Source organism: Melozone crissalis, unplaced genomic scaffold (assembly GCF_028551555.1).
Source record: "Melozone crissalis strain CALT ecotype California unplaced genomic scaffold, PUWL_Pcris_2 ptg000019l_1, whole genome shotgun sequence".
Taxonomy (NCBI): domain Eukaryota; kingdom Metazoa; phylum Chordata; class Aves; order Passeriformes; family Passerellidae; genus Melozone; species Melozone crissalis.
Genome location: NW_026535797.1, coordinates 728,204 through 797,952, shown reverse-complemented (window position 1 = coordinate 797,952; position 69,749 = coordinate 728,204). Strand labels below are relative to the sequence as shown.

The window sequence follows — 69,749 nt, the reverse complement described above, 5'->3', positions numbered from 1 at the left end:
ATTTTCCCCCAAAATCCAACCCAAATCATCTCTCCTCCAGTTAAAGCTATTCCCCTTTCTCCTGGCACTGCTTTGGACAGAAGCTGCTCTGAAGTTCCTGGGTTTGCCCCAGCAGTGACACTCTCCATCCCACAGCCACTGCTTTGATTACCAATGTCACCTTAATTTCTCTTTCAAAACACAAGTCTCTCTTGCTCGGGGATATTTCAGGATTGCCTTCAATAAATATGAATGCAAATTTATTCCTTCATGGTTTGTCATTCACTGCGTTAGCACTGCCATGGAGCAAGAGAGACCTTCATCTCCAAACTCCTTGATAGGGATTTCTCCAAAGACAGGTTCTTGATCTCCCAGCACACCTTTTTGGCTTTTATGAAATAAATACATCAAAGTAGATATTATTCAGGCTTGTTTGATGTTCAGTGAGAAGGGGAGAGCAGTCATCCCCACCATGGGAAGACAGGAGCTACCAACCTGCCTCCTCAGTCAAAAAGAGGAATTAAACCCTCCTTCCTGGCAATCCTTTAAAAATTGATTTTCAGAGTAGCAAGGGCCATCAGGACCCTTTCCACCACTCAGGGACTTCATCACAAGGGCTCCCTGCTGGAAGAACAGTGGACCTGGAGAGTCCTTTATCCCCTTAACCCCGGCTCCTGCCCTTCCCAAGGCCCCCGTGCCAAGCCCTGCTCTCCTGCCCTGCCAGGGAGGGAGGTGCAGGGCAGCCACCCCTGGGGGATCACCTTTGTCTCCATCCCAAACCCTCCTCACAGCAAACACAGAGCCAAAATGCCCCAGAGCAGGGCAGGGGCCAGGCTGGGCTGCTGTTACCTGCTGGGTTGGTTCCTCCAGGTTTGCCCCAAGTCGCAGCAATGTCAGGGTTTTATCGCCTGCTCCAGCTGAAGTTGTGGTGTTGGGATCCAGCAAGCACAGACCCAAAATGTCCCAGACCAGGCAAGGCTTGGCTGCTGTTACCTGCTGGATTGGTTCCTGTCACAGACATCTTTTATGGAAAATCCTTTCCTTGGGATTTTTCCTCCTGAGAAGCTGGGAGGCCTCAGGAACAAAATGCAAACAATGGTTATCTGCTGCTGTGGGATGCAACAGGTGCATCTGTGATTGATCTCATGGGGTTGTTTCTAATTAATGGCCAATCACAGTCAGCTGGCTCGGACAGAGAGTCCAAGCCACAAGCCTTGGTTATTCATTCTTTCTTTTTCTATTCTTAGCTACCATTCTGATGAAGTCCTTTCTTCTATTCTTTTAGTATAGTTTTAATGTAATCTATATCATAAAATAATAAATCAGCCTTGTGAAACACGGAGTCAGATCCTCATCTCTTCCGTCAACCTGAGACCCCTGTGAACACGGTCACAGGTTCCTCCAGGTTTGCCCCAAGCTGCAGGAATGTCAGGGTTTTATCACCCATTCCAGCTGAAGCTGTGTTGGGATCCAGGACAAGGCTGACATTCAGGATGCCACAGATGTCACTTCTGCTTACGCCCAACAGGCTGCTGAAGACAATCTGCTGTTCCTAAGGGCTGGAGAGGGTTTGCATTTTGGCTGGAGACAAGGCAGGAGGGAAGCCCAGGAAGAAAGGCACACTTCTGCACTCAAGCCCTCATGAATATTGATGGAGCCAACACAAAAGGAGCTGCAGCATTAATATGAGCAGCATGACAAAACAGACTTGAGCTTGTGACATGTTCAATCTCTCATTTAATTTTTATAGGAGTTGATTAAGATGCCTTTGCTTGAATTTTTATACTGTTTACTATAAAACATTATCATTTTCTTCAAAATCTATCGAGACAGACAAACCACACATTTGCCAAGCTGTTAAATAAATAGTATTAAATCAACAATACCCAGGGTCCCCAAATGCGAGTCATTTCCATGTATATTGATTTTAGTTCCATTTGCTGCAATAAAAGTTTTGTCTCTAAGCAGAAGGCAAAAATGCCAACTATTTTATCAGATTGTTCTGGTTTTAATTATTGAAATAATGCAGCTCTGCAGTCCCTGAGTGGGGCAAACTGGCCCTAAGTGCTCTGAGAGGGAGCTGGGGAATTCAGAGCTGGACAGCACCAGCCTGAGCAGCTCCTGCCCCAGAGACAGCAGGGGAGGCCAGGAGGGCAAAAAGGAGCAAATCCCCCCAAAAATGGGCTGGGAGAGCTGGGGGTGCTCACCTGGAGAGGAGAAGGGCGTGGGGAGCCCTTCCAGAACCTTCCAGGGGCTGGGGGACCACAGGGACCTTCAGCAGGAGCTGAAGGGACAAGGAGCGATGGGCACAAAGGGAGAGGGGGGAAATTTAACTGCAGATTGAGATATTGGGAATTGGGAATTGTTCCCTGGCAGGGTGGGGAGGAGCTGGGCTGGAATTGCCAGAGCAGCTGTGGCTGCCCCTGGATCCCCGGCAGTGCCCAAGGCCAGGCCGGACATTGGGGCTGGAGCACCTGGGACAGTGGGAGGTGTCCCGGCCATGCTGGGGTGGGTTTGGGGTCCCTTCCCACCCAAACCATCCCTTGGTGACTCCCTGGCTCCCAGCAGGAGCTGCTGCTCGAGCAGCTGACAGGGAGCTCCAGTGTTGTGCCACACTCAGTGACACCCCAAACTCCAAATTTTAGCAGTCTAATTCTGGCACAGCAGATCTGCAGCACATTTTGCAAGAGGCAGGGAGTGTAACTCAGCGCAGGAAGCAGCACCAAAGCTGTGAAAGAGGAAGGAAAGCACAAACTCTGAGAGGATAAACTGGGAAGCAGCTCCCTGGGCCAAGGAGTGGGCAAGTGGCAGCAGGGAGAGCTCACCCTGCCCTGCAGGAGCCATAGCAGCTGCTCTGCACCAGACAGAGATGTTATTTCGTATAATTTTTCCCAACAAAATAATTCCATCAAAATACACATTCAACATAAAGCATATAAATCAGCATAAAATAAGATTACACAGAAAGCACAGGGTCTCTGTTCTAAATGCAAAGAAATGACAAAAAAAAAAAAATCTATTTACTCTGGCATTTTTCTACGTCCAGAAGCCAAGTTTTCAAACCACTTTTTTGTCTGGGAAAGAAGTGGAATCCCCACCTTCAGATTTATACCTGGTAGAGAACAAACCCCCCCTGTTCCCAGAGCTGGGCTGGCCACAGAGCTTCTCTTCAAGTGGGTTAAAGCCCTGGGGTGCTCTCAGACATCCTGTGTGGCTGTGACACATGGAAGCTGCTGAACACTGAATGGGAAGAAGGTTTTAGAGCCACAGAGTTCACCTTGTTAACAATGCACTCCCTGCAGAGGCTGCCACATCCCCATCCATCACCAGTCAGGCTCTGCAGGCTGGGGTGCTCGGTCAGGAACAGGGGGAGCAGGAGCCCAGAGTGCTCCTCAGAGCAAATATAACAGAAACCCCCTCAGCAGCCAGCCAGGCTCTGGGAACAGCCACAGCAAAGGGCTCCACACAGAGTTCTCCAAAGCCTGGCTGTGTGTCTGTGCCCACAGCATCTACAGCAACATCCACACCCATCCATGTCCATATCCACATCATCCTAAACCATATCTACATCCACATCATCCACACCCACATCCCCTACATCATCCAAATCATCCACACCCACCCACATCACCAACATCCATATCTGCATCCACATTCATATCCAGGTCCTCCACATCCACACCACACCCACATCATCCATGTCCATATCCACACCATCCAAAACCATATCTACATCCACACCCACATCATCCATGTCCACAACCACATCACCTACATCATCCAAGTCATCCACACCCACATCATTCATGTCCATATCCACATCATCCTAAACCATGTCTACATCCACACCCACAGCCACCCACACCATTCATGTCCACAACACATCATCCACACCACATCACCTACATCATCTAAATCATCCACATTCATATCCAGATCCTCCACATCCACACCACACCCACATCATCTGCACCATCCATAGCCACATCCACACTCACATCACCTACATCATCCATATCATCCAAGTCCATATCCACATCATCTATATCCATATCCACATTCATATCCAGATCCTCCACACCATCCACATCTATATCTACATCAACATCCACATCATCCATGTCCACATCATCCAAATCCAGATCCTCCACACCCACACCACATCCACATCCCACCCACACCCTTCACACCCACCCCCATCCCTGCCCCTCTCACCCAGCTGCCCCCATCTTCCTCTCCCAGAGCATCACTGAGCACTCCCAAAGGCTCCATCACACCTCACACTGATCCAAACCCAGCTGTCTCTGCTCCCCCACACTGATCCAAACCCACTGCAGCTGCCTCTGCCAGCCCATCCCACTGCAGCACAGCACAGGCAGCCCGAGCTGGGGCCCTGAGCACACCCTCAGTGCTCCCAGAGCTGGGGCCATGGGCTGAGCACACCCTCAGTGCTCCCAGCTGCAGGCACAGCTGGGCCATGGGCTGTGCACATCTGACTGCTCCCAGCTGCAGGCACAGCTGGGCCCTGACCCCAGCACACCCTCAGTGCCCCCAGCTGCAGGCACAGCTGGACCCTGACCCCAGCACACCCTCAGTGCTCCCAGCTGCAGGCACAGCTGCCAGAGCCCACCCCTCTGCAGTGCCTCCCCCCCTGCAGCAGGGCACTTAGCCTGAGGATTTCACAGGCCTTGAAGAGATCTCGTGGTGGGGAATAGCCAGATCAGGGCAGGGTGATTGTCAGCACGGCAGCAGCAGGAGCAGAGGGACCACTGAGAGATTTCTGACTTCTCACCTGCTCAGAGCCCTGTACAGAAAAGTGTGCTAAATCCAGAGAGAATGTCAGCAATTACTGCTGGCTCTAACCAAACCCTCTGTAAATCCAGGGCAGAACACACCTCACCTGAGCCTGGCAGCAGGGTGGTGCCTCTCTCTGCACATGCAGTGAATTGCTGATGATTTCTGTGCTGGTATTTCCTGCCTGTTCTCACCCCACAGCCCTGTGCTCTGTGTGTTCCACATTTCAGGAACAGCCTGCTCAGAAAAGGTGCCAGAAAGTTCCTGCTCCTCACCGTGTGACAGCACCAGGGAGCCTCACAAGGCTCAGCTCTGCTCTGTTTGCCTGGGTTCATTTCACACCTTGTCAGGGGAGCTGTGCTGTGAGAACTGAGCTGCTGCAGCAAGGGGCTCCTGGCCAGGCACAGGGACAGCCCAAAATGCCCCTGACAGCGACCCTAAAGCTGCACAGCTCACCCCAAAGTGTCCTGGGGGGTTTGGGCAGGGGCAGTGCTGGGGTGTGTGAGGAGGAGCAGGGGCTGTGCCAGGGTCCTGTGCCCGTGACAGCTGTGAATCATCCCCTGCACTGGCAGCAGGAATGGCAAAGCTCATTTAAATCTGAGGGAAACGGCCAAAAAGCAGCAAAGTGTAAATGAACAGAAGGTGCCCAGGGTGTGAGCTGTGCCAGGGCCCTGCAGGCTGTGCAGGGATGGAGCTGGGCCAGGCTGGGCTGCACACCCTGCTCGGGGTGCCCACACCTCTGATCCTGCCTGGTCCTGACCCTCTTGGGGGGCTCCAACCCCAAATTCCCCACCCCAAACTCTCCTGGCTGCTCAGGCCCTGTGTGGTTTTCAAACTGCATTTCACAGAACCCCAAAGTCAAGAACTGCTCAGGGTGGAAAAGCCCTCTGAACCCACCAGGTCCAACCACCCCAGCCCTGCCCCTGTCCCCAGGTGCCACATCCACGGGGCTGTGAATCCCCCAGGCATGCCTAGCCATGATATTTTATGGAAAATCCTTTCCTTGGGATCTTTCCTCCTGAGAAGCCTCAGGAACAAAATGCAAACAATGGTTATCTGCTGCTGTGGAATGCAACAGGTGCAGCTGGGATTGGTCTCATGGGCTTGTTTCTAATTAATGGCCAATCACAGTCAGCTGGCTCGGACAGAGAACCCAAGCCACAAACCTTTGTTATCATTCTTTCTTTTTCTATTCTTAGCCAGCCTTCTGATGAAATCCTTTCTTCTACTCTTTTAGTACAGTTTTAATGTAATATATATCATAAAATAATAAATCAGCCTTGTGAAACATGGAGTCAGATCCTCATCTCTTCCCTCACCCTCAGACCCCTGTGAACACCAGCACAGGGATGGGCACTCCAGCCCTGCCAGGCCTGGGCTACCCATTCCAGGGAGGAATTTCCCAGATATTCCCCCTGAACCTCCCCTGGCCCAATTTGAGGCTGTTTCTCTTGTCCTGTCACTATTTCCCCATTACCTGGCAAAGCCCCTGACCCCACCTGGCTGCACCCCTGTCCTGGTCCTTCCTCACCCCAGCAGCACCAGCTGGGATGGCCAAGGTGTCAGAGCAGACAGAACCAGCCTTTCCCCTCTCCCCACAGGCACCAAAGCTCATGTGCAGCATTCAGGGCAAGAACAGGATGGCGATAATGAGGTTTTAAATAGGCACCGTGGTTTATTACAAATTTATCTTTACTCATAAAATGTCCCACTAGTAATATTCCTGTCTGAAGCAGAGAATGAAATATCAAATTAAGATCCAAATACTTCAGTACAGCCTAACCACTTTGACAAAGGGATCTGATATAATTCATTCCTCTTTTAATAAAGTGAAGTGAGTCTTTTAATAACACGGGATCATCCCATCAGACAGGCTGGATATCCTGACATGTCTGTCACCACTAGAACTTCACTTGTAATACATGAAGTTTGTGGATTGATCTGAAGCTGGGGGAGGAGGCAGATATGGGAAACACCTCTGGGCTGCCCAGGGCTCCCACTTGGGCATAGGACACCAGGAAAGGTGAACAGAAATGCCATTAACTCACATTTGTCCTACTGTGGTCATATTATCACAGGGGCTCCACACTATTGTCTCCTCATTGAAAAATTTCCATACCTTATTGTGTTCCTCATGGGCAGCTCCCCAAGCACTGACTCCTTCTTTTTCTCATAGCACCCAACTGACTCCAGCTCCCCTCTCAACACCACCCCACTCTTTTATAGCATCTTCTTCTCATTGCTTACAGCTGTGGCCTGGTAAACTCAGGCCTGCTCCTAATCTTTGATAATTGCCCAGCTGCAGCTCCTTAGGGGTGAGATTGCTTTCTACACTATCTCTATTTTCTTATATTCTAACCCCTACATCCCACAGCCCTTGTGGCACCAAGGCCGTGGTGGGAGCCAGGACCCAGCAGGGTCAGAGGATGAGCAGGGATGAGCTCACCACAGTGATAGAGTCCAGAAAGAATCAAATGCTGCTCTTTCCCAGAGATAAAATCCAGAAAGAATCAAACTCTGTTCTTTCCAAGTGATAAAATCCAGAAAGACTCAAACCCTGCTCTTTACCAGTGATAAAATCCAGAAAGGATCAAACCCTGCTCTTTCCCAGTGACAAAATCCAGAAAGAATCAAAACCTGCTCTTTCCCATTGACAAAATCCAGAAAGCATCAAACCCTGCTCTTTGCCAGTGATAAAATCCAGAAAGGATCAAACCCTGCTCTTTACCAGTGATAAAATCCAGAAAGGATCAAACCCTGCTCTTTACCATTGACAAAATCCAGAAAGCATCAAACCCTGCTCTTTGCCAGTGATAAAATGCAGAAGGAACCAAACCCTGCTCTTTGCCAGTGATAAAGTCCAGAAGGAATCAAACCCTGGGGGAAACGAGCAGTTATTTGTGAGCAGATGTGGGGGATCTCAGGAACCCTCCCCAGCTGTGCCTCCTGACCTGCCCCGTGTCTGTGCCTGCCTTCTCACAGCTCTGAGCTCCCAAAGCTGGAATTCTCTGCAGCAGGTGGGAGCTGTTCCCTCTGCAGGCAGGTGAGCTGCTCTGCTCCCCTCCGCAGCACAAACACATCAGACCAGTGAAACCCACTCAGCTACCCCACAGCAGCCTTGTGTGGAGAGAAGGAATTGTGATTTGGGGTTTGCCAGCTCCTGTCAGGCACTGACAGCTCCTCATTGACTCCTGTCCCCCCTCCTTGGTGAACAAGCCCTGGTTGGGAACTGAGCCCTCCCAGGCACCCCAGAGGGAGGAGAATCTGGGGAATCTGAGTGACACCGTTTATTGCACAGAAAGCAGCAGGAATTACCCACAGGCGCACACACACCTCAGTACTAACCTGAATCTCTCTTTATTTGCCACGACACACTTTCCCTGCTCTATTTTGTCAAGTACAATAATTGCAGAGGAGTGGGAAATGGCCCTTCCATCCTCCATCAGCCCTGCTGATGCCTCTCAGGGGGCTGCTCAAGGAGAAGGAGGACTCAGGCCCAGGCTGCAAATTCACCTGTGGCAGAGGGGCCACCTGAGACCAGCTGTGACTGCAGCTTTTATTATACTCCATGCTTTTTTAATGGTTTATCATGCATGAGGTAAAAAGTTATTGTTATTTCCATGTGCAGCCCAACGAGCAGAGGGGAAAGGCTGTTGGGCTGTGCAGCAGCTGCTCCCAGGGAGGAATAAACCCTGATTTCCCTCCTGGGAACACTCCAAGAGCACAGCAGCTCCGGGAAAGCACTGAGCCGAGCCCAGAGGTGAGCACACCCACCACAGCTGGGACAGAGGTTTTATTTCACTGCCTTCATGGCTGGGGAGCAGCCACACTGGCCAGGGCATGGAGGGGTCACACCTGAGGGGACACCTGCTAAGAGCAGTGCCACAGCCCTTTCCTCCTGGGTTTCATTAGTTCTTCCCCTTTGCTGGTTTCACAGGAGTTTTTCATGGCTCCCCTCTGCTGAGCCTCATCCTTCCCACCAGGCAGGATGATGAGCTCTGCCCAGACTTGGATCACTCCATCCATCACTCCAGGGAGGAGAGAGCAGGGAAGGGACTTGTGCAGAGGCAGTAACAGGAAAATAAATGTGTGTGCTTGTAGGGCAGGGCCAGGCGGAGCAGTCAGCACTGCTGGCTTCATGAAGAGCTCATCCTGCACCCTGAGCCTCCACCTGCCCTGCCCAGTGTAACAGGGGCTCATCCTGCACCCTGAGCCCCCACCTGCCCTGCCCAGTGTAACAGGGGCTCACCCTGCACCCTGAGCCTCCACCTGCCCTGCCCAGTGTAACAGGGGCTCATCCTGCACCCTGAGCCTCCACCTGCCCTGCCCAGTGTAACAGGGGCTCATCCTGCACCCTGAGCCCCCATCCCTGTGCTGATGCTCACAGGGGTCCCAGGATGAGGGAAGAGACCTGGATTTGACTCCATGTTTCAGAAGGCTGATTTATTATTTTATGATATATATTACAATTAAACTATACTAAAAGAGTAGAAGAAAGGATTTCATCAGAAGGCTGGCTAAGAATAGAAAAAGAAAGAATGACAGCAAAGGTTTGTGTCTTAGACAGAGAGTCCGAGCCAGCTGACTGTGATTGGCCATTAATTAGAAACAAGCCCATGAGACCAATCCCAGCTGCACCTGTTGCATTCCACAGCAGCAGATAACCATTGTTTGCATTTTGTTCCTGAGGCCTCCCAGCTTCTCAGGAGGAAAAACGCTAAGGAAAGGATTTTCATAAAATATGTGTGTGACACATCTGCCCTGCCCAGCTCCCTCCTCTGACAGGGACAGGGGCTCACAGCGTGTCCTGAGCCTCCATTCATTAATCCTGACCCGGGTAAGGATGTCTGACTCAGGTCACTGCAAATCCCCAAGCACACACAGTGCCCCCAGCTGCACCTGGAGGCTCAGGTGGGACGTTGGGAGAGGTTCATCCCTATTCCAGCTGCACCTGGAGGCTCAGGTGGGACATTGGAGAGGTTCATCCCCATTCCAGCTGCACCTGGAGGCTCAGGTGGGACGTTGGCAGAGGTTCATTCCCACAGGGGGGTCAGGAAGGTGCTCAGTCCCCACCCTGCAGGTGCTCAGGAAATGAGCAGGTGCTCTCACACCTGGCAGGACCATTCCCCTCTCACAGTTCCAATGCTGTGCAGTGGATTTTACAGAGTTCCAGCCTCTCCTGCCCCCCCTGGGGCTCTCCCCTGCCCCTTTAACATGTGCAGGCACTTTCCTGCAGTGATCCTGCCCTTCTGCACGGCTGCCTGCCTTATTGAGGGGACTCTGAGAGGAGAATTACTCTCACAGTATTCCACAAAGTGTGCAGGGTTAAGCCCTCCCCTGGGTAAATGGTCTTATGAGATGCAGAGTAAATACTGCGAGGATTAGACTCAAAAGCTTTGAAAGCCAACACGAGCCCAGATCAGCCATAACCACACAGGGCTGGGGGAGCCCCCAGGTTTAACCAAGCACTCTCCCACAGGAAATGATTTCTAGGAATGAGGCTTTGTCCAAATGTTCCTTGCTTATGAGAGGGATGAGCGTAAAATGTGAATAAGCAGCCTTGGTGCTGCTCGGGTGTGAGATCAGCCCGTGGCACTGGGAGCACACAGGGACTGGGTACAGCACAGATCTGGGGGGCTGGGAGATGATTCCAGAAACAGAGAAGGATGGGGGAGAGTTTTGTCCCTGCGCTGAGCTCCTGCTTTGGAAAGAAGCCCCTATGGGCAAATCCAACCATTTTCCAGTTATGGAATCACAGAACCATGGCATGGTTTGGGTGGGAGGGACCCCAAACCCCCCCAGTGCCACCCCAGCCATGGCAGGGACACCTCCCACTGCCCCAGGGTGCCCCAATGTCCAGCCCGGCCTTGGGCACTGCCAGGGATCCAGGGGCAGCCACAGCTGCTCTGGGCACCTGTGCCAGGGCTGCCCACCCTGCCAGGGAACAATTCCCAATTCCCAATATCCCATCCAGCCCTGCCAGGGAACAATTCCCAGTTCCCAATATCCCATCCAGCCCTGCCAGGGAACAATTCCCAATTCCCAATATCCCATCTTCTCAGGGAACAATTCCCAATTCCCAATATCCCATCCAGCCCTGCCCTCTGGCACTGGGAGCCATTCCCTGTGTCCTGTCCCTCCATCCTTGTCCCCAGTCCCTCTGCAGCTCTCCTGTGGCTCCCTCAGGTGCTGTGGGGCCGCTCTGAGCTCACCCCAACCTTCCCCTGCCCAGGTGAGCCCCCCCCCCCGCAGGTGTCCCAGCAGAGCTGCTCCATCCCCTGAGCATTTGGTGCCTCCTCTGGATTCTGCAGCAGCTCCAGGTCCCCCCTGGGCTGGCCCAGGGCTGGATCCCACCGGCCAAGCTCTCAGAAGGGAGCACAGGAACATTTCATTCTTCTTCTCAAAGCACCATTTCCCTTCCCTGTCCATGGGCTGCCCAAAGGGGACCATCCTGAGATGTGAACGAGGGCTCTGAGCTCCAAACAAACAAACACTGATCCCACCCAGCTCCCACAGGGCTGAGGAGGAGGAGGAGGCAGAGCCTCTGCAGAGCTCCAGCTTTGATTTCCTTCCCTCTATGACGGGTTTGGTCCCTTTTACAGCCCTGTCCTTATGGTGTCCATGGGCTCATGGGGACACCCAGCAGGAGCTGGCCTCAGCTGCTCCCTGCCCTGAAACCCCTGACGTCCATGAACCCTTTGGTTTCCCCTTGGCTCTTTAAAAGCCTAAATTGCCATTGAGGCAGTGCTGAGCAATCAGGCAGCAGCAGCAAGAGCCCTTGACTTTCAGAGCAGAGATTAATGTATGTGCCCCTTAGCTGGAAATTGCCCTTCTGACCAATTTTCTGTGGCTATTTTTTCACTGCTGCATTGTCTTTTTGTGAGCATGTGGGAGTCTTTCCTCATTATTCGAAGGACTCTTATAATAAATTGATCTGGAGTCACAGGGAATAAAACCTTACTTGAAGGAATGTCTGCTCCCCTGGGACAGCAGTAAAGAGGAGGTTTTTTCAGCCAACAAATGGCAGAATAAAGGCAATTTTTTACATTCTGATTGAGCACATGTTGCTGGAAGGGGGCTCAGTGTTATCTTTCTACAGTATTTGTGGGTTTTGTTTAGCTTGAGAATAAGAAAAACAAAAAATTGAATGTATGCAATAGAATTGATATTAAGCTGAACACAGGTACTATGCATTTTTTTGCATAATTATCATGCTGTGCAGTAAAACATCTAATCAGCAGAATTTCCCTAAATAAAATGGCAAAAGCACCCCACAAAGAGCAGAAAGGAGAAGTTCCAAAGGCTGGTTTTTAAAATCAGCTGAAACTTAGCATTTCTTTAAGTTTCCAAAGGCACTGTGACATTTTTCACTGTTCTCCTTTGGAGGGGTTTGGGGCACTGAGCCAGGGCAGCTGAGGGGCTCTGTGCTTTGTGGGTTGGTTAGGGATTTTGTTTCTTTGTTTTTCTGGGTTTTTATTTGGTTTTTGTTGTTGTTTTCGTTTTGTGTGTTTTGTTTGGTTGGTTTTGTTTTTTGGTTTTGGTATTTTTGTTGGTGTTGTTTGAGTTTATTTGTTTGTGATTGTTTCATTTTGTTTTGTGTTTTGCTTGGGATTGGTTTGTTTTTGTTTGTTTATTTTCTTGCCAGGCTGTTACAGTGTGTGTATATCATTATCATAGGTTTTTGTGGTTTTGTTTGCTTGGTTTTGGTTTTTTTGTGGGTTTTTTGTGGGTTTTTTTGTTGTTGGTGTTGTTTGAGTTTGTTTGTGGTTGTTTCATTTTGCTTTGTGTTTTGTTTGGGGTTTTAGTTGTTGTTTTTTTGGGGTTTTTTGTTGGTTTGGTTTGGTTTTTTGTTTGTTTGGGTTTTGTTTTTGATTTTTTTTGTTTTGGTTTGGTTTTGGAGGTTTTTGAGGTTTTTTTTTTTGGTTTTGGGGTTTTTTTGTTTTTTTGGGGGGGTTGTTCGTTTCGGTTTGGGTTTTTTGTTTGTTTGTTTTGTTTTTGGGGGGGTTGTTTGGTTTTTTGTTTTTATTTGGGTTTTTTGGGTGTTTTTTGGGGGGGGGGGGATATTTTTTGTGTGTTTATTTTCTTGCCAGGCCATCCCAGCGTGTGTGCATCACTGTCAGACCCAGCCCAGAGTGACCAGGGCTGGGCACAGCCAGGCACAGGAGGGGCTGGAGCTGCTCTGTCCCCCTGGGACCCCAACCCAGGAGGGGCTGGAGCTGCTCTGTCCCCCTGGGACCCCAACCCAGGAGGGGCTGGAGCTGCTCTGTCCCCCTGGGACCCTCTGAGATGCAAACAGAGCTGAAGGACCATCTGCAGCACCAACTGCTGGGGATGGAATCTCCACTGAGCTGCCCTGACAGCAAACCTGCAATGAATCTGTGATAAATCTGCGATAAATCTGCAATAAATGGGTAACAGACCTGTGAGAGATTCTCCAGTGCTCCGTCAGCTGGGTCAGCTCAGGACCCACAGGGCTGAGGGTCCCCAGAGCCCCTGGCTGGGAGCAGAGCTGGGTCCCATTCCCAGGGTGTGGGGAGCAGCTCTGGGAGCTGGACAGAGCACCCTGCACCCTACAGAGGGAATCCTGCACCCCAAACAGGGAATCCTGCATCCTTCATGGGGAATCCTGCACCCCAAACAGGGAATCCTGCACCCCGCAGTGAATCCTGCACCCCAAACAGGGAATCCTGCATCCTTCATGGGGAATCCTGCACCCCAAACAGGGAATCCTGCATCCTTCATGGGGAATCCTGCACCCCAAACAGGGAATCCTGCACCCCACAGTGAATCCTGCACCCCAAACAGGGAATCCTGCACCCCGCAGTGAATCCTGCACCCCACAGGGAATCCTGCACCCCGCAGTGAATCCTGCACCCCACACAGTGAATGCCAGGGCTCTGCAGAGGTGCTGCTGAGGCGTTCCTGCCTCAGGGTCCCATTCCAGGACAAACTGATGAGCTGAACTGCAAGTTCTGGGAGAGAGGAAACCAAACCTCCTGACTTTAATTAACCCAAGAAATAGGGCAGGCACACTCCCACTGCCATTCCTTTCTCAGATCCTTTATCGACCAGCATTGCTCTGCTATTTTTATCCTGGGGATGCAAAGGCAGCACTGGAGGTGCAAAGTGGATGGGCAGGGATGGGTAATTTATACAAATAGCAGGGAAACCAGAGCAGTGCTCACACCGGGGAGATAAATCTGCTGTGTTCCTCTCACAGTTACCTCTCTGCCTTCTCCCCACTGCCACAGAGCCTCTGCAGCAATGGGTGGCAGAGAGGAGGAGGAGATGGAGGTGTCACTGCAGGAGTGTCGCAACAGGACACCAAAGAACACAAGCGCGCACTGCTGCTCTCACGGTGAAGAAAAGGGAAGTTTATTTTCTGACTCCGACATTTATAGATGTCCAAAAGTGACCCTGGATTGGAGGGTGACAGTGCCACCTCTCCAGTGACACTGGACAAACCAACAGCCCATCAGCTTTCTCCTCCATAAAAGAATGCAGAACAATGAGTTATCTACAGAAAGTGTGTGAGAAAGTTCACTACAAGAATGTCAACATCAGAAGGCTTGGAAAATCTTAAAAACCCGGGGTGACACAGGAGGGAATGTGCACAGGGACAGACAGGGTCAGGATGGAGAGCAGCCTGGCAGCCAGAGGAGACCTTGCTTTGTTCAGCCTGCACAAGAGATCAGCAAGGAAGGACGAACCCAAACTCTTGTGATGGTTTTGTTGTTAGGCTGATGGAAAGGGTGACAGAAATATTGGTGTGATGTTGAAGGGGATGCTGGGGAGCAGGCCCTGAGTGACAGCAGGGCCAGGGCTCTGGGGAAGGGGAAATTGGGAATGTTACAGCTGAACATGAGCTGCAGCACTGCCTCCTTCCCCAGGGATCCACCGTGCTGGGGAGGTGTTGGTCCTGCAGGGCTGTGTGTCTGTCCCCCTGCAGGGGTGTCTGTCCATCCCTCTGGGTGGGTGTCTGTCCATCCCTCCGGGTGGGTGTCTGTCCAACCCTCCGGGTGGGTGTCTGTCCATCCCCACTGGAGCTGCCTGATGTTCTGCCTCACCTGGGGCTCCCTTTCAGAGCCCCTCACCTGACACCAAACCCCTGAACATGAAGGGCTTGTCGCTGGAATCGATTTTTCTCCGGTTACAAATTACACCAAGCGTGGTTTTTAATTGGATGTACAAGAGAACCTTTGCAGCAACAACAGGAATTAATGGTGTTTAAAAATAACTTTCCTACACGGAGCAGTTCCTCTGGAGCAAATCATGGCAATGACACGGGCTGTGCACTCAGACATTTATTTATTTATTTGGTTTCTATTTGCATCCCAGGCAGTGTCCCAGGCAGGGCTGGACAGGGTGGTGGCAGCTGGGGACCCTGGGCAGCCCTGGGCACACAGCACAGGAACAAAAGCATCCTCCCACTGCCACAGCCATTAACAATTGTTAATTAACCACTGAAAGTCTCCATCTGAAGCTCGGTGAGGTTAACTGTAATCAATGTTTATCTGATTACACTAAGCAGGGTCGGGAGGCTCCGTGCACAGAGTGTTTGAGGAATTGCCTCGGAAAGAGAAATAAAGGCAGGGGCAGGATGGGGAGGGGCACTGGAGGGGGAATCACCTTGTAAAGACAAACAAACAAACAAACAAAACCATCCCACATCCAAGCATCCAATGTCCCTGGACATTGTTCATGCCTCCCATACACACCCCCTGGTGAGGGTTCAGTGTCTCTGAGAGTGCTCAGCAGAGAAGATGCTTTTCTCTAAACCAAACCAAACCCAAGCAGCCTGGAGAGGCCCTGCTGCACCAGCCCCTGAGGCCGGCAGTGCAGCTGGATCAGCTCAGAGTCTGCCTGTTTCTGCTCTCCTCAGTCTGTAAGCTCAGGAGAGTGCAGCTCTGTGTGCCTGGCCTGCTGTGCTCCCTGCCCTGCCAGCGCAGTGCCACCGGTGCCACCCACCAGTGCCACCCACCCGTGCCACCCAGCAGTGCCACCCACCAGTGCCACTCACCGGTGCCACCCAGCAGTGCCACTCACCAGTGCCACCCACCAGTGCCACCCACCAGTGCCATTCACCAGTGCCATTCACCAGTGTCACCGGTGCCACCCACCAGTGCCACCCAGCAGTGCCACTCACCAGTGCCATTCACCAGTGTCACCGGTGCCACCCACCAGTGCCACCCACCAGCACAGCTCTGCCTTTCCACAACGTCCTGCTCCTGCACCTGGGCACCAGCCACAATACCACAGTGAAATCGGGTTTAAAGAGCCAAATGTCACTGAAAAATAATACCTAAATCCTCTCTGCTGCTTGGTAGGAGCCATTCCCCAGGAAAAATACAGTTTTATTTTGCAAAACCTGACCTATGGCTGTGCAGCCCTCCATCTGCCAGGGCCGTAAAGCTGCTGGAAAACACAAATGTGATTTGGGTTTGAAACATGTACACAATCGAGCAAGGAACTGCAATGTTTGTGATAGGGGAGCTGGAAGCACGGCCACATCCCAATAAATCCTGGTGCAATGAGACAATCCCAGCGCAGGTGTTTGTCAGCCTGGAATGAGGAGCTGTGCAGACATGGCCAGGGTGACCCCACATCCATCCCACACCCACCCCACACCCCAGAGAGCCCCTGAGGGTCCCAGGCCTGGCCCTGCTGCAGGGGCAGTGCCAGGCAGGGCCTGCCATCCCTGCTTTAGCAGATGGCACACACACCCTGGGCAGGAGGGGCAAGCAAACATCCTTCACAGAGTGAACAGGCCTTGCTCAAGTGTTTCCAGCCCATTCTAAACCAGCTGGTTCCGTGCTTTCCTCCATTTCCCTCTCTGCCATGTGCTGTTGGGTAAACTCTGAGGCTCTTTACGTGGATTTGTTTATAAGGATCCAGAAATTTAGTGAAAATCAGAACATGTGTACCCTTCAGAACCCATGGTAACCCCTTCACTACCATTCTGGTATCACTTTAACTTTCACAGCCTTGCAGGGAACAACGGCTTGGTAGCCAACACAAAGGGTGTGCTCCTTTGTGATGCTCAGGGTTCAAAACATGACCTTCCTTCCTCTCCATCAGCTTGGGGGGAGCAGGAGCCATGCAGGAGCCATTCCTTGCAGGAGCCATGCACGAGCTATTCCCTGCACAGGAGCCATTCCCTGCACAGGAGCCATGCCCTGCACTGAATCCATGCCCTGCACAGGAGCCATGCAGGAGCCATTCCCTGCACTGAATCCATGCCCTGCACTGAATCCATGCCCTGCACAGGAGCCATGCCCTGCACAGGAGCCATTCCCTGCACTGAATCCATGCCCTGCACAGGAGCCATGCCCTGCACAGGAGCCATTCCCTGCACTGGAGCCATTCCCTGCACTGAATCCATGCCCTGCACAGGAGCCATGCCCTGCACTGAATCCATGCCCTGCACTGAATCCATGCCCTGCACAGGAGCCATGCCCTGCACTGGAGCCATTCCCTGCACTGGAGCCATGCCCTGCACAGGAGCCATTCCCTGCACTGGAGCCATTCCCTGCACTGAATCCATGCCCTGCACAGGAGCCATTCCCTGCACTGGAGCCATGCCCTGCACTGGAGCCATTCCCTGCACAGGAGCCATGCCCTGCACAGGAGCCATTCCCTGCACTGAATCCATGCCCTGCACAGGAGCCATTCCCTGCACTGGAGCCATTCCCTGCGCAGGAGCCATTCCCTGCACTGGATCCATGCCCTGCCCCACCTCTCCAGGAGGTTCCCCAGCATCCTGTACCTCCCTGTCCTCTGGCAGGGGAAGCCATTCCCCCCTCCTCACGCATGGGGCAGTTTCTGCGCTAATAACTCATTAATAACATCACTAATTCCGTGCTCCCTTGCCCTGCCAGCTGGCCCTGAGCCCCTAACCCTGTCAGCACACACCAGGCTCCGTTCCAGCTGTGCCTGCTGAGCTCTCTGGGCTGTGTCACACACAGCCACCCCAGCAGGGACAGCACACACTGCAGCTCGCTGTCCCCACGGTGCCCTGGCCACGGGCACAGCCAGCTGGGCATCACTGTGTGTGCTGGGCAGGCAGGGACAGCAGCCTGCAGGGACACCTCGCTGAGAGGCTCCAGAAATGGGGAAATTGGGGTTTCAGGCAGCAGGGAGCAGCCAGGCTGGGCTCCAGCAGCGCTCTCCAAGTTAAGACAGAAGTGTGAGCTCTCTGTGCATCAGAAGGACTGATGTCGTCCTGCAAGATAAAGCAGCTCCTGGAAAGTGCTGTTGTTTGTCTTTCTTAACCATTTATCAGCAGAGAACAGTTTAATGTTCTGGTAGAAGGCACAACTGAGTATCTCTTCAGTGATGAAGGAAAATAAGCTTAGTGCTAAGGCAAATAGAAAATATTGATCTATCTTCAGGTACTGCAGCTGAAAATCTTTTGTGAAATTTATCTTCCCTACCCCTCCTGAGCAGTGCTCTTTGTCTCCTACCAGCTAATTCTCTGTAGTGAAAGTTTAACCTTGAACACGGGGAAAGGAAAAGCTCCAGCCCAAAGCCAACAGGCTCTGTGGAGGGTTTGGGTCCATAAAGGCACAGCTGGGGTGAGCATCCCCATCCCCTCAGCCATCCTGGGAAAACTCCTGGGGAAAACCTCATTCTGAGCTTCATTCTTGGAAAAATCTCCGAGGCAGGAAAGGAATGAGGAGAAAAATCACCCATTAGGTGAACCCAGGAGGCTCATAAATCTGAATCTGTGGGCTGGGATTAGCTGGAGTCCCCAGCTGGGCTGTGTCCCTGTCCTTCCCCCCAGCCCAGCCAGCAGCACTGCAGAGCAGAGCATTGAACATTCCCCAGGGTGGCTCAGGGCCCTGCTCTGCTCTGTGTGCAGCTCAGAGGGCAGGGACAGCTCCTGGCACTGCCCAAAGGCAGCCCAGGGCAGCTGGGACTGTGGGGGGAATGGTTGGAGGGAATGGTTGGATGGGAACAGCTGGATGGAATGGTTGGGTGGGAACGGTTGGATGGGAACGGTTGGATGGAATGGTTGGATGGAATGGTTGGATGGGAATGGTTGAGTGGGAATGGTTGGATGGAGTGGTTGGATGGGAATGGTTGGATGGAATGGTTAGATGGAATGGTTGGATGGGAATGGTTGGATGGGAATGGTTGGATGGAATGGTTGGATGGAATGGTTGGGTGGGAATTGTTGGATGGGAATGGTTGGATGGAATGGTTAGATGGAATGGTTGGATGGGAATGGTTGGATGGGAATGGTTGGATGGGAATGGTTGGATGGAATGGTTAGATGGGAATGGTTGGATGGAACGGTTGGATGGGAATGGTTGGATGGAATGGTTGGATGGGAATGGTTGGATGGGAACAGCTGGATGGAATGGTTGGGTGGGAACGGTTGGATGGGAATGGTTGAGTGGGAATGGTTGGATGGGAATGGTTGGATGGAATGGTTGGATGGGAATGGTTGGATGGGAATGGTTGGATGGAATGGTTGGATGGAATGGTTGGATGGGAATGGTTGGGTGGGAATGGTTGGATGGGAATGGTTGGATGGAATGGTTAGATGGGAATGGTTGGATGGAACGGTTGGATGGGAATGGTTGGATGGAATGGTTGGATGGGAATGGTTGGATGGAACGGTTGGATGGGAATGGTTGGATGGGAACAGCTGGATGGAATGGTTGGGTGGGAACGGTTGGATGGGAATGGTTGAGTGGGAATGGTTGGATGGGAATGGTTGGATGGAATGGTTGGATGGAATGGTTGGGTGGGAATGGTTGGATGGGAATGGTTGGATGGAATGGTTGGATGGAATGGTTGGATGGGAATGGTTGGATGGAATGGTTGGATGGAATGGTTGAGTGGGAATGGTTAGATGGGAATGGTTGGATGGAACGGTTGGATGGGAATGGTTGGATGGAATGGTTGGATGGGAATGGTTGGATGGGAACAGCTGGATGGAATGGTTGGGTGGGAACGGTTGGATGGGAATGGTTGAGTGGGAATGGTTGGATGGGAATGGTTGGATGGAATGGTTGGATGGGAATGGTTAGATGGAATGGTTGGATGGGAATGGTTGGATGGAATGGTTGGATGGGAATGGTTGGATGGAATGGTCACCTGGGAGAGAGCAGTGGGGAGATGGCCTGTCAGCGTGGGACAGTGCCACAACCCCACCTCACCTGGCGTTAAACCGAGACTGAAATGGAAGGCAAAGGGAAGAATGTGAAGGACCTGGCTGTGCTTGCAGCAAGAGCAGCTCCCCAGGCAGGCTGGAGGTGGTGAGGCCTGCAGAGCCACATGTGACACCCCTGTGACACCCCTGTGACACCCTGTGTGACACCCAGTGTGACACCCTTGTGTGACAGTGTTCACAGGGTCCCAGGATGAGGGAAGAGATGAGGATCTGACTCCGTGTTTCAGAAGGCTGATTTATTATTTTATGATATATATTACATTAACACTATACTAAAAGAATAGAAGAAAGGATTTCATCAGAAGGCTGGCTAAGAATAGAATAGCAAAGAATGATCACAAAGGTTTGTGGCTCAGCTCTCTGTCTGAGCCAGCTGACTGTGATTGGCCATTAATTAGAAACAACCCCATGAGACCAATCCCAGCTGCACCTGTTGCATCCCACAGCAGCAGATAACCATTGTTTGCATTTTGTTCCTGAGGCCTCCCAGCTTCTCAGGAGGAAAGATCCTAAGGAAAGGATTTTCCATAAAAGATGTCTGTGACACCCCCGTGTGCCGCCCCCGGGATTGTCCCCACACCAAACCCAAAGGGGCACAGCCAGCCCAGCAAACTCAGTTCCTCTTTAGGCAAATGCTCAGTCCCTGCCCAAAGCAGGCAATCAGCTCCAATTTGGAGCAGCCCTTGACAAGCTTGCTGTTTATTGCAGCTCTGGGCTGGCTGCGCAGGCCAGCCCATGTGTCTCCTCTCTGGTTCTGTTAAGCACAGCCCTGTGCCATAATATCATTTTCCTGACTCTCACGCCACTGACAGCGCATCCATCATTCTTCATAATTGCATCTAACAAATATTGATTTTGTCTCCGAAAGAGTAAACAGAAATATTAAAGTTCTTTTGCAGAAGGCAGAAACACTCACGGAAAGCGCATTTTATCAGGGGGAGGAGGATGAAGCCTGGACAGAACATATGGCTGTGAGAAAGCAGCACCAATTTGCACTGGCTACAAAATGCAGTGAAACGGTGCAGAAGAGTGCCAAGGAAATGCCAAGGGGACGAGTGGCAGCTTCCCTGTGCTCTGCGTCCCACAGAGGGGCTCCAAACACATCCCCTCCTCCCTGGAGAGAGGGACTGGCTGAGGCTGCCCTCAGGACAGTTAATGCTGATTAATGAATGGTTAATGCTCCCAGGGATGGAAGGATGCTCCCAGGGATTGTGGGGGCATGAACCCACAGCAGCAGCAGCTCGGGCTTGTCCCAGCTATGCACAAGCTCTCCTCTCCCCTGAGAAAACTCAGGTTACGTCCAAAGCCTCTCCTCTCACTCATGAAACTGCCACGGAGCAAAAGGTTGTCCTAATGAGCCAATGGTTTCTTTTCTCAAGGATTTTCCCCCAGTCCTGCTGCAATTCCCCAGGAGCAGCTCTTCCAGCCCCAGCCCTGTGGCAGCATGCTCAGATGTTTATTTCAGCAGGAGAGGCTCTGTTTGGAGACAACTCTGAGAGGGGGAAAACCACTAATCTCTCAAATCAATCAGCAGTGCCTTGGCATGTAATAAACACCAATTTCTAAAGGAGAAATCTTTCTAGAGAAACTTGATCGACTCTCTGACAGTGTTACGGGGTTGGAAGATGAAAAGAAAAGTTATAAATTGGAGTTGCAGTAAAATATTGGGTTTCACGTCTTGCTGCATCTTGATTGCTCATATGCTTTGAGCTGTGTGTGGAAAATCCCCCTACACTGGAAATGAGAAGGCAGTGAAACAGCCAGGGATCAAGGATGGGGAGCAATCCCCAGCCCATGGGTTCCCTGCAATGCCAGGGATGCAGGAATTGCAACGCCCTGCAAACCCAGACCTGTGCCCCCAGCAGCCACGGAAAAACCCCGGTCAGAGCAGATGCCACGGTGAGTGGGGCACAAAATCAACCCAGGCCAGGCTGGCCAGGGCTGGGAGCACCTGGGACAGGGGAAGGTGTCCCTGCCATGGCAGGGTGGCACTGGGGGGGCTTTGAGGTCACTTCCAAGCCAAACCAGGCTGGGATGACTGTGTGACCCAGCTCAGGGGCAGCTGATGGGCCACAGCTCCAGCCCAGCCCAGCCCAGCTCTGCCCCCCTGCAGGCTCTGCTGCTGCTGCTGTTCCTCAGGCACAGAAAGCTCCTGTCTTAGAATTGATGCTTGTCCCAGTCACCTCCTCTCCCTGCCCTGTCCCCCTGGCTGGGACTGGGAGCTGACCCCAGGAGTGCTGCAGGGACCCAGCAGAGCCCAGGGGTGAAGCCAGGGGTGCAGCAGAGCCCAGGGGTGAAGCCAGGCCTCTCTGAGCAGGGATCCAGAGCCCAGGGGTGAAGCCAGGCCTCCCTGAGCAGGGATCCAGAGCCAGAGCCCAGGGGTGAAGCCAGGGATGGAGCAGAGCCCAGGGGTGAAGCCAGGCCTCCCTGAACAGGGATCCAGAGCCCAGGGGTGAAGCCAGGGATGGAGCAGAGCCCAGGGGTGAAGCCAGGCCTCTCTGAACAGGGATCCAGAGCCCAGGGGTGAAGCCAGGCCTCTCTGAACAGGGATCCAGAGCCCAGGGGTGAAGCCAGGGATGGAGCAGAGCCCAGGGGTGAAGCCAGGCCTCTCTGAGCAGGGATCCAGAGCCCAGGGGTGAAGCCAGGGATGGAGCAGAGCCCAGGGGTGAAGCCAGGCCTCTCTGAGCAGGGATCCAGAGCCAGAGGCTCTCGTGTGTTCCTGTGCTGAAAGCTCAGGAGTGAATTGATGCATGCTCCTGTCTGGAACAGAGGGGACAAAATCCTGCCGAGTTCATTTCCTCACTGACACCTCTGCTCTAGCACACCCAACCTCTCACTGCTTTCATCTCTCTCCTCCAATCTGTCTTTTGTATTTCCTCTCCTGTTCCACTCCTAATTCTCTCTTAATTCCTCCTATAAAAAATGACTGAGGGACCAGCAGGAAATGTCCACAGCAGCAGCGAGTCAGGTCCTCATCTGCTCTTATAGCAGCGGATGAGAGCAGTTTCCAGCTCTAATATGTTACATCGAAAGGAAAAAAGCTGCTTTAAAAATCTATATTAAAGCTTTTATCCAATTAATATTTCATCACAGCAGCCTGGGAGAGACTCGTCACTCCTCAGTCGTTTCATTCTCAGCAGCTAAAACCCATTTGTGCAGTTGTAAATCCTTACTTTCTAATATGCATTTTTTGTAAGGTACTAATTAAAAAAAATAATTTAAGGAAATGTTTTTTCCTCGATTGGCTTCTCCCTCTGATTGCTTTTTGCAACATGAGCAACAAGCACTAAACCCTGGCAGTGGCTGTGCCCAGGGCTGAGCATTTCCCCTGCCCCGACCAGGGAGCAGTTAACAGAGCACAATCCTTGTGGGTTTGGGAAACCCTGACGGGCACCAGCGTGGTGAGAGCCGGGGGGGATGTGGGGTGTGGGATCCTGGGTCCGTGATGGGGATGTGGGATACGGGATGGGGATGTGGGATATGGGATGGGGATACCAGGTGTGGGATCTGGGATGTGGGATCTGGGATGCAGGGTATGGGATATGGGATGTGGGATGTGAGATACCAGATCTGGGACGGGGGACATGGGATAGGGGATCCGGGATGGGGGATACTGGATCTGGGATGTGGGATCTGGGTTTCCGGATCTGGGATACCGGGTGCAGGATGTAGAATATGGATGAGGGATACTGGATCTGGGATGTGGGATCTGGGTTTCCGGATCTGGGATACCGGGTGCAGGATGTAGAATATGGATGAGGGATACTGGATCTGGGATGTGGGATCTGGGTTTCCGGATCTGGGATACCGGGTGCAGGATGTAGAATATGGATGAGGGATACTGGATCTGGGATGTGGGATCTGGGTTTCCGGATCTGGGATACCGGGTGCAGGATGCAGGATCCAGGATGTCGGATCTGGGAAGGGGGTTGCGGGATGCCGGATGCGGGATGCAGCCTCCATCGGTGCGGGAGCAGTGCCCTCTGTTGCCCGCGGCGCTGGCACCGCCCGGAGCCATCGAGTGCCCCAGGAAATCCCTTCAGGGGATTCATTCCTCGCTTTTGCCCCGCATGCACTCAGCGGCGTTTCCATGATTGCCACGTTTCCCCACGCCAGACCCTGTGTTGGGAGTGAACCCCCAGGACTCACTGAGCCCAAATCCCCTGTCCTTGCAGAACTCTCCAGAAGCAAAGCACACCTGAGAGCTCCCAGGTGCTCCCTGTCCCGGATGGGGGCACGCAGCTGCTTTCAGATCTCTCTGCAGCCAGATCCATCATCTATATCAACCTGGCGATTCTACCAGAACAGCACTCTGTGTGCCAAGCCAGGGACACCTGGAGCTGGAGAGACAGATCCTCTGGGATGGGGCATTCCCAGTCACTGGATGGGGCATTCCCAGTCACTGGATGGGGCATTCCCAGTCACTGGGATGAGATGGGGCATTCCCAGTCACTGGATGGGGCATTCCCAGTCACTGGGATGAGCATTCCCAGTCACTGACCCTGTGTCCGTGTCTGGTGCTGAAGGGTCCCTGGGCAGCTCCTGGGCTGTCCCCAGAGGAATCACCCAGTGCTGAACTCACCACTCAGCTCGGCAGGAGCAGTAGTGCTCGGTATCTCTGCAGATCAGACATTCCCACTCAACAGTTAATTAGGGCAGCGAGTGCCCAATTTACTCCAGGCAGCCCGAAGGAAAATGCTGACCTGATGCAGTTTAACACAATTAACACGGGCACCTGCAGCACCTGCTCGGGGTCACAGGAGCAAGCTGCTCCCCAGTAACAGGTTCCAAGAGAAGGAATCAGTGATTCCCCTCTGCTGCTCATCCTGACCCTGGCAACCCCCAAAGATGCCCCACTGCCCATCTGGGGCTGTGCACCCCAAGTCAGCCCCCAGCAGCAACGGGGAGTGGGAAAGAAGCATGGAATCATGGAATGGGTCGGGTCGAGAGGGATGTCACAGCCCATCCAGTGTCCCCCAGCCATGGCAGGGACACCTCCCACTGTCCCAGGTGCTCCCAGCCCCAGTGTCTGGCCTGGCCTTGGGCACTGCCAGGGATCCAGGGGCAGCCACAGCTGCTCTGGGCACCTGTGCCAGGGCTGCCTGCCCCCATTTAGAGCTGCCAACCCATCTCAGGTGAAATGCTGGAGCACAGAACTCTGCCAGTGCCCCACTGGAGAGCCACGAGCTCACAGCCTGCTGCTCTGGGCAGGAAAAGAAACCGTGCTGGCCTCAATGGCAGCACAGGAGCTGCCCCTGCTCAGCCCCACCAGGGCCAGCCAAGGGCAGCAAGTGTCCCCAGGGGAAGTGAATGTCCCCAGGTGAAGCCAATGTCCACAGGTGAAGTCGATGTCCTCACATGAAGCCAGTGTCCCCAGGTGAAGCTAATGGTCCCAGGTGAAATCAATGTCCCCAGGTGAAATCAATGTCCATAGGTGAAGCTAATGTCCCCAGGTGAAGCCAATGTCCCCCCACATGAAGCAGATGTCCCCCCCTGAACACGAATGGAAGCTATCCCAGGGAATTCCTCCTCTAACCCAACCCTGCTGCCCATCTCCCCTGCTGTGCCCTCTGGTCCCGTGGTTACCAATCCACCCCTGGACCTCCTGGGTTGCCAGATGGAAATTATGCATTCCCTTTTACAGGGTATAAAAATGAATCCTCAAATTTTACCTTGTGACGGAGCATTTCCATACAAAACACTCCTCCTTTATCAGTATTCTACCCACAGATTGGAGAGTGTGTGAATGTTGGAAATGGGTTCAGAATCGTTTCCTTGTGTTTTACATATTTTTCACTTTAAAGAAAGATGAAAAACCATGACCCAGAGAAGCCAGTCCATTAAGATCAATCTCCATAATTTTGTAGTCATTAAACAAAAAATCCTACTTGTCCCTCTTTTCATTCACGTGTAGAGGCTGTGTCGGAAAGACCCCAAAAGTTGGAGCGGTTTTAGTAAAACCGCAGTTGTAAGAGCGGATTAATAAGGACCAATGGTGCCACCAAGTGGAGACGTGTGGAAATGGAAAAATGGCGATTTTTGTGATTTCTGTGATTCCTCCTTGGGATGGAAAGGCAAGAAGAGCAGCAATAGTCACTTCAGTGAAGGGCATTACACTGCCTGTCCCCTCAGACCCTGGGGCTCCATATCTGTTATTTAAATTTTTAAGCACCATAGGGTTGAAAATATCGGAATAATCCAAAGCTGTGGGAAAAGTCTTTCCCATTCCAAACGTTTTATTTTCCCACACACTGAGGAGCTGTGGCTGCCCTGGATCCCTGGCAGTGCCCAAGGCCAGGCTGGAGCACCCTGGGTCAGGGAAGGTGTCCCTGCCATGGCTGGGGTGGCACTGAGAGCTTTGAGGTCCCTTCCAGCCCAATCCACTCTGGAATTCTGTAACCATGGGCAGCAGCTCAGAGGAGAACTCAGCAGAGAAGCCAAAAGCCCTGGGGCTGACGAAACCCAAAAGCAGGAGCAGAGGCTGAGGCACAGCTGAGGGATGTTCCTGCAGCACAGCCCAGGACAGCAGGGAGCACTGCTGCCCATGGAAAACGCCCCAGGAAAACATTCCCAGGATTTTCAGGCAGGCAGGGTGAGCAAGGCAGCAAACAGAAGACATCACCTCCAGCTCTGACCAAAAAGAAAACAAAACGTTGAAGCGGGCAATAGTTGAGCACCAAAGAACTGTGTCATGTAATAAACCAAATACTTGCAACTCATTAAAACGTACTACTTTGATAAAAGCAGGAATATTTTACAATTCCAAAGCCTGAACTCCTCCCAGGAACGTTTTTGGCGTTTGGAATTGCTGTAATGTTTAACTGAAGTGCCCAGAGGAGGAGGGATCTGTGGGTCACGGCCTCATTCCCAGCTGCATTTCCTGTCTGGCTGCCCAGAAGGGCGGGGATGCAGCACCCACCCGTGCTGCACACCCGCAGGGACACAGCTCCCCCAGGCCAGCCCTGTCAGAGCTCACCCCAGCACTGCAGCGCCCAGGACACCCCGGTGCCCCTGGCACTGCTGCCCCAGCCATTGCCGTCAGCCCGCTCGCGCCCTGCCGCAGCACGGGCAGGGCTCTGCTCCCCAGCCCCACCTCTCCACAGCCCAGCTCGCTGTGCTGGCACTCAGCAGAGCGCCTGGGGCTGGGGAGCAGCTGGGCACCCCCTCCGCGGAGCTGCTGGGCAGTGCCAGGAGGAGCAGGCTGCACAGAGAGACATCAAACCCACCCAGCTGCTCAGACACGGGGAGCTCTCAGCGGCTTTTCCAGCCCCAGCAGCTCTCCTGTCAGCAGAAACAGCAATTCCCCTCTGATTTCACACCCAGAAGGGGTTTCTGGAGAAAACCCTTTCATTGGTGCAGCTGTTTCTGCCAGGTGTGCACACCTTCTTCCCCAGATCAGCACCTAGTCTGAAATGCACTACATGGATTTAAAATAAGTTCCTTCTTCAAAATAAGTTCCCTTCCTTTGACTTCAAGCAGCTCAACTTCCTAATAAAAAACCCTCTGCCATAGAAGAGCCTTTGGTGTAGGGCTCATTAGTAAGCTCAGCTCTCCCCCACTGCTTCCCACGTCTTTGGGATCCCTGGAGAGAACAGCTTTGCTTTGATTAGAGGGGAAAACATCTTCTCTTTCAGTTTATATCAGAGTGCCTGAAACCCAACGCTGACTTTGGGATGGGGACGTGGTACTTGTGCATGCAAGTGCTGGAGAGGTTTGTGCAGAATGGGGTGACAGCAGAGAGCACTCCAAATTAACCTGGGCTGACACACAGCACTGAGCAGCAGGGCTCAGGCAGGGCCTCCAGCTCTCCAGGGGAAGGTGTTCTCCTTCCAGAGACATGATCTCACTGCTCAGCACTCACATCTGGGGAACCCGGGGCTCCCTGCTCCCCGGGGCTGTGCTGGAGCCCTCCACAGGGATTTGGGGTTTGCCTGGGGTGATTCAATAAGTCGTACGTATAACACGCCTCAGACAAAAGGGTTGAACACAGAAATCTGTCAAATGAGGAGTGCAGTGCCTGGTTTAGGCGTGCTGATGCAGAGAGCCTGTGCAGGCACCTGCACACCTCTGTCAGGGGGCTCACCTGAGCCACAGCCAGCAGGACAGGGGCTCTGACACGGGCACAGCTCATCCCTCACACTGCTGGTGCCTCACAACACCAAACCAGCCCCACATCCCCCTCAGAACCTGATCCTGGGGTCCCCTGCTCACCGCCAAGGGGAACCCAATGGGACAGACACAAGAGAATGCTGACAAAAATATTGGTGTGAGGCTAAAGAGGAAAGGTTCAACCTTGGAAACACTGAGCAAAAATCAGTAAAGCTCAAATTGATGTGTGCTGCAACACTGCAATGAGCTGAAGGTACAGCTAAAATGTACCCCCCATCTGGGGTGTAACTGGGTGACAGCAAAGCAAACCAGCCAAGAGAGAGGAACTGGAGCCCAGCAAATCCAGCCACGGCCAAGCTCCTGACAGTACCTGCCCAGGTAACCAGCCAGGGCTTGTAACACAGCTCAGCAACCAGCCTCGTGGGTGTTTTATAGGTGCGGCCCCGTCGGTAACTTCTGCGGCATTGAGATGGAAATGAATCAATGGAAAAGGCTTCACTTCGGAATTACGGCTTTAAAGAGTTCAATGGTTGAGACAAGTTGCACCGCTAATAGAATTTGCATTCCTTCTGAGTAGGATATTGCGCTTCCCAAGCGGCTGCAAACACTTCCCAGGGCTGCGGTGAGCAAACGGGGCAGCCCGAATCCCTGCGAGCAGCGCTGGGCTGTGCTGTTCCACGCAGGGTGCGGGCGCTGTGTGCCCTGCTCCGGGCCCCGTGCCAGCTGTGCCACGCTGCCCGTGCTGTTCCCGGGCACCCAGCTCCAGGACACGGCCAGGGACACTGCCTCAGCTGGCCAGGGCAGGACAGCGGGACAGCGGGACAGCGGGACAGCGGGACAGCGGGACAGCAGGGACAGCAGGGACAGCGGGACAGCGGGACAGCAGGGACAGCGGGACAGCAGGGACAGCAGGGACAGCAGAGACAGCAGGGACAGCGGGATAGCAGGGACAGCAGGGACAGCAGAGACAGCGGGATAGCAGGGACAGCAGGGACAGCGGGACAGCGGGACAGCGGGACAGCGGGACAGCAGAGACAGCGGGACAGCGGGACAGCGGGACAGCGGGACAGCAGGGACAGCGGGACAGCGGGACAGCGGGACAGCGGGACAGCGGGACAGCAGGGACAGCGGGACAGCGGGACAGCAGGGACAGCAGGGACAGCAGGGACAGCAGAGACAGCGGGATAGCAGGGACAGCAGGGACAGCGGGACAGCAGAGACAGCGGGACAGCGGGACAGCAGGGACAGCGGGACAGCAGGGACAGCAGGGACAGCAGAGACAGCGGGACAGCGGGACAGCGGAACAGCAGGGACAGCGGGACAGCGGGACAGCAGGGACAGCAGGGACAGCAGAGACAGCGGGACAGCAGGGACAGCGGGACAGCGGGACAGCCCCACAGGGACACGCTCCAGCTCTGTGAGTGCCTGTGGCACTGCCCATGCTGGCACAGGAACATTTTGGGGCTCCACAATCCACTGGCCCAACGCCCTGGGAGCCCCCATGGCCCCAGCCTGCAGGGCACAGCTGGACTCAGGGACACGGGGCTGTCCCTCTGTGTCCCTCTGTGTCCCTCTGTGTCCCTCTGCGCCCGGGGCTGGAGCACAAAGCACCCTCAGTGCCACAGCTCTGGGACTCACACAGACCAGGGCCCTGTCTCCACGGCTCTCCTGGGGCAATAATAACACCCAAACCCGCTGTCCCTGGTTTGGAGCTCCCTCCCCTCACACACCATTGTCACTACGAGGTGCACAGGGCACACAGGCTGGAGACAGAGGAGTTTCAACAATTTCACTCTGTGGAGCCCATAGTAACATATTCTGTTACCAACACCCACCAACTCCCCAAGGATTCTTCCCGAGACTTCCAACCCAATTTAGCTCCACCATATGTCAGTGCTACTTGCTTCAGCACCGAATTTTCTCCAGTGTTTCACTACAGCTAAGCCACTCCTCTGTTATTCTGAATAAAATGAATAAAGGAAAAAATAACTGAATAACTGAAAAAAACCAAACAAACCAGTTTAGGAGGATGATGGGTGTGGGAGCCAACCAAACTTACCATCACCCTGTTGGACAGAGTGTAGGGAGCACCTGTGCAGTCCCACCTCCCTTAAAAACCCCCTCATTTTTAAGAGTTTTGCTGAACACTTTTTCCACGCCAAAGCCTGGCAAGCAGAGCACCCCAAGGGTTTTCTAAGGCACTGCTGCTGGGATGTGCATTTCCTGCAGCAGCCAACAATGAACACAGAAGGGCTTGCAGATCCTGTTCATTTTCAGCTCCTGAGCTTGGCCCATATGGCCCTTTGATCCTTTGACCCTCTTGGAATCACAGCCTGCCATCAGCAAGGTAAGGGGGGAAAAGGAGTCTTCATCCAAGCCTTCAGTATCCCAAACTAGAGAAGCACCATGCAGGAAAAATGCCATTTCCTACATTTATGTCATCCCACATTTGTGGTTTGGGGGCTTCTCCTCGCAGCCTACCCAAAGTGAGGGAGACTCATCGGGGTCTGCAGCCCCTCCCGAGGGGCAGCTCCGATCTCTGCTCCCTGGGACAGGGACAGGAGCCAGGGAAGGGCTGGACTGGGCCAGGGCAGGGAATGGGCACAGCCCCGCGGCTGCCAGCGCTCCAGCAGAGCTTGGACAGCACTGCAGGGATGCCAGGGTGGGATTTTGGGGTGTCTGTGCAGGGACAGGGGCTGCACTCAATGATCCTTGGGTCCCAGCTCAGGATGTTCCCTGATTCTATGAAATAAATGGCTGTTTCCCCAACAGGAGCGTTCACAGTGGAATTCAAACTTTTCCTTTTCAAAGTGAAGTGCTTTTCCTTTCCCCCTGCCGTGAGCATCCCCACCAGCTCCACAGGAAGGAGTGCTTGAGCAGCGCTGCTGTCCGCGCTGGCAGTGCCCCTGGGGACGCACTGACGCCCAGGAGGGCAGCACTGCAGCCGCGCCTTGCCAGGCAGTGACTCACGGCTCCGCCGGGACACGCTCCCAACTTCTCTTCTCCGAGGAAAACGCGCAGGTAGCAATTAAAACCTGGGTGAGGCTGGGCAAACCCATGAATGCTTGGAATTACTCCGAAGGTTTTAATTGAAGTGGAGAGCGGAGCAGCTACAGCGGAATGGGAATGAGATTTTGACATTTAAGGAAGTGTCACTGAGAGAAATCTTGCTGTCACAGATATGACTCACCCATGCTGTGCCTGACAGGTGTCTTCTCTGACTCCTGAGATCAAGATAATTCCACTTTAATCTGAGAGAAGCAGAGGGATGAGCAATTCCATTTATTTATAATACAAGCTCCCTTCAAAGGTAACTTGGAAATGGATATTTTGGGAGGACGTTCACAGTTCATTGCTGCTGAGGTGTGAAAGCAGCACAAAGGGCCCTCTCTGGATGGACAGCATGGCACAGAGAAGCAACACCCATGTCCCCAGAGCAAAGCCTGCCCAGGGAACAGACACTTTGTGTTGGGGAAGCTGGAAGACATTGGGAGAGACCAACATCAGACAACGCAGCACGTGCCAAGGCAGAGATTTATTTGGTTTTCATTACAGTAACAAGGTGACAAACATTTGGCCCTGAATTTAACCTGGAAGGCTACAGTGGTACACCTGGCTCCTTCCAACAGCAATTCCCATTGGGATGAAGCGCCCAGGACCTCTGCAGTGCCCTGAAGCAAACTGGCAGGGACTGGGCAGAGCAACCAACCACTCGTGTCAAAGGCAGTGATAACCTGAAGGGCTGCGGCTGCCACAAATCTGACTGGAAACAGGATGGAATTCCCAGCTCTCAGGCAAATAACCAGGGGGTGATCTCCAAAGTCACCCTCAGCTTCCCCCAGCTCCTGCTCCATGGAGCAGTGAGTCAGGCACCAGAGAGATGTGATCCCTGGCTTGGGCCCCAGGAGCAGGCAAAGCCTTCTCCAAATGCACACCAGTGCACGGGGCACGGAGCACCCATTGCCAGGACCCTCTGCAGGCAGCAGCATTTCTGACACGACTCCAACAGTGGTTCCTGCAGAAGAGCTCCCAGAGTGTGGAGAAGCTGCCTGAAGCCTTGGGTTAGCTCTAGATCTTTCCTTATAAAGCCAGAGAGCAATTACTGGATCACAGCACGAAGAACACAATAGAACAGACACTTTCTTCAGTCAGGAGGTGATTCAGCTATCAAAGAGGTTCTTTTGTTTCTATTCTGGGGGAAAAAACCCATCACTGCTTTCAGATGTCGAAAGCTGACGTTGCCAAGGCTCTTCAGGGCTGTCAGCAGCTGAGAAGGGCTCTGAGATCCCTCCCTGCTCCTCACACCCCGGCCTCTCTGACAGCCCTGGGAACACCTGGGAACGCTACCTGAGGGTGAGCAGGACAGAGCAGTGACTCACAGGGCACACCGTGCCTCTGCAGCCAGAAATAGAGAGCACAGCACACGGCCTGTCCCTTCCATCCCCTCCCAGCCAGCCAGGACACACACACAGCGCCAGGAAAAGGCTGTGCTGCCCCTTCCTGGAAGAGCTGCCCTCTGCAGGGCCGGGCTCAGCTGCTGCCAGGGCACAGGGACACTCTCTGCAGCCGCAGGAGCCCTGCAGGACAGGCTGTGACAGCCAGGGAGGTGACGGCCCTGCCTGGGACAGCAGGGAGGGAAGCGCTGAACCAAAGCTGAGCCACGAGGTCTGGGACGTTCGCCTGGGGGGGACGAAGGGACTGCCCTGAGGGGCTTGGGCACAAGGGCTCTTTGGAGCAGGAAAAGTGTCAATGCCATGCACACCCCATCCAACAGCAGCATTTCCAACAGAGGCGTCTGTGCTCAGCTGTGGGAGCAGGGACTGGGTAGGAGCCACCAGAGGTTAACCAGGACTGAAGCCCAGGGGATCTTCGTGTACCATAGGGGTAAATACAGAGTAAAAAACACAGGCAAAATTACTAAACACAGGGCTCATAAGGCAACCCACCAGCTGCCAAACCACAGCTTTCCTCCAAACTTTGGAACACTGACAAAAATCCCATGGGAAAAAAATCTGTTGCGCTTCTCACCTAAGAATAATCAGGTGTTTTGCTGTCAATGAGCACGTGATGTGCGTGTGGTTTCTATCTCTTACTGAAATCTGACTCCGTGTGCCCACCAGCTGTACTTCCCTTTAGGATAAACACTCTTTCCATGGCTTGTCCCGTGCTTTTTGAAATTACCCTTGCAGCAGCCTCTGTTTTCAGATTAGCAGCAGAGCTCTGTTATTCCTACCCAGAGGATGGAAAACGGGCTGAGGGACAGGGCTGCAGCGCTGGCAGCACCTCCGCGGCACACGCGGGGGCACGGAGCAGCTGGCCAGCAGGATCTATTTCCAGAGCACATTTGGAAACTTTGCTCTCAGGAGCTTTTCTTGCTCAGAGAGGCCAGGGCAGAACGTCACCTTCCTGTGAGCGCAAGCCCTGAGTACACAGCAGTGACCCAGTGACTGGGAACAGCCGCTGCTGACACCCTGTGCCTTGCTTCTGGGAATTCTGCAACAGCACCAGAGCCAGCCCCGTCCCCAGCTTGTGCAACACCTCTGCCCGGGCCCCACGCACACCCCGAGCTGAGCAGGGACAGCTTTGCCAGCACCCCCTCCCCAGAACCACCCCTGTGCCCAGCCTGGCAGCAGGAAAGGGGAATTGTGTGCCCAGGTGAGCCCCACCTGCAGAGCCCAGCCCAGGAGGGACCCGGAGCTGCTGCAGAATCCAGAGGAGGCACCAAATGCTCAGGGGATGGAGCAGCTCTGCTGGGACACCTGGGGGGCTCACCTGGACAGGGGAAGGTTGGGGTGACCTCAGAGTGGCCCCACAGCACCTGAAGGAGCCAACAAGAAACCAGAGAGAGATTATTTACAAGGGCCTGGAGTGCCAGGGCACGGGAAAGGACTTCCCACTGCCAAAGGGCAAGGTTTAAAGGCATTCTTTGCCCTTCAGGATGACTTTCCTACAGTTACAGAGGAGGCAGCCAAGAGACTAAGTAAAAAATTATTTTATTTAAACACTTGATACACAACACACGGCATAAGGAATAAACACAAATCAAGTAATGATTTTATAAATGGGTACAGATGTCATAGCAAGAAATTAAATCTTGAGTCAAACGCATTTCTGTATCTAAATTACCAAGAACAGGATGCAAGCCCAGAGCAGAAATGTTTTGAGAGGAACCATCCTAAACTCAGGCAAGTGTTATACTTTAGTCCTTCCACAGGAAAATCCCAGAGAACCTCCAGGTAAAATTTCATTCAGTAAAATAAAGACTCCCACCAGAGAGATTTACTTGTCCTTAACAAGACTCTTACTCTGTAAGTTCTTCACTCATCTGGGCTCAAGATCACAATTAACCACGTCTGTTTACCAACCACTTTCCTTGTGTTTCTTACAACCATGAGGATTTAGGAAACCACCTCAGACTAAGACACAACAATGCCGACCTGTCACCTTTCCTAGCACTTAGAGTTCTTTAAGTTGTACCACTTTCCAAGGGACTTAGGGACCAGGAATACATTAACAGAGGGGTTTGGGGGCAAACAGAGAATTCACTATCATTTCTTTCTGCTCTCCCGGACTTAGGGGCAGAAATTGCATCTTGACAACTTCCAGTATCTGTGCTTGGAAAAGAAGCAGAGCCAGGCTTGGGAAATGCTGCCACTGAGACACCAGAGCTGAGCCAGGCTTAGGAAACGCTGTCACTGAGACACCAGAGCTGAGCCGGGCTTAGGCAATGCTGTCAGAGACACCAGAGCTGAGCCAGGCTTAGGAAACGCTGTCACTGAGACACCAGAGCTGAGCCGGGCTTAGGAAACGCTGTCACTGAGAGGGTGCTCAGGCCTTGGCACTGCCCAGGGAGGGTTCAGTGCCCATCCCTGCAGGTGTCCAGGGAATCCCTGGAGGTGGCACCCAGAGCTCTGGGCTGGGGACAAGGTGGGCACCGGGCACAGCTGGGACTCGGTGATCCTGGAGGCTTTTCCAGCCTCAGTGGCTCTGGGATTGTGTGATAAATCTGTGCTAAATCCCGGAGCAGCGCTGACTCCCTGAGCCCCCGCCACCCTCCCTCCCCTCATCCCGGCTCTGGCGCTCGCTGAAGGAGAAAACGAGTCAGAGGCACGTTTGGGGTTTTTTATTGCTTTTGTTGTGGTTTTTTTTTTTTTTTCCCCTCATCACAATTAACCCTTCAGGGAGCGAGCAGGAATAAATCAGGAGGCACAGCGATATCTCCCCGCCGTGGCGGTCCCGCCCCGTCCCTTCACGTAAAGCCGCGTTTGGAGCAGCGCGCGTGGAGCCCCCGCTGCCGCCTGGGGAGCGCCTCCACAGCACCAAGACCACTTCATCTTCCTCCTGCTGCTCACGCTCCCGCTCCGCCGCCCTGCTCGCCCCGCCGGGCCGTGCCGCGGCCGGTACCGGTAGCGGCGCTGGTGCCGGTACTGGTACCGGTAGCGGCCGTGCCGCGATCACCGCCCCGCTCGCCGGCCGGCCCGCCCTCCCTGAGGGGAGCCGGCGGTGACGTCACGGCCGGGCCGCCCGGCAATGGGCGCCATTTTGAAACCGCGAACCCTCCCGCGGCTCCGGGCGGCTCTGTCCCGCTCCCGGCCCCGCTCCCGGCTCCGCTCCCGCGGCTCCCCCCGCCATGGCAGGTCTGTGTCCGCGCCCCGCGCTCGGCTCCGCGCTCGGCTCCGCGTTCGCGCCGGGATGGGCCGCGGCTCGGCTCCGTGTGGCCGTGGGAGCCGGCCGCAGGCCGGGCCGCGCCGGGCGGCAGCGGCGGGTGATGCGGGAGCGCGGCGGCCCCGAGGGCTCCGGGCCGGGCTCGGCGCGAGGTCCCCTCTCTCCCTCCCTCTCTCACCGCCCTTTCTCCCTCCGCAGTAGTGGCGAGAGCTGGAGGCGACGGCGGTGGCAGCAACAACGAGGTGCAGTGGTCCTTCTTGCAGGTGAAGGGGGCGATCGACGAGGACGTGGCGGAAGGTGAGGGGAGCCCCTGCACGCTGAGCCCTCCCGGCGGCCGCGGGGCAGCGCCGCAGCATCCCCGGCCGTGCCGGGGGGTGTGGGCCATGACTAAGCGAGCTCCCACCCGTAGGGCATCGCCGAGCAGTCACGGCGCCTTCCTCCGCGTCTTTAGTGTGAATCTCTGAGTCCCTGGGTAGTTGAGGTTGGAAGGCATCTCTGGAGATCACCCAGCCCAGCCCCTGCCCAGGCAGGGCCACCTGCAGCAGGGACACGGGAACGTGGCCAGCAGCGTTTGCAATGGCTCTGCAGAGGGAGACCCCAGCCCCTCCCGGGGCAGCTGCTCCAGGGCTCTGCCCCTCCAGGGAAAGAAGTTCTTCCCCGTGTTGGGTGGCACTCGCTGTGGTTCAGCTCCTGGCCGGTGCTCCTTGTCCTGGCACTGGCCTCTGGCAGCCCCTGGGCAGATCTGGAGGGGTTGGTGGGGTCCCCTCTCAGCCTTCCCTTCTCCAGCCTGGCCAGGCCCGGCTCCCACAGTCTGTCCTCACCTCAGGGATGCTCCATCCCAAAATGACCTCTGTGGCCTCTGCTGGACCCTCTCCAGGAGCTCCTTGACTTTCCTGTCCTGAGGAGCCCAAACTGGGCACGGTTCTGGGCTTAGGATAACTGTCTACAGTCCTGGGCTTAGGATAAAAGGTAACAACAGTGATACGATACAGGGAGAGGAAAAAAAGAAACACCAGTGGAGTCTGTCAGGCTTGTCAAGTTTCGCTCTGACGCACAGAGAGTGCAGCTCTGTCATTTGTGCTGCATTGAAAAGTGCAGTTTAAAGGGTTCCTGCAGCTGTGGAGAGATTTGATTCCCACTTGTTAACGTTTGGGAGCTATAAATAGGGATATTAAGCAGGGAAAAAGGGCACACCTTCACATTTCTCTGAAACTTTCCAGGCGCTTCGTGTTTTGGACAGAGTAGAAAACAAGAAATGTCGTAACTGGGAAAAGTGTTTTCTGTGGAGTGCAGAACCTGGGTGGAGTTTTGCTTGACTCTGATGAGAAAGTTCTTTTTTTGCCCCTAAATTTTCTGTGTTCCAGCTGCCCAGGCTGGCAGCGCTCCTTTCTAAAGTGTGAATTAACTTGCAGGGCCGTGTGTGCTCAGCTTGGGTTTGGGATTTTATTTTTGTTACTGGATGCAGTAAATATTTTTCCTTGCTGCCTGCTACGGGGGCATTGTGTTGACAGTGTTTTCATTTTCATGCCACTTGTTTGGCATTCCATTTAAAATAATGGCTATTGGAGGGATGGACTGGAAACTGCTCAAGAAACTGGGCTCACTCAGTTGTTTTCTTCCCTTTTCTCCCCTCTGTGCGTTTGTAGCTTGCTCTGAAGTTGCCAGAAATCTTGTAGAAATGTATTTAAGTAGCTTGTATGTTTTTTGAATGGTTCTTTTCTCTCGGACCTGTCACTGTGTGACTAAAAGTCAGTTCTCCATGAGTGAAGGATATATTCCTGAGGGCATCTTGCTTCAGGTAACTCCTGAGCAGCCTGGATTTGCACAGAGCAGGAAAGCTCCAGGAATCATTCAGCACCTGCTTTTGCAAAACTACCACTAAAGTTTCATTTTCCTGTGGGAATACCAGAACTATTTCCAGGCTTTGTGACTTCTTGATTTTTTTGTTTTGATTTGTGGCCTTTCTCCTCCAGTTACATTTTGCCTTGAAATTGGAATTAAATATAAAAAATACACTATTTATTTGCTAATAACTGCCCAAATTTAATTTCCCAGTAAGAGTACAAATACATAGCTAGATTCTGGGCTTCAGTTAGGGACATATTTACTCATTACCATCTTTTACATCCTCTCTTTCCAAACTGCACATCTAAACCTGCTTGATGGACAACTGTTGCCTTGAAACAGCCTTCAAATTGCACATAGATTATTGTGATGGTGCAAACTTGCTACTGCTGTCAATTTTTGGTCTATTTTGTGAAAGATCAGCTCTCTAGAGTAGGAGGACACCATGAAGTTGCTGTCCAGCCTATTCCATGCCAAGTGTTTTGCTGGATTTTCTTAGAGGTTTATTCAGGAGTCAGCCAGGCAACTTTACCAGGACATCCTTTCTTTTGCAGTGCAATTCTTACAGGCATTTTATACTCCGTGGTTGTTTCTCAGGTGTCTGGCTTCCTCACAAACCCGGGGACAAGTGGCTGTATCAGACTGGCAGCTGGATGTTCCTGACTGGGGCATTAATACAGAAAATCACTGTCTCCTCTTTGTCCTGGCCGTGCCTTGCCTTTCCTCGGTGACTAATCCCTGACCTCTGTTCTGCTCTGTGTCAGGAAAGAGAAGGGCACTGTTCAGTCTGACCGTTTCTGAGAGACCGGGCTAATCCATCACACATTGAATATGGATTTTGTAAAGGCTTGCATATGACTTTTCCAGAACAGAAAAGTTTAGTTGGACTCAGGAAAGAGGACTGGAGGATTAAACCGATTGAGTGAAAGATTTAATGTTAGGGATGGCAACAATCACAATTTGAAAACAAAGCTAATTAAAGATTGTGTGGCAATTTTGCTGTTAGAGTTAACCACGTGACTCCAGAACTTGCACTGATTGCCCATGGAACTTGTAATTCTTGGGCTGCTTTTTTTTGTAGAAAGACCTTTCTAAATAGAGAATACAAATGCTGCCAGAGACTTTATCACTTCCATGATTTTTGTGTTGAATTTGTTTTCCATGTTCAAATTTGTCCATTTTGGGAGGTTCTTTTTTTGGGGCAAGTAAAATGTAAATCTGTTTATTAAATGTACAGATATGCCCAAATTCCTGTGGGCCAGATGTTCTGCATATAATCCATCACCCCTTGTGGATGCAGTGCTGTATCTCCAGTTAGTGACCCAAGAAATAAATTTCTTTTTTTTTCTAAATTCTCCAGATAGTGACTGGTATTGATTGGCTGTCCTGCCAAACTGAGGCATCCCTTGTTGCCATCACTTCAGCCAGCTCTCCTCCTGCTTTTGCCGCCTGTTAGGGGCTGGGTCAGGCACTCAGCAGTTTGCCAGGAAGCAGAGCACAAGGAGCAAGGACAACCACCATCTGATAAAAATATATTAGTCTGTAATCCTGAGTGCAGCTGCAAGTGATTTAGAAATGTTCTTTAGAAATTGTTGTTACAAATCAGTGGTTTAAAACATTCTCATGTGAGGTTCAGGAATTCACTTTGGCTATTCTGTTCTTAAAGGAAATTCAGGCACGGTTTTGTGCTTTAAAAAAACCCCCTGCAGTAGAGGTGCAGCTCTGTGATGTCTGGTTCAGTTGCATGGAGGGAGGTGCAGAATTGGTTGCAAGCTTTAATGTTGTTTTTTCCTGTAAGAGCTGGAAGGCAGGGAGCTAGTGACTGCAGAGCCACGTGCTGTGTGCTGTCACCCTGTCACTGGTCATGCCTGGAGGTGACACTTGCTGCAGAGGGGCAGAAGGGGGGCTGTAAGCTGGCTTTGGGCTGGGATTTCCTCGAAAGCCAGTGCTTTGGCACGAGCAGCACCTCAGGTGCCTCTTTGCCCTCCCTGACGCCTTCATTACATTTTGATGAAATATGAAGTTTGGTAAGATGTAGCTTGTGAATGGTGGAGAGTTGGAACAAGCAGTGGATATCAATTGCAGAGTTGTAAGTGGGAATGCACAACAAAGCAGTTTGGGTAGGGGGAATACAGGACTTAGTGCAAGTCTTCCTGTGTGAGCCACTGGACTGGTCCCTGCAGACGGGCAGGCTGCATGCACAGGGGAAAGCCTAATGGAAAATGACAAAACCCACTATTTTTTTAAAGGGTGGAAGGTGTGAAAGCTTCAGCTGAAATTTTCTGATCATGTTAAGACTTTTATGAACTCCTGATAGAAGTACACCCAAAACCATCACAATGAGCTACTTAGAAAAAACTAACAATAGCATGAATTAATTAAATACACTTCTAGCAGGAGAAGGCTTACTGGAATTAGTCTTCCAAAGGTTAAAAAAATTATACCAAGGCAGTAGATTTGCACAAAGAGTACTGGATTATGTCACGAATCTGAGAAACAGCCTCCAGAATTTCTCATGGCTTGTAGGGAAGGCAGGGCAAGCTCTGCAGGCAGGAAAGGAGCACATCTGTGGAACTGAGCTCTGGCTTTGCTGCTCCTTTTGGTGCCATGCTGGTCTGGCTGTCCCTGCACTGACACAGCTCTGTGCACCCCAAACTCAGCAGGCAGCTTTCTTGGGGTGGCATGCAGAGGCTGGACTCCCAGTGCCAGGTCATGGTCCGGTTCCATTGGTAGGAAACTCAGACTGAGCTGCAGGAGGGGATGGCACTCGCGTCTGCCATGAGCTCTGGGGTGCTGTGCCATCCCTGGGGGTGCTGGCAGCCCCTGAGCAGGGTGCTGTCTGTCTGTCTGTCTGTCTGTCCACGCTCTGCTCCCAGCGGAGCAGCCTGCGCGCTCCTGCAGGAGCCAGGTGGCTCAGCTCCAGGCATCCAGGACACCCAGGAGCTGGCAGGCTTTCCCACCCAGCTCCAAACAAGATGTTTGGAGTCTGCCATGGCCTGTCAGCAGCAGCACTGACCTCACAGAGCTTCTGCTTCCCGGCTGCCCGGTGCCCTGCTCTTGCTTTACCTTCAATCTGTTCAAGGAGTTCAGTTAGTAAAAGCAGAGTTATTTTGGACTAAGTTAACGCTGCCAGGTGCCTAAAGGCAGTTCAAGCCAATTTCACAAGTGAGGTGAGTATTAGGGCATAAAAAAGTAGTTAGTTCTTACAAATACCTCAGGTTGGCAGAGCGTTTAGCAGTGGATGCTGAGGGAAGTTTGGTCTGAGCAAAACGATACCTCTTTGGCTTATTCTCCTGATTTCTGGTACACCTCACTCCTGTGATAACTCTTCAAACAAATCCTGCAAGTGGAAGTGTACAAATTGAGTATATAAGGAGGCATATTCTGATAACTTGGATGCGTGTGTGTATTGTCAGGTGGTTATTGGCAGCTGTAGAGCTTGGCTCGTGTTTCAGTACAATTGTGATTTCCATCAGCTGTTAGGAAACAGCGCTTGAGGAGCACTGACAGCAGGAGCAGCCGGTCCCTCCCCACGCAGGGTGGCCCCTCTGCTCCACTGGCTGTCCTGGCAGCCGCAGGGCACAGCCCTCCTTCACTGAGAGCCAGTCAGGGACACGGGCAGGGAGGAGGGAGGGGTGGCTGCAATGGCAGCACCAGGAGGGGGGAGCAGGGTGCTGCCAGCAGCCATCCCAGCTGCAGAGCTCTCTGACCTCACACCCCGCTTCCCTTGCCCACCCCAGAGCCCTGAGTGCAGCTGCTCGTCCCCGGGAGTGTTTGGGAAGTGCGGTTACTGCACATCAGTGACAAGCAGTTCTGAGGCCCTGTGTGTCTGCAACTTGTTAAGCTCCAATAGGAGTTTGGTTTTTAAACATTTTTTCTATGATTTGCTCTTTAGCAGGTGCTGGTATCTAAATTGCTTCATTTTCTTTGATAATCTCTTCCCTCTAAAGGGGCTCTCTTTTTTTTTTTTTTTTGACTGATCTTATTTGCTCCTATTATATTTTTTATTTGAAGAGTCTTTCCTGAGTCGCTCTGAAGCGATGGCTCCTTGCTGTTCTCACTGCCCGTGTTTGTCACCTGTGGTCCCTCAGAATGGTCTGTTGTCCCTGTCTGCTGCAAAGAGAGTTGTGTTCCTTCTGATGTCGTGTCACAGGGTTCAGCACAGCATTCCAGGGGGATCCCAGTGCCTGCTCTCTGAGTTGGTGTGGGAGCACATAACCTGTGCTGATCCCTTCTGCACTCGGCTTGCTTCCCATTTGCTGTGAGAGGCCACACAGTGCCTCCCACAGCTTTGTCCAGCCACAGATAGCTCCAGCTTTGTAGGATGGCAGTGTTGGAGGGAAGGTGTGTCACCTCTGAGCCTGATCACAGCCACAGAAATATTCCCTCTGTCCCCTGACAGCCCGTGCCAGCCTGCAGGCCAGGCCGGCCATTTCCTCTCAAAGAGGAGCCTCTGCAGAGGTTTCCCTGGGCCTCACAGAAGTTCTGCTTTGGTCCCAGGATGGGCCATGGGAAATGGGGCTGTGCATTCAGACTCCTCTCGGGGAGCAGGACAGGAGCCAGGTGTGCAGGCAGGCATTGTTCAGGCTTTGTGCTGAAGTGGTATGTTGCCCATTACATATTTGGAAAAGTCTAGGTTAGAATGCCCTGGAAGCTGGAACAGCCTCCTTTTTAGGTGCTGTTAGAGAGCTGTGAGTGTTTGGTTCCTTTTCACTCCATGTCTGAGGAGTGGGTTTGTGACAAAAGGCTCTGAGCAGCTCAGGAGGATGAGAGGCACTGGTGCTGACCATGTCTCATTAGTGTTGGTCCTGAGTGCAAGCTGCAGCTGCCAGTTCCTTCTCCTATGTGAGCCATCAGGTAATTGCATGTTTTCAGGTTTGGGTTCTAACCAGAGCAGCCATGCACAGGCAGCTTAGAGAGGAAAAGTTCACAGGAGCTAATTTTAGGCACCTGATGTAGATGTTGTGGATCTCTTTGCATTCTCCATTACCTCAGCTGAGAGCCCGGGCGTTGATAGCGGTGTCAGAAATACCCGGCATGAATCCTGGGGGGATTAAGTTAGTTTGCAGGTATAAGCTTGCTGTCATCTCCAAATGCTAACAAAAGCTGGTCTCTGCCACCCCAGCTCCCTTCTCTCCCAGCAGAGCTTGCCCAGCAGGCTCTGGAGGCTGTCAGCTCCCCAGAATTCTGGCAAGAGTTGTTTACAGGGAGGTTCGCACGCAGCAGAGATGGTGAAAGGCTCGGAGCGCTCAAACTGAGCTTTGTCACATCTGTCAGGGCTTGCAGGGCTCTCCTGAGGCGGGCAGTGGGCTCCACCACGTTGCTGCAGAGCTGCATTTGTGGCCTCTGATGTGTTGGGGTGGTGTTTCCTGCCCATGGAAGTGATCAGTGCTCCTAAGTTTGGGGGTACAGAATCACAGTGTATTTGCCAGCAATCCTTTTAATACCCACTGTGAAAACAGCTCGGAGTTTCTCCTCTGGATGCAGTGTAACCAAGTTGGAACTCATTTCCAGAACTGAGGCTAAATGTGAATTTTTCTTGTCTGGAAAGAAACATGGCCAGCCTTGTACGTTACTGTGAAGTCCCAGGGATTGCTGCCCTCCCTCCCTGGATACAGCAGGAGGATTTACATGGGTGCAGAGCAAGTCCCAGCCCCACAGGGACAGAACTGGAGGGACAGCTGGACAAACCTCTGTTTCTAGAAAAGCAGGACCTGGGAAGAGCCTTGGGGTGCTGTCCATGAGCAAATATCACATTGCTTTGGCTTTGCTCACCCTTCCCCACATTCCGTTGGGAGTTACTCTGCTGGCATGGACAAGAGGCTGAAGGTAAGGCAGGGGGATAAGACTGGTGCTTGTATACCTGAGAAGAAGTTATGACATCTAATAAAAATCCTAGAAATCCCAGAGTTAATGCAATGATGGAGAGCCTGCAGAGCTTCGCTTTGTTCTTTCCTAAAAGTTTTAAGGTGACTTGGAAGTGAGGAGCAAATGTAGGTGGGTGAAGTGTTGAGCAGAACAGGAATGGTTTGGAATTCATTCTGTGCTTTACTTGGAGTCTTTGGAATATTTTTTTTTTATTTCACCTGCTTTGAGATGTTGGAGTGCTGACGATAGTGGGTGGAATGATTTGGGGGATTGATCTGCTTCAATTAAACGTGCCAATAGGGAAAACTTTATAATTCATACATTTATGGATAAAACAAGTACAGGACTATTAAAGCAGGTATTTGCTCATTTTCCTAATTTTGTAACTTAGAAAATATTTGAAGGAAGGTTCTCTATTTTTGTCCTGCTGTGCCCCCCCAGTTCCCTGTTCCCTAGAGCATGTTGGTGACAGACTATTTCAGTGCATCTTCTTTCCCCTCCTCTCCCTGAATTTCTTGTTTCAAGCCATGGAATTTGGGTAGTGTCTGTGTTTTGGTGCATTTCCAGCCAGGATTGTTTGTCTGGGTAGCACTGCTGGGGAATAATGGCTGTGGCAGCAGCTGCTTTGGGCATTTTTGGGAAACAGAAATTATACACAGATCATTTTGAGCAAATAATTGTGTGAATACTCCAGTAGAAAATGGGAGAAGCTAATAATAACTCTTCTTTTTCTAAAATAAAATGGAAAAGTAGCTTTTGTGACTTTGAAAGAATTGTATGTGCTAAGGAGGCATTTATTCCTGCTGTTCATCCTGAATCTCCAAGGGTAAAAGGGATCCTTGCTAGAAGGGCTTGCAGGTGAGGGTAGTAGTGGAATATCAGTTTTGCTACTAATAAACTGCCATAACTCAAGGTCTTCTTCCTATCTGAGTACTGAAAATGTCATAAAATTCTCAGTGAAGTCACTTCACTGATTGTTTACCTTCTCGATTTGTTTCTTTTTCCTTGGTTTCCTGCTTCTCCAGGGTGTCTTCTAAAATCCCTGTGTATAATTAATAATAACTGATAATTGACTAGTAATTCCCTTTAAAGAAAGGTGACTATAAAACTGGATGTGTCCAAAAGCTGGTTAGTAAAGTGATATTGAAGGCTGGCATAAATCTGGCATATAATCTGTAGAAAGATTATATTTACTCATTTATTTAGTTGTTCTAAATATTTTTAATCCTGAAGGTAAATCATTATCTCTCCATACTAGGAAAAAACTTTTAAGGGCATCATTGATTAAAGATGAAAAATGAATTTATGTTGAGAAAACTCGTTAGCGTTTCTAATCTCCTTCCTTGTGAGAGTGGGGCATTATTGAACGGAATTTCAAAGATAGCACATCAAGATCAATGCAGGAAAGGAGTTTCCAGGGAGTTTCCAATTGCACACTCTGGAACTAATTGGTATGATACACTTCAAACCTCAGAATTTTGCTATCTGCATCATAAATGCAATATTTGATGTGAGCAGGAGCAGTGTTTGCTGAGTGCTTTGTCGGGTTTGTTACCATCTGCCCCAGCCCCAGGACAGACATTTCCAGCTCCTTATCTCACCTCCCCGTGGCTGGGCTTGTTCAGTGGCAACGATTTCTTTATTGCCACCTCCCAGAGGGGCTGGGGCTGCTCTGGGGGATGAGCACTGGCCCCTCTCCAGCCCAGGGGTTTTTTTCCTTTGCCCTCCTGCTTCCGTGTGTCCTGGCTGATGTTTCTGCCGGGAGCCGGCTCAGGAAGCTCAGCTGAACAATTTTGTTTCTATTTTGCCCCTTTGGCCGAGCAGAGCTGCCTGTTCCAGGCTCCTGAGGTTACTAACTCCCTGAGTGCTTGGCTTGGGAAGGCAGGTGTGCCTCAGCCTCACCTGGATCAGGGCACGCTGTGGGTGGGAGCAGCATGCACACACCTGGCAGGGTGCACACCCTGGGGTGGGGTCCCTGGGGGGGCTCGGGGCAGGGGTGTCCCCATGGACACTGCCCAGGGCAGGGATATCCCCATGGATAAAGCTCAGGGCAGGGATATCCCCATGGACACTGCCCAGGGCAGCACACACACCTGGGGAGCTCAGGGCAGGGATGTCCCCATGGACACTGCAGTGTTACTGCTCAGGGACAGCACACACACCTGGGGAGCTCAGGGCAGGGGTGTCCCCATGGACACTGCCCAGGGCAGCACACACACCTGGGGAGCTCAGGGCAGGGATGTCCCCATGGATAAAGCTCAGGGATATCGCCATGGATATTGCCCACAGGCAGCACACACACCATGGATGAAGCTCAGGACAGGGATATCCCCATGGACACTGCAGTGTTACTGCCCACACCTTGGGGAGCTTGGGTCAGGGATATCCCCATGGATAAAGCTTGGGGCAGGGATATCCCCATGGACACTGCCCAGGGCAGCACACACACCTGGGGAGCTCAGGGCAGGGATGTCCCCATGGATAAAGCTCAGGACAGGGATATCCCCACGGATATTGCCCACAGGCAGCACACACACCATGGATGAAGCTCAGGATAGGGATATCCCCATGGATAAAGCTCAGGGCAGGCATATCCCCATGGACACTGCCCAGGGGCAGCACACACACCTTGGGTTCCTAAGCCAGTGTACTTCAGGTGACTAAAGGCCTGCACTGAGGAATAAGTGTTTTAGCTTGTCAGTCAAAGTGTGTCAGGCTTTGAAACATGGCTGCATTTGGGGATGTAAATGAAGAATTTTGTCATTGCATTAATACAAGTTGTAATGCTTTTTTTTTGTGCTCAAGTCTTGGAACTCCTTGATTTGCTTTCCACATTACAGTGCTGGTTTATTTCTGTTCTCTTTACAGCTGATATAATTTCAACAGTTGAATTTAATTACACTGGTGATCTTCTTGCAACAGGAGACAAAGGTGGCAGAGTGGTTATATTTCAAAGGGAACAAGAGGTCAGTGACTCAAAAACAAAAGTGTTGTTACTACACCGTTCTTGTGTTGCACAGTCTCACTTCATCTGTTCATGCCCCGATATTTAAATGGAGAGTTTTCTCAGAAAACCCCAAGTTAGACACTTTTGTAAGTATCTGCCCTGTGCTGTACTTGGTAAGTTGGTTTCGTGAGGGTTCCCCTCCCTCCTTCCAAAAAAAAGTCCCCAAAATCCAAGTGAGCTCTTTATATTTACCTGGTGTCCTCAGTGTCGCTTTGCAGAATTTGGACTTTCTCCTGAATTTTTCCACTGGGTCAAGCTGACCTAAGATAAATCACAATGCCTTGGGAGAGAATGTAAAAGAAGTTTAGGAAATAAGTTGCAAGAACTACAGGATAAGGTAGTTAAAATTTGTTTGAGGATTTAAAAGCAGTGGAAACAGCCACTTCTGCAGAAACACTTGAGCATTTCCCATCAGAGAGGGGGAGCACTGTCCCTCCTGCACTGCCACAGCTCCTCTTCATGAGTTCAGCTGTGTGACAGTGCTCTAATGTTCCTGTGTGTTCATCCTGAGCTGGGATATCCCGAGCAGCAGTGGGGATGGAAATGTACACCAAGTGCTGAAAAGTAATTGTCATGTCTGGGAGGAATCTGGGATTGTGTTCTTTAAAAAGTCAGTATTCCACATGGCAGTTCTCACCAAAGTGTCTGCATATTCTGTCCTTTGAGGAGTTGAAGGGAACTTGAGGGTTTGAGCATCCTCCTGGGTCAGAAATACCAGAATTAATAATGGAATTTTAATTCAGCTTGTCTGTACACGAATGTTAGAGATCGTCGGGTGCTGTGGGATTTCTCCAGCAGAACCGCTCTGTTCTCGCTGTGGGGCTCAGATGATGCTCTGTCGGTGAGCACCTGGCCAGCGTGGTGCTCACTGTGCTGCTGGTCCCAGGCTGTCCCACAGGTGCCTCTCTGGTGGTTCTGGGAGGCTCTGGAGCAGTGAGGTGCCAGCAGCGCTGAAATGTTACCTGCCTGCACCCACACGGCCCCAGGCTCATTCATCATTTACTGGGGTGGCCAGAGAGAAGGTCAGAGGGGCCTCAGGCACACCCTGCACTTCTCAGGATCTTGGCCTTGCCTGATGTGGAGGGGGGCTATTATGGGTTGGCTCTCAGTTGTTCCGTAAGGCAAAACCTGCCTGTCGTGGCACTTCCTCAGAGAGGGGAAAACAAACCCAGGTCAGGCTGTTCGCACAGGAATGTTCAGCTGTCTCCCAGGGAACACAGGGAAGCACACATGGAAACTGAGGAAGAGTTGGGAATGAGGGACGTTTCTTTTGTCCTGTGCAAAACTGCAGCAACGAATCTACAATAAGCATATAAGGCTGGAACCTTAAAATAATAACCATATATTTTCCCCAGTTTGTATTTAAGATTCGGTTCACTAGGTCAGTGGCAGCTAAGGGTGGTTGTACAGCTCCCCAGACACTTGGGATTTGGGAAAGCACCCTGGAATGCTCTGCATCATGCCCTGGGCTCATAGGACTTGACTTCACTTGCCAGCAGCAATTACTCCAGCCAAACGTGTGAGTAGAGAGGGAAAGCACCGGTGCCAAGGCAGCTCACCCTGAGTGCAGGGAACTTCTGGAGGGGGTCAGGTGAGAGGAACCTGCCCACAATTCTTACAAGTCAATGATGCGTAGGGAGTAAAATCATGTAAAGTCTGAGAGTTCAGTGAGAGTGTGGAAACTCCACAGCTGTGAGACACTGCAGGGCAAACTGCACCCCTGGGGCTGTTCTGCACCACAAACCACTGACACCAGCTTACTCAGAAAGCCTGATAACAGGTTGCCTCAAATCTGATAATGCAAATCTGGGGAACCTTGGGACTTTGCTCTCTGTTCCTTGCTCCCACACCCACCACCTGAGAACAGCAAAGCCTGAAGGGTGCACAGATATTTATTTATGCATAAACCTACATTTCCAAAGAGGAAGGGCTGTGTGCACTGTATCGATGCTAAACTGGGTACAGTGCCACAGACTGAAGATTCAAAATTCAAGAGCTGTTGTAAAAGCTGACATTCTGATTGGCGGTTTCTAGTGGTTGTTTTGTGTGGGCCATTTCTGAGGGACCCAGTGCCACCAGCCTCAAGAAATGCTCTTTTTCTTGCAGACTAAAAGCCGTCCTCTCTCTCGGGGAGAATACAATGTTTACAGTACCTTCCAGAGTCATGAGCCTGAGTTTGACTACTTGAAAAGTCTAGAAATTGAGGAAAAAATTAATAAAATTAGGTGGTTACCACAACAGAATGCTGCTCACTTCCTGCTGTCTACAAATGGTAAGGGCCCTTTATTTTGCACAAAGAACTTTGTCTTTGGGATATTGTCTCACCTGTCATACACTTGGGGTTTTTTCTGACATATTTTGGGGTTGTTTTAATGCCTTCTCTAATTACATGCAAAATATGTCTTGATTGTAATGTTGGCTTTGTGACTATTGGGTCTGTTTAGTTTTGGGGCATCATGGAGCATGTGTAAATGAAATTGTACAACTGGGTACATGGGTTAGTGGGAACAGTTAGACTCATGTCTTAAAGGTATTTTCCAGCCTAAACTATTCTGTGGAAAAAACTTGCTCTTATTATCAGAGGAATACGTTATTTTAACAGTTTAGATCACTTTGTGAGGTCGTGGTGAAATTCTAAAAGCAGGAGTGACTTCTGTCTGCTGGTTTGTGCAATTAAAATAATTTCCTCTGATAGAAGTCTTAATAAAGCATTCTTTAAACAGTGTCATCTGAAATGCTCTGCAGGAGTTTGGGAGGAGAGGTTTGGCTCCAGTTAGCCAAGGCTCTCACCACTGGGTGAGACAAGTGTGCACTCAGTGCCTGCACTTGGAGCACTCTTGGCAGGTGCATTCCTTTGGGAACACTGGGGCAAAGCCTGATCTCTGCCTTTGGCTGGCTCTGAGCAGGTGCCTGGGACAAACCTGCTTTCCTTTAGGACCGTTAGTATGAGGCCTTCATGTGTTTGTTGGGTTTGGGCCCTAGCAGTGCTCTCCTAATGTAATTCAGCAAATCATCCAGCTTTAGTAGGGAATTTGGGTAATTGGAGTGTGAAACTCTCCCCAGGCACTGGCGTTTGGGCGAGTGGGAGGCACAGGGCCTTACTGCTCAGGCACAGACTGGGATCTTATTCAAACTGCACCTCACCTCGTGGGTAAAGAACTCGGTCAGGGTCCTTGTGCTGCAGGCAGGGGAAATGCAGACAGGGCACTCATGTCCTCTCTGCTGAGTGCACGTTTACTGATTTGATTTTGTATTCAATCCGTTCTCAAGCATGTGAATTTTCTGGTTTTAGATAAAACTATTAAACTATGGAAAATAAGTGAAAGGGATAAACGAGCCGAAGGTTATAATTTAAAAGATGAAGATGGAAGACTTAGGGAGCCTTGCCGAGTCACAGAACTACGGGTACGTCTCTGCTCTTTGGCTTTGTGTATCTCTCTGCATGCTCTTCTCTGTCTTTGTGCCACCAAACTGAAATGTGCAAATCACAAATGGTGTTTGTGTCAGGCTCATTGAAACCTTCAGAAAAAAATGGAGACACTTCATATTATTCCTGTATGTAAAAACTATTTTAAAAAGTTCCTCTGGGAAGCTTGAGGAAAACTTTCATCATTGTAATACTGTATTTCTAAGAGGATGACTCAAAGATTGGAATAGGGTATTCTGTGGCTGGATGAAGGTGTGTTTGTTAGAGCAAGTTCCAGGCATTTGTGTAACCTAATGTGCACTGGAATAGTCTTGGACATGCTGTAGTGGTAGGGTTAGTGCTCCAAACTTGGGATCATTTGGAGCAGGAGCCCAAGAAATGAAAGGTGGGGTTGGAGGTTTTCCTGGGGTTTCATGTTGTTCCACCATCAGCAGGGGCAGAACTGAGGCTCTCGATGCTCTCAAAGCCCCCCTCCATGGTCGAGACTTCAGCTGGAGGCATTTCTTGGGGTTTGTCTTGCTTTTACCAAAGCTGAATGTTGAGCAGAAGCTTTGGGTGTACAAAATGCGTTGGGAAAGGATTTCCATTGCCTCAGTGTGTGCAAGCCAGGGTTGGATTGAGTGTTCCATGACAGCAGCTACATCCCTTAGGATCCAGTGGTAGAAGGAGGTCGCAGTGGAGGTTTGGGTTCTGCTGCCTTGCCCTGCTGGAGCAGGCACCAGCTGGGGCTCTGGAGAGGCACTTTGGGCTCTGTCCTGCACGGGGGGAGCAGCAGCAGCAGCAGCAGAACCTCTCCTGTCTGTCAGTCCCCTGCACTTGCTGCTGCTCTGGCCTGCAGCCCTTGCAGCCTAGGAGAAGGGCTGATGGATGAGCCACATCTGAACAAGAGCTGGCTGGAGCAAAAACCTCACCTGGAGGTACCTTCATGTGTTAAAGTGCCCAGGGTTTGGAGAGCCGGAGTGTACCAGGAGCTCTGGGGCTCCCTTGGCAGGTTTTGTTACAGAAACACAGTGCCCATGTTCATGGGGACGTGGCCATGGAGGAGAAGCAGCCCTTCACACAGAGACCATGGCACTTCCAAGTCCCATTGCTGATCTTTCCCAGTAGTGCACCTGTGCTGTCACAGCCAGGCTGGGAGCACTCTGCTGAGATAGGACAGTGGCCTGATAAAAAGTAATGGGTTAATTGTAGTCGTCAGTTGGTGTAAACAGGCTGGGAGATACAAGCCAGGAAGGCAGGTAGGCAGCTCTGGGCTGGATCGGTCCTTGTTCCAGGAGGACGGGTTACCTTAGGCACCCCTGAGCTCAGCTGCCTGTGGGAGCAGGACATCCAGGTGTGCCTGAATTCCTGCTGACTGTTCATGAGCAGATTGGGAGTTTTCTTGGAGACTGCTCTGGCCAGCTTCCTGAGCAGCCATCCAAGGTCTGGGGACATTTCTAAGGGTTTGTTTACAAACACAGCCCACGTGCTGTTGGGTGAGGCACCAAGGGCTGGCTTTGGCTGGGAGGTTTCCTGTTGGCAGTGTCCAAAGTCAGCATCCATGTGCTCTCTCCGTATTTTTTGTGCTCAGTGGATTTCAGAAGTGTTTAGTCACCAAATCAATACAGAAATCTGTGCAGTGCAATTAATTAATTGCCATCAAACAAGCTGTGGGGTTCAGGGCTCAGTGTTGGCGCCAGTTCTGTTTAAGGTCTTTATTGATGATCTGGCTGAGGAGATCGAGGGCGGCCGCTGAGTTGACAGAGGATGGAACGTGAGTGGGATGTGCATCTGCTGGGGGCAGGAAGCTCTGCAGGGGAAACTGGACAGGCTGGATTTGTGGGCCAGGGCAGAGGGGTGAAGTCCCCATCTCTGGAGGGGTTTCACAGCTGTCTGTGGCACTTGGGGACGGGGGATGGTGGCGGCCTCAGCAGGGCTGGGGGAATGAACTCAATCCGGAGGGTCCTTCCTAAGGCACTGACCCTGTGCTGGGTGATGTGTGGGGGTCAGCAGTGACCCTGTGGGGGTCAGCAGTGACCCTGTGGGGGTCAGCAGTGACCCTGTGCTGGGTGATGTGTGGGGGTCAGCAGTGACTCTGTGGGGGTCAGCAGTGACCCTGTGGGGGTCAGCAGTGACCCTGTGCTGGGTGATGTGTGGGGGTCAGCAGTCACTCTGTGCCAGGGTGATGTGAGGGGGTCGGCAGTGACCGTGTGCCCAGGTGACCCCGCGGGGGTCAGCAGTGACTCTGTGCCCAGCCCCTGTGCTCTGTGCCCGCCCAGGTGCCAACGCTGAAGCCCATGGACCTGATGGTGGAGGCCAGCCCGCGCAGGACCTTCGCCAACGCCCACACCTACCACATCAACTCCATCTCTGTCAACAGCGACTACGCCACGTACCTGTCTGCCGACGACCTCCGCATCAACCTCTGGCACCTGGAGGTCACCAACAGGAGCTTCAGTATCCTTTGGTGCCCCCTGCACGGCAGGTGCAGCTCAGCTGCCTGTGTTTAAGAGAATCACCTCACTGGTACTAATTAGAGTGGGTGTTTGAAGCCAGGGCTTCAAAGAGAATTTCTGAAGTCTGGAGGTGTAATGCAGTGAAAGCAGGCTCTGGGATGCTCAGTCTTTGCTGAGGGCAAGCATGCCTCCAGTGGAAAACTGTCAGTAGAAACATCAGAGAGGGTTTGATTTCTAAGGAGAAATTGAGGAATTGTGGGAGCATCCCTAACTTGTGAAGTTCAGTCAGGTTAAATAACAGTTTTTGGATATGAACAGTAGATCCTCTGTTACTGTGAATACTTCCTTCAAAGTTTGTGGTCTCTTAACCAAGTGACACTTCTCTTGAAACCAAATCTCAATATTTTTTCATGTCAAATGATACCATTAACTGCAGAAGTAATTTTCAGATCTTTCTGCAAACCTCTGCAACTAAAACTAACAGAGTGCTTTACATTGACAAATCTGCGGTAAAATAAAAGTTGCAGGAGTACTGATGCCTAAACAGGTCAATTTCCAAAGTTTTAAATCAGGTTTTCCAAAGCTTTAGGTAAAGCAATGAGGTTTATTTGGTGTGCACTAGGAAGCATTAAGAAGGAGGCTTAGGGAGGCTTGCTGGACTTTGATTCTTGTGAGATATTCTTTCACTCCAGGAGTCTGAAAGTGCCCAGTGTCTGTGGATTTGAGATGGAGAAAGCACTTTTTAAAAAGTGGAGAGGCACTTTTTAAAAAGAGTATGTAATGACGGGCCAAAGGGGAATGGCTTCCCAGAGCCAGAGGGCAGGATTAGATAGGATATTGGGAATTGGGAATTGTTCCCTGCAGGGTGGGCAGCCCTGGCACAGGTGCCCAGAGCAGCTGTGGCTGCCCCTGGATCCCTGGCAGTGCCCAAGACCATGTTGGACAGGGCTTGGAGCAATCTGGTCCCTTCCACCCCAGACCATTCTGGGATTCTGTGACCTGTCAAATCCAATTCTCCAGGCTGTCCCCCACTCTTGTACCTTACACAGGGTGGGAAGGAAGCTCTTGCCCCCGTTTCCTAGGTGGCATTGTTAAGCTCTGTGGCTGATGAGCTGCCGGTGTGAAGCGTTTCAGCCTTGACCAGCTGTGGCAGACATCGTGGACATCAAGCCGGCCAACATGGAGGAGCTGACGGAGGTGATCACGGCGGCCGAGTTCCACCCGCACCACTGCAACGTGTTTGTGTACAGCAGCAGCAAGGGCACCATCCGCCTGTGCGACATGCGCTCGTCAGCGCTGTGCGACCAGCACTCCAAGTGTGAGTGCCCCCTTTGCTGCCCCCTTCCTGCCCCCTTCCTGCCCCCTTCCTGCCCCCTTCCTGCCCCCTTCCTGCCCCCTTCCTGCCCCATTCCTGCCCCTTCCTGCCCCCTCCAGCCCCGGGGGACCCGATCTCCCTGGGGAGCTCCAGAGCAGCAGTGCTGGGCACGTCTCAGTTGTCCTGTTCTGGCCACCCCTGGGCACAGGTGTAGCATGAGGCACCACCTACCTGGCTGCTCTTTGCCCGTTTGTGCCCCATAAACTGATGGGGATGAGTGCTTTGGGCACAGTGAGGCCTGTCTGCTGGCCACACTCCGGCTGGCTGCCTCTCAAGGCATCTGCTCTCCCCGTGCCAGTTCAGGGCAGCTCTTGCACCTCTGTGCATTGCAAACTGGGCTGCCAGAATCCCTGTCCCCTGTGACCCGTGCAGCTGCTAGGATGGGATAGGATGAATCCCTAGGAATATGCCCTGGAAGTTTCCAGGGATGCAGGGTGGCTGCTGAGCCACCAAGGCACGAGCAGGTGAGGAAATAAAGCTTTGCTGTGGAAGCCATGGGGATCCTGCCCAGGCCTTGCACACAGGCACGTGTTCCTGTTCCCTGCTGGCAGAGCTGAGCTCTAGCATTGCCCAGCCCTGGGGGTGCCTGCCACACAGACGCTTCCAGGCCAGCTTCCTGCAGTGCAGAGAGGGCTTTCTTGGGCTAGAAGGAAATACTTGTGCAATGGGAAGTGACTAATGCAAGGCCACCCCACTGATCTGGTTCAGTGTTGCATTAAATCACTTAAATGCACTTTATTTTTAACTGCTTGGGACTGAATCACATCCTGCTACAAGGGGTCTTTCAAAAATGAGTGAGATCTGGGCAGCCTGGGCCAGGAATCTCTGATTTCAGAGGTTGACTTGTGGATTTAAACAACACGTGTTGATCTGCTCTCTAAAGTCACACAAACCGTGTTGCAAACGTAGCTGCTCACGTTTCAGGGTTTGTTTAGTACAGCTGTGGTTCAGAGCTAAAGACAGGACATGGTCCAGTGGTCTCCTGGTGTTGGGGTCCCTGCTGCTCCCACCTGCTGCTGTTGTGGCTGAGGTGTAGATCAGGTGTGATGGTTGCAGTACCCACTGCAGTTTGCTGCTCTGGTTGATCCCCAAGACTGTGAGTTGTGGTTTGCTGGTGCTGTGCTCTGGTTGAATGTTGGAGATGGACATCTGGCATTCTGGTGACCTAGAGCACAACAGTGCTAAAAAAGAGATTATTTCTGAGAAGCGTCTAACAGCAACTTCCTTCAAAAAGAAACTAGTGACTGATTTAAAATTCTCCAGTACTGAAAACACGGAGGCCATGTAAGAGCCGGCGTTGGTTTCATGTGGAACTGTGTGTTCTCTCTGCAGTTTTTGAGGAACCTGAAGATCCTAGCAGCAGATCATTTTTTTCAGAAATAATATCCTCGATATCTGATGTGAAATTCAGCCACGACGGGCGATACATGATGACAAGAGACTACCTGTCTGTCAAGGTGTGGGACCTCAACATGGAGAACAGGCCCGTGGAGACCTACCAGGTAGAGCAGGCCGCGTGCCGAGCCGTCCCCTCTGTCCCCTGGCCGCGTGCATGTCCAACGCGTGTCCCCTCTGTCCCCTGGCCGTGTGCGTGTCCCCTCTGTCCCCTGGCCGCGTGCGTGTCCAACGCGTGTCCCCTCTGTCCCCTGGCCGTGTGCGTGTCCAACGCGTGTCCCCTCTGTCCCCTGGCCGCGTGCGTGTCCCCTCTGTCCCCTGGCCGTGTGCGTGTCCAGCGCGTGTCCCCTCTGTCCCCTGGCCGTGTGCATGTCCAGCACGTGTCCCCTCTGTCCCCTGGCCGCGTGCGTGTCCCCTCTGTCCCCTGGCCGTGTGCGTGTCCAACGCGTGTCCCCTCTGTCCCCTGGCCGCGTGCGTGTCCCCTCTGTCCCCTGGCCGTGTGCGTGTCCAGCACGTGTCCCCTCTGTCCCCTGGCCGCGTGCGTGTCCCCTCTGTCCCCTGGCCGTGTGCGTGTCCAACGCGTGTCCCCTCTGTCCCCTGGCCGCGTGCGTGTCCCCTCTGTCCCCTGGCCGTGTGCATGTCCAGCACGTGTCCCCTCTGTCCCCTGGCCGTGTGCGTGTCCCCTCTGTCCCCTGGCCGTGTGCGTGTCCCCTCTGTCCCCTGGCCGCGTGCGTGTCCAACGCGTGTCCCTTCCCCAGGTGCACGAGTACCTGCGCAGCAAGCTGTGCTCCCTCTACGAGAACGACTGCATCTTCGACAAGTTCGAGTGCTGCTGGAACGGCACCGACAGGTGAGGGCGAGGGCTGAGGGTGTGCCAGGGGCTCGGCCTGGCCAGGGCCAGGGCTGCCCACGGCTCCGAGTCACCAGTGTGGGGCACACATCCCTGCGTGGGCAGGGCACACCAACAGCACTGCCAGGGCTGCTCCTGCCCTGTGCCCAGGTGAGCCCCGCCTGCAGAGCCCAGCGCAGGAGGGACCTGCAGCTGCTGGAGGCAATCCAGAGGAGGCACCAGATGATCAGAGGATGGAGCAGCTCTGCTGGGAGGAAAGGCTGGGAGAGCCTGTTCAGGCTCTTCCTGAAAGGCTGTTCACCTGGAGAGGGGAAGCTCCAGGGTGGCCTCACAGTACCTGAAGGAGCCAAGAAACTGGAGAGTGTTTACATGGGCCTGCAGTGCTGGGACCCAGGGAATGGCTCTCACTGCCAGAGGGCAGGGCTGGGTGGGATATTGGGAATTGGGAATTGTTCCCTGGCAGGGCTGGATGGGAGATTGGGAATTGGAAATTGTTCCCTGGCAGGGCTGGATGGGAGATTGGGAATTGGGAATTGTTCCCTGGCAGGGCTGGATGGGATATTGGGAATTGGGAATTGTTCCCTGCAGGGTGGGCAGCCCTGGCACAGGTGCCCAGAGCAGCTGTGGCTGCCCCTGGATCCCTGGCAGTGCCCAAGGCCAGGCTGGACACTGGGGCACCCTGGGACAGTGGGAGGTGTCCCTGCCATGGCAGGGGTGGCACTGGGGGGCTTTGGGGTCCCTTTTAGGCAAACCAGTCTGACTTCTGTTGTCAAGGGACAGAGGGATAGAGGAGCACCAGGAAAACCTGCTTTGCTCACGTGCACTGAACCAAGTGTCCCTGCAGCTGAGTGCCAGTGGCAGGAGGGGACAGCAGGGCAGCACCTGCTGACAGTGAAGTGTTGCACTGGAAGCAGTGCTCAAGCCCCAAGGAGTGGAGCAGGTGTCCAGTGGAGAGGAGAGCACTGGAGTGCCGTGGCCCGGTGATGAGCATGGTCTGACAGTCACGTGTGAGGCTGAGGAGGGGGTGGATTTTATCTCTCACAAGGTGTGCCTTCCTTTTCCTTGCACCAGTACAATCATGACTGGATCTTACAACAACTTCTTCCGGACGTTTGAGCGGAGCACGCAGCGGGACACCACCCTGGAGGCGTCCCGCGAGAGCAGCAAGCCCCGTGCCATCCTAAAGCCGCGCAAAGTGTGCACCACGGGCAAGAGGAAGAAGGACGAGATTACCGTCGACAGTCTGGACTTCAACAAGAAGATTCTGCACACGGCGTGGCACCCCGCGGAGAACATCATCGCCGTAGCTGCCACCAATAACTTGTATTTATTCCAGGAAAAGGTTAACTAAGGATGGCTGCCCGCGGACAGAGTCTCGTCTCGCATAGTTCAGCTCAGTTGTTTATCTGTAACAGAAGGCCTTGTTGTCCTATCAGTGAGGAACATTGATGCACTTACTTCCCTTGAGCTATCGGAGAGCATCTGGCCTGGCTTTGAGTTCCTGGCGTGGTTCTGCCTTCGGTGGGGTGGGAGCGTCCGCGCGCCTTTCGGGGAGGACCCTCCGAGGCAGAACTGGTGGACGGTGCTCAATGAGGCCAACACTCAAAACAATTGTATTTATTGATGTCTGAGCCTTCCTTTCCAGTTTAGAGACCAAAAAATTTAACACCTGAGAAGAAAAAGTTGTCATAAAAGTGTAATTTCTCTCTCTCGCTCTCTGCTGTAACATTTGGGCCTTTCAGAACATTTCTCGTGCTTGATGCCTGTCCATTCCTCCTCGGGCCCGGCCAGGGCCCGACCTCAGAGCACAGTGGCAGGGCTTGAGCTGGGGTCTAGGCAGGTGTCCATGGCTATTTACTCACCAACTGTACCTATAACCACACCTTCTGGTGGAAACCACTTAATAAATAACAGCCTATCAAACGTGTTCTTAGAGCTGGAGGGATGTATTCAGTCTTCTTTTTGTATTGCATGTCCTGAGCTGGTGCAGAACAGTTCTGGTGGCGCCTCTGACAGGGTTTGCCCCAAAACACCGAGTTTTTGGCGGACTAATACAAACTTTTTTGTGTAGTATTTCAGATTCTGAATTTAGAGTTTCCATGGCATTGTCATAGAGTTGGAGTTGCACTGGATTTGTTGTCAAAGGCTCTGTGTGTGCCAAGTAGGAGATGGAAAGGGTCCTAGAAACATCCACAGCCTTAACCAAGTGTCGGCCTTGCACGGAGGGAACCAAAACATCGACACCTTCTCTGCTCTGAGGATAAACGTGCAGCTTCCCGGTGCATCTCACCCTCAGCCAGAGACGGACCTGACGTGCGTTAATGGTTTTTAACCTTTTTAGTATTTGTCACAAAGGGAACAGTTTATTTTAAGTATTTGGCGTAGAATCTTGCATTTCCCACTGCAGTTCCAGAGCCAGGCCGGGCTGGGCTGCCCAGGGTGAGCCCCGACTGGCGGGACAGCAGCTGCTGGAGCTCTCTTGCTCACTTGTTTTAAGCCTTAGGTACTGTTTCTTTCTTTGTTCTTTTTTTCTTCCAAAGAGGCCTAAATCACATCCCCTTCCCCCGGATGAGCCCGGGGCCACGTCCAGCAGCCCCCAGCAGCCAGAGGCTGCGCTCTGCCAGGTGCCTGCAGCCTGGGAACTCCTTCCCAGAGCCCCAACTTTCCCCAGCCAGCCCCAAGTGTGGTTACACTCCGTTTTCCCTGGAAAGAGGGCTTGTTCCAGTCCCAAGAGCAAACCGTGGCCGTCCCGCCCCTCCCGGTACCGCCCCCGAGCCGCTGGGTCCCAGCAAGGTGGGAAGGACAAAGCCTGAGGTTCTCCCGGGAAAGGCTCAGGCCTGGAGTTGGTTGTGACACTTTGGAACTCTGGAGATGTGGAACTGGGGGTCGCTGAAGCGTTGATCCAGCCGCGTTCCCAACGCCTGCTCGAGCCGATCCGTGGGGTTGTACATAATTGTTCAGTTCTTTTGACCAAAAAGTTTAATAAATTTTAAATGTTTACCTGGCCGTGCTCCCTGTGTTTTGCAACGTTTCCTTCTGTGTGGGAGGGAGTTGGCTGGATGGGCCAGCCCAGGGGGTGTTTCCAGCTGGGATGGTTGGAGTGGCCTGGGCTGCTGGTTGTGGATCTGCTTTTTCAGCAAATACAAGTGGAATATCCTATTCTGCAGTCCTGTTTGCTTGTACCACTTACAGTTACATTTTGACTACTCTCATGGAATTTTTATCCTTTTATCTAAAGCCAGATTTCAGTGTCAAGTTTGGTAAAACTTCTGCCTAGTGGAGCACCTGGTGAAAGGTTTTACCACCATGGCCGGGGTGGAACTGGAAGGGGCAGTGCTGGGTGGGCTTTCAGGTCCCTCCCAGCCCAAACCCCTCTGGGCCTGTTCGTGCCCCAGGGCTTTGGGCAGGCGCACAGGGGAGCAGCCGAGGGAGCCGCACCCAGCCCCTGCCGGCCAAGGCCCTGGCTCAGCCCCTGGTGCTGGTTGTGCCGTGAAACTGGGATTGAGGTCCCTGCAGTGAGGGGTGGGTGAACAGTGCAGTACCTCACTGGGACAGCCAGCACTGCCCCAGGGTGTCAGCTCTGGGGGCAGGAGCTGGGGGACAATGGCAGTGAAAAAGGGACACCCTGGTTTAACCCCTTCCCTTCTCCAGCCAGAGCCCAGCCGTGTGCTCAGCAGGGATCTGCTGCTCCCAGTCCCACAGGAAAGGGAAACAGCACCGGAGCATTCGGGGGTTCTGATCCCACCTTTGCTCTTAGGGGGAGGTAGGGAAAATTCCTTCCTGGAAAGGGCTGCCCAGCCCTGGCACAGCTGCCCAGGGCAGGGCTGGAGTGCCCATCCCTGGGGGATTTCACAGCCCTGTGGATGTGGCACTGGGGACATGGGGCAGTGCTGGCCTGGGCAGTGCTGGGACTCCATGGGCTCACAGGGCTTTTCCAGCCTCACCCCTTCCATGGTTTCCAGCTCCTCAGGAGCATCACGCCCTGTGTGGACAGTGAGTGCAGTTACCAGGGCCTGGCCGAGCTTCGCTTGATGCTGTTTCCATGGAAACTTCTCCATTCCGTGTCAGGAAGTGACCAGTGGGAAAGGGGCAGGCAGAGGCCAAGAGCCTCATCAGCCCCTGGAGGAAAAGGAATGAGGAAACAGAGTTCACCAGGAACCTTTTTATTTAAATATATAAAACATGGTATTTTGGCAAACATTCATTTTCTCATTAAATAAGGTAAAATCACGGAAGGGAAAGGCATTGCATCAGTAAAAACCAAGGAGAAGCCACCCTGTGGTTCGTGTGCCCAGGGCTGGGGTCAGGTGCAGAGTGAGGGGGGACAGGAAAAGCCTGTAAGCGACAGCCTGCGGTAAGTACAGCAGAGAACCTGGAGAAACTGCTGGGGTTCAATAAACGTCCTGGCAAAAGCAGCGTTTAGTAGGCACTAAATCCAAATTCTACCTCTGAACTAGGACAAACTGATGGAGTTTTACCCACGTGCTCATCTCCTCCCACTGTGTCTCCACACCTCACACCTCCCACCGAAGTGAACTAAGCCACACCTGCCAGAGGAAAGGCTGCCCGGGGCAGCGAGAGCCGCTGGGCATTCCCGGATCATCCCTAAGGCCGCTCCAGTCTGGGCTCGTCCCTCCTGTGGGGCTGCAGAGCAGGGACACTCCCACCACAGGCACGGGAGGGCGGGATGGACGCGGCCCAGCACGGGGGCTGCAGAAAGCTGGGGCTGACTGAAACGCGGAGCTGCTCTAATGCTCGGGTACTTCACTAAAAGCACTACGGGACATCACAGCGTCTGCACGTGCTCGTGGGGTTATCCAGCGGGATTGATCCAGAAGGCTCGACGTGACACGGGAGCTCCAGCGGCTCCCTTCCCATTTTTAGACTAAACTAAAACAGGACACGGACAGGACACACACACGACGGCCACGACCAGCTCCCCTCCTCGCACCTCCTGCGCTCCAGCTGCGGCTGCTCCGCTCCAGCTCCGCCCCCGGTGCCTCTAGAAGGTGCTGCTGGAGGCCGTGGTGGTCAGGCGCCTCCCGATGTAAATCCTGCGGCAGGACAGAGCACACGGTCACAGCCCGGCCGTGTCAGTGCTGGGAATGCCCTCCCTGCCAGGCCCTGCCCCCGCAATTCCCGGCAGGAGCAGCACTGCCAGCTGCAGCCGAGCAGGAACAGAACTGCCCCGGAGCCCAGCCCCAGCCCCGGGACTGCCCCTGCTCTGGTGCCCTCCCAGCCCCGGGACTGCCCCTGCTCTGGTGCCCTCCCAGCCCCATGGCTGCCCCTGCTCTGGTGCCCTCCCAGCCCCAGCCCCCTGACTGCCCCTGCTCTGGTGCCCTCCCAGCCCCAGGGACTGCCCCTGCTCTGGTGCCCTCCCAGCCCCAGCCCCCTGGCTGCCCCTGCTCTGGTGCCCTCCCAGCCCCAGCCCCCTGACTGCCCCTGCTCTGGTGCCCTCCCAGCCCCATGGCTGCCCCGGGTCTGGTGCCCTCCCAGCCCCATGGCTGCCCCGGGTCTGGTGCCCTCCCAGCCCCATGGCTGCCCCTGCTCTGGTGCCCTCCCAGCCCCATGGCTGCCCCTGCTCTGGTGCCCTCCCAGCCCCGGGACTGCCCCTGCTCTGGTGCCCCTCCCAGCCCAATGGCTGCCCCTGCTCTGGTGCCCCTCCCAGCACCAGGGCCCAGCACCTGCCCCACACTCCTGTGGAAAGGAAACATCCTCCATCCCTCCCAGGAGGGAATTAAAACATCTGCTGAGTAATTTAAAATAATATTAAATATTTTTAAATTTATGTCAGTGAAACTTTAAAATCTATTCAATACTAGCTTTTTGCTTTGCTGGTCTCCTAGCTGTGAGATGAAGAGTCTCATCTCCAGTGGAGCTAAGTGTTGTGTGACTACAGTTCCAGTGTACAGAATTTCTCATTTCCCTGCCTCTTAATTGTTCTGAGAAATTCCCAAACAGACAAAATCAGAAACTTCAACCATCCATCAATACCACAGGCAGGAAGCACTTCCTGAATAACCATCTCGGACAAAGAGGGAGTTGGGGATCCGAGTCAGGCCTCAAATAAAGCAAGTAAAAACATCTTTTTTTTTTCAATTGAACCTTACCCTAGTCCAATGGCCAGCAGGTGAGAGAGCAGCAGGGACGGGAGGAAAACCTTCAGGAACTCTGCAGAGAATATCCCCCCTTTCTTCATGACACTGGTGTTCCTCATGCTGAGCGTGGCCGTGCGCCGGGGGTGCTTGAAGAGGAACTCCCTGATGTGGGGAAGGAAGGGGAGCCCTGTGCTCAGGCAGCAGCAGCAGGAGCTGCAGGAGCTCTCCAGCAGCCGGGGCAGCACTCACTCACTTGGGCGGGATGTTCTCGGGCCGGCTGGACCAGTCCCAGATCCAATCCGCGTTCTTCCTCAGCAGCCGCTCCACCTCCCTCCTCCTCTCCAGGAAATCCTCCTCGGACTGCAACGAGAGCGGCAGCACTGAGCAGGGCAGGGGGAGCTGCCAGAGCTCTGCCTGCAGCCAGCACCACTGCCCAGCACTGACACTGACACTGAGCAGGGCATGGGGAGCTGCCAGAGCTCTGCCTGCAGCCAGCACCACTGCCCAGCACTGAGCACTGACACTGAGCAGGGCATGGGGAGCTGCCAGAGCTCCTGCTGCAGCCAGCACCACTGCCCAGCACTGACACCCCCCTTCCCAGCCCTTTCCATGCCCCTTCCAGGGAGTGTTCACATCCCAGACCAACAGCGGGAGCAGGGAGATCCATCCTCACTCAGAGCGGGGTGAGAATGGCAAAGACCCTATCCCATATCCAATATCCCATATCCAATATCCCATATGTGCCCGAGACAAGACTGCCCTGGCAGTGAAATCCCAGAGCCAAGCATTTCATCCTTAGGCACAGTCCCAAAATATCCCCAGCTGCCAGCCCTGATGGGCACTGGCACAGGGATTGCTGCCCTACCCCAGCCCTGATGGGCACAGGCACAAGGACTGGACACTGGCACAGCGATTGGACACTGGCACAGGGATTGGACACTGGCACAGGGATTGCTGCCCTGTCCCTGATGGACACTGGCACAGGGATTGGACACTGGCACAGGGATTGCTGCCCTGTCCCTGATGGACACTGGCACAGGGATAGGACACTGGCACAGGGATTGCTGCCCTGTCCCTGATGGACACTGGCACAGGGATTGGACACTGGCACAGGGATTGGACACTGGCACAGGGATTGCTGCCCTGTCCCTGATGGACACTGGCACAGGGATAGGACACTGGCACAGGATTGCTGCCCTGTCCCTGATGGACACTGGCACAGGGATTGGACACTGGCACAGGGATTGTTGCCCTGTCCCTGATGGACATTGGCACAGGGATAGGACACTGGCACAGGGATTGCTGCCCTGTCCCTGACGGGCACTGGCACAGGGATTGGACACTGGCACAGGGATTGGACACTGGCACAGGACTGCTGGCCAGGCTCAGAGCTGGCACATGGCCCTGGCAGCCCCTGCCCAGCCCCTGGCAGGCAGCACTTCCATCCCTGGCCATGGTGGTGAGCCTGGCCAGGTGTGTGCCCACAGCAGAAGCCCCCAGCCCCAGCTGTGGGGCAGTTACAGCACAAATGCTGAGTCAGGGCAGAGCTCCAGCTCAGCTCGGCTCCGTTCCACACAGCCCTGGGATAAAAATAGATCCTGCTCCCAGAATTCCAACAGCTCTGGATGCGCACACACACACACACGGGATGGAAATAAAACTGCCCAGGCAGCTGCAATTCTGATGGCTTTCTAACTTGGGGTTATTTGTTCTCAAAGTCTAAATAATGATCTTTAAACAGCTGAAGGGTGTTTCTGACAATATTAAATAATAATTTCCAGTAATAATTAACTTGCAGTGCCACATTTAGCTAACCTAAAGCTGAGTCCTTGGAGTCTGGCAAGAGTTGTAGAAATGATGCAGAAAAATTCACTTCCTTGAAATACTTCCTTCCTCAAAATGTTTTGTGAGTCATTTTTTTAATATTAAAAGCTAATTTATTACACTGGAGACTTCAGATTTCAGCCTGTCATCCTGCAATAAGCCCTGTATTGATTAAATATGGTCAATGTACATCATTTCCCCCACTCTTGTTGCAAATGTGTTTATTCATTTTCCTTGCAAGGTAAACAAACCTACAAAGTGAAATCAGAACAGGGAATTTTCCAAAGCAGCACATAGTCAGGTTTGGTATTAATTGTTAAAATACCTGGAATCAAAGCTATGGCAGGGCTAGGAAATTGTGTCTTTTTGGCTGCCATATTTAAGTGACTCCAGAAATTCTTGTTGCTGTCAAAATATCTTTTAAAATTCCTACTGAATGAGTGGAGGTGCATTTCAGCATTGGTGGGGGATGCAGGAAATGCACCCCATCAGCAGCCAAGGGAGAGGGCAAATCCTTCTGAAAAATCTCAGTACAGATTGGAAAGGCCAAACCAAAACATCCCCACGAGTCAGGAACAAACACAGCCAGGCTGGACCTGCCAGGGCTGCCGTGAGCCGTGCAAGGCTCTGCTTCGGCAGCCTCTGCTGCTCCTGCCCCAAGCACAGCGCTGCCCGCTGCCCCAGCCAGGTGAGCACCTTACCTGGAAGCTGTTCTTCTCCCCGCTGCTGTGGCTCTCTATCTCCAGAGCTCTGTGGCTGTCCTGGGGGGTCTGCGAGCGAGGAGGGCTGCACAGGACAGAGGCACCAGGACAGGAGCTGAGGTGTGCTGTGACCCCTGGAGCTGGGCACGCTGCCCAGGAGTGCCCCAGCCGTGCCCCGGGGGCTGCACGGGGCAGCGCTGCCACCCCAGCCCTGCTCTGACCCCAGCCCTCTGCCCACGCTGCTGGGGGCCCTGGCACTTGCACAGAAACAACAGGCAGCAAACGAGGAGGGGCAGCAGGGCTTGCTTTGAATCCCCACCCGCCAGGCCTGGCCTGCTGTGGAGTTCAGTCCTGGAGTTTGGGCTTTTCCAAACAAAATCTGGGCTGGAGAGCTCACAGCCCATCCAAATGCAGCACAGGCACTGGTGGCACTGCCCGAGCACCTGGCCCAGGGCTGGGCTGCTCTGTGACCCCCTGGGCATCTGCCCTGGCCTCCAGGCACACATGGACACACGTGTTCGTATGGGAGCACAGCAAACACACCCTGTGCACACCTGTGCTCATACAAAACACACCCTGTGCACACCTGTGTTCATACAAACAGCACCCCTGTGCACACCTGTGTTCACATCAAACACACCCTGTGCACACCTGTGTTCACATCAAACACACCCTGTGCACACCTGTGCTCACATCAAACACACCCTGTGCACACAGGTGTCCATACCAAACACACCCTGTGCACACCTGTGTTCATACCAAACACACCCTGTGCACACCTGTGTTCACACAAACAGCACGTGACATTCACACACGCATGCAGCATTCCTGCCTCTGCCTCACCCTGGGGACCCGCGGTGACCTGGCACAGCCCCGCTCACCTGTCACAGTGGGAGCTCTCCCTGGAGCTGCTCCTGCCCGACTCGTGCTGGGCGTCCAGCAGGATCTTCTCCATGTCCCCGTTGTGGATGGACAGCGAGGCCGGCACCTGCTCCTGGCTGCCCGCGGACGCGGAGCTGCCGCTGCCATTGCTGAAGTGCAGCTCCACCCAGGAGCCTGCGGGCAGAAAGCGGCGCTGAGCGCACGGCCGGGGCTGCCGGTGACACTGCGGGGACACCCAGGCCTGCCGGTGACACTGCGGGGACACGGGCCGGCCCTGCCGGTGACACTGCAGGGACACGGGCCGGCCCTGCCGGTGACACTGCGGGGACACCCAGGCCTGCCAGTGACACTGCGGGGACACGGGCCGGCCCTGCCGGTGACACTGCGGGGACACCCAGGCCTGCCGGTGACACTGCAGGGACACGGGCCGGCCCTGCCGGTGACACTGCAGGGACACCCAGGCCTGCCGGTGACACTGCGGGGACACGGGCCGGCCCTGCCGGTGACACTGCAGGGACACGGGCCGGCCCTGCCGCCCAGCTCACAAACAGCCCGGAATGCAAAGGGCAGGCAGCTGGGCCGGGAGGGCTCACAGGGCCGGGAGGCGGCTGTCAGCAGTACACTGTGTTTGTTTCTCTCTGCACGTACAGGTCTCGTAGGGTACGTTCAATTTTTATTGTTCAACATCGGTGGCAGTCAGGATCACCTCAAGGGCTTTTGCTGCCGAAGTTCAGTTGTTGGTTTGTTGAAATGACTTTGGGCCCAGGGACTGTTTAGTGCAGCCTTTCTCCGGTGCCATTTGTAGGTGCTGCTGTTAAGCAACTGCGGGAGTGTGGCAAGGCTGTCATGGGTTTGCTGCTAGCAGTATATTTAACACGGTCACATGGCCTTTGTTTTCCTAAGGGAGGGAATAACAACTCCCTCCTGGGCAGGGAGGCTCACTGCAGGGCCGGGAGCTGCTCCCTCCCTCTGGAATCCTGGAATGCTTTGGGTGGGAGGGTCACCAAATCCCCCCAGTGCCACCCAGCCATGGCAGGGACACCTCCCACTGCCCCAGGGTGCCCCAGTGTCCAGCCTGGCCTGGGGCACTGCCAGGGATCCAGGGGCAGCCACAGCTGCTCTGGGCACCTGTGCCAGGGCTGCCCACCCTGCCAGGGAACAATTCCCAATTCCCAATATCCCATCCATCCCTGCCAGGGAACAATTCCCAATTCCCAATATCCCATCCAGCCCTGCCAGGGAACAATTCCCAATCTCCCATCCCACCCTGCCAGGGAACAATTCCCAATATCCCATCCAGCCCTGCCAGGGAACAATTCCCAATTCCCAATATCCCATCCAGCCCTGCTAGGGAACAATTCCCAATTCCCAATATCCCATCCAGCCCTGCTAGGGAACAATTCCCAGTTCCCAATGTCCCATCCATCCCTGCCAGGGAACAATTCCCAATTCCCAATATCCCATCCCGCCCTGCCCCTGGCAGTGGGGTGTCCTGTCCCTCCAGCCCCCCAGGAATGAGCTCAGGGAACAGAAAATCCCCGAGTTACACCAGTGCCAGAGGAACCCCGCTGTGGAGCAGATGTGGCCCAGCCCCAGCAGTGCCCGGGGAGCAGAGCAGCGAGGACAGGAGCAGGGGGGCAGCGGAACTCCCTGCATTCTGGGCAGGGATGTCTAGGGAATCAGCAGGGAAAGGAGAGACAGGGCCAGAGGTGCTCGGGCTGCCCAGGGAACAAAGCAGAGCAGGAGCAGCTGGAGCTGCAGGCTCCCTCCCCAGCCACCCAGCAGCACAGGAACCAGGCGGGGAGAAGCCAGTGCAGGCGTTCAGTGTGAAGCAGGAACGTCAGACCAGCAAAGATATCCCAGATATCCTGGCTGGGAGGAGACCCAGGGCTCCAAAACCAAATGGAACAGCGCAAAGCCAAACTGCCTCATGAGCATCAACAACACGAGTATCTCCATCCCAAATACACACACCTCCATCTGGACAGCCGAAGTACCACAAAGCCTGCTGGATACAAACATTCCAGCCCACCGAGTTTGGAAGAGACGCTTTTCTTCCAAACCCCTTTTCCTTCACAGCTGGTTTGTTGTTGTTTGGGTTTGTTTGGGAATTTTCCCCTCCACGTGACAGTGCCTGGCATGTGGCAGGGAGCGTGTTCGGAGCCGGACAAACCCCTCCCTACCCTTTCCCCCAAAACCTAGGGAAGCCCAAGTTGTTACCAAAGAACCATCACAACCACTAGAGCTCAAATTAAGACTTTATCTGCTGGACTCTTACTGGGTACAGCCCTGGGAATGCGGGATAAAGCAGGGAGAGGATTGGGATTGCAGCACCAGGGACAGATTACGTGGTTTACAATTTTCCCTTTCTTTCCTTCTCCTTTAGGATAGAAGACGCGGTTTACAATTTTCCCCTCCTTTCCCTCTCCCTTCTTTTCTTTCCCCTCCTGAGAGAAGGGCTGTGCTGGAGCACATGGAACAGGCTGTGATATCACCATTTAAAGATAAAAGCAGCTGTGTTTTTATGAGGCTGGAAACACAAACAGACCGAAGCCCAGGAGAGGCGAAGCAGCCCGGCCAGACAAGTCTCGGGGATGGCCTCGGGACAGAGGGGTCTGTCACGACATCCCAACCCAGGACACATTTGCGAGCACAGACCAGCACCGCAAAGCACAGGATCAGCTGGGAGGCGTAATTTTCTTAAGATACAGCTTTCAAGGCCGGGAATTAAGAAGCAGAATTCCGCAGAGCGATGAGGATGGCCCCTAAATCGCTACACCCCCGTGCCAGCCGCACTGTGTGTGGGATTTTCCCTTTCCCGGCCAATCCGGGGCTATCCAACACCCGATCCCCGCGACTGGCCCAGCCCTGCTCACAGGCACCCCCACCGGGCCCGTTCCCCGGGACGCGGGGCGATGGACACGCACTGCGGCGCGCACATCGGCCACGGCAATCACCCAATATCGCGACACAGAAGGGCCGCGCGCGGGTCCGCCCCCAGCCCGCAGTCCCCGGGCAGTGCCGTCCCAGCCCGCAGCGCGGTGCCAGCCCTGCGCGCCGCTGCCCGCGGCCTTACCCTGCAGGTTCTCCTCCTGAGGGCTCTGTCGCGACATGGCTGGCGGGCGGCCGCGCACGCACTGACCGCGCGCCGCCCGCCTCAGCGCACGGTGACCGCCCCGCTGACGTCAGCGCCGCGCCGCCCGCCCATTGGCCAGCGCGGCGGGGCGGGACGGGGAGGGGCAGAGATGGGGCGGGGGGGCGCGCACGCTCCCTCAGCGCCCTCCGGGCCGCCATGATGGCGGGGAGGGAGCGGGGCCGGGCGGGGAAACGGGAGAGCGGGGATGGTTCCCGTGGGACATCATCCCTCAGAACATCATCATCCCGCCCGACATCATCCCTCATAGCTCCCGCTCTCTGCCCGCTGAGCGCTCCGCACGGCCCGCCGGCCCGCGGGCCTCCCGCACGGCGCTTCAGAGTCACACGGGGAAGGCGGACACGGGGGGGTTTCAAAAGATTCACGGAGACATTTCAAAGGATACACGGAGGGGGTTTCAAAGCAGACACGTCCACTTGCAAAGTCACAGCTTGCGGCCGCTAAACCAGCCCCGACGGCGAATGATACATGGCCCTAAAATAGGTAATAATCACAGAATGGTTGGGTTGGAAAGGACCCACAAGCGTCATCGAGTCCGACTCAGCCCTGCACAAAACAGGCCCAAGAAAATTAATAAATAATAATAAATAAATAATAGATAATAAAAAATCTTTTGGTCTTTAATTGACGCGATGCCATCAGGGCTCTCGACAGCGGGAACCACTTAACTCGTGTTGTTGCTTGAAAGCAGATACTGATTTACTGCTGGGACGTTGTAAAGACAAACGCATAAAACCTGATTTTATTTAGCCAAAGTATTAACTCAATTAAAGCATGCAGGCTTTTCTGCCTTGTCTGGAATTGTTTTCACCTGCGCCTTTCTGCAGCCGAGTCGCAGAGCCCAAGTGAAATACATCAGTAAATTGCGTGTGAGTTGTGCATATTGCCTTTTAACCTTCCCAGAAGGACAAGGCCGGGTGCCAGGGGTGTGGGCATGGCGCTCTGTGTAGCCGGTGGATAAGGAGGGGCAATGGAGCGGTTCCGTTCCAGCAGGGAAGAGCCGTCCGTGGCGGGAGCAAAGGCCGCGTTTAAGCGGGTAACGAGGGCCGGGTTCCCGGTGCCTGCGCTCGGGGCCGCTCCCGCTCCTCCCGCGGAGCTCTGCTGCTCCCTGCTGCCGGCAGCCCCGGGCACGGGGTACTGGGCACGGGCACGGCAGCCCC

The 69,749-nt window shown here is 53.4% G+C and overlaps 2 protein-coding genes across 3 annotated transcripts; one reads left to right on the top strand and one right to left on the bottom strand.

Moving 5' to 3' along the window:
- Positions 1–35,584: 35,584 nt before the first annotated feature.
- Positions 35,585–58,358, top strand: PPP2R2D (protein phosphatase 2 regulatory subunit Bdelta). Of its 2 annotated transcripts, none has more exons than XM_054276775.1 (10): positions 35,585–35,700; positions 35,930–36,025; positions 46,310–46,407; positions 48,555–48,720; positions 49,741–49,853; positions 52,134–52,311; positions 53,464–53,628; positions 55,018–55,187; positions 55,839–55,930; positions 57,002–58,358. In XM_054276775.1, the coding sequence occupies exons 1-10, from the start codon at positions 35,694–35,696 to the stop codon at positions 57,279–57,281; spliced, it is 1,365 nt and encodes a 454-aa protein (XP_054132750.1). In that variant the 5' UTR covers positions 35,585–35,693; the 3' UTR covers positions 57,282–58,358. The 2 variants fall into 2 exon arrangements, with proteins under 2 accessions (XP_054132750.1, XP_054132749.1); XM_054276774.1 differs by having other exon boundaries at positions 35,927–36,025.
- A 1,719-nt stretch (positions 58,359–60,077) lies between these two features.
- Positions 60,078–68,606, bottom strand: BNIP3 (BCL2 interacting protein 3). Its single transcript, XM_054276778.1, has 6 exons — positions 68,512–68,606; positions 65,435–65,609; positions 64,554–64,638; positions 62,282–62,388; positions 62,041–62,190; positions 60,078–60,984 (listed from the first exon to the last, which is right to left on the bottom strand). The coding sequence occupies exons 1-6, from the start codon at positions 68,546–68,548 to the stop codon at positions 60,933–60,935; spliced, it is 606 nt and encodes a 201-aa protein (XP_054132753.1). The 5' UTR covers positions 68,549–68,606; the 3' UTR covers positions 60,078–60,932.
- Between the last annotated feature and the right edge of the window lie 1,143 nt (positions 68,607–69,749).

What these genes read in the sequence shown, in the direction of transcription:
- PPP2R2D (XM_054276774.1), top strand. An exon ending in GCCGAGTCACAGAACTACGG is followed by an intron (nt 49,854 to 52,133) that starts GTACGTCTCTGC and finishes GTGCCCGCCCAG; the next exon opens with GTGCCAACGCTGAAGCCCAT. An exon ending in GGTCACCAACAGGAGCTTCA is followed by an intron (nt 52,312 to 53,463) that starts GTATCCTTTGGT and finishes CAGCTGTGGCAG; the next exon opens with ACATCGTGGACATCAAGCCG.
- BNIP3 (XM_054276778.1), bottom strand. Translation starts at nt 68,548, where the DNA reads ATGTCGCGACAGAGCCCTCAGGAGGAGAACCTGCAGG. An exon ending in GGGAGAAGAACAGCTTCCAG is followed by an intron (nt 62,389 to 64,553) that starts GTAAGGTGCTCA and finishes CTCTCGTTGCAG; the next exon opens with TCCGAGGAGGATTTCCTGGA. An exon ending in CTGCTGGCCATTGGACTAGG is followed by an intron (nt 60,985 to 62,040) that starts GTAAGGTTCAAT and finishes GTCCTGCCGCAG; the next exon opens with GATTTACATCGGGAGGCGCC.